This window comes from Astatotilapia calliptera, chromosome 22 (genome assembly GCF_964374335.1).
Source record: "Astatotilapia calliptera chromosome 22, fAstCal68.1, whole genome shotgun sequence".
Classification (NCBI taxonomy): domain Eukaryota; kingdom Metazoa; phylum Chordata; class Actinopteri; order Cichliformes; family Cichlidae; genus Astatotilapia; species Astatotilapia calliptera.
Window position 1 is genome coordinate 35,667,277 of NC_137442.1, and position 63,012 is coordinate 35,730,288.

A 63,012-nucleotide genomic window follows, 5' to 3' on the forward strand; every position below is an offset into this window, starting at 1 on the left:
CAGCTGCCTTTGTCAAACACTTTAAGCATTGCAACAGCTAAGCTAACCTAAGTATTATAACATTGAACCATCGCAGCCGTCGTCCTACAATTTCAGTCAGTTCACACCACTTCCAATAAATATAGTGAGATTAGAGTGAGGAGGAAAGAATTGTATTCACTTTGACTTTCACATTTGACTTGAAAAAAAGTGACAAAAGCATTCCAACTGATTGAGGGGAAAGCATGAAGACAGAAAGGTTTCCTTAAACCTGAGAGGTTTGGGCTCACGTGTGTTTGATGTCTGATGATGAGCTATTATTTTGATGGCAGACGTAGCTGTTTTCCTGGCACTGATATGGTTAACAGCAGCAACTTGATGCAGCTGAAATGTTCACCATGTAAAGGCCAAATGAAATGAATAGAAAGTCGTGATTTTGCAGACAGGTAAAGGATCTTGCACAGACTACAGATATTTTTTCTATATCTGCATCTATGCAGTTAAACCATAGTCTGTATCAACACCAGGTACAGACTTCGTTTTGATTCATGGAATATGGTAAATATGTAGCACGGTTCTTCTAGAGCACTCGCCTTAACACGTCATTCATGCACACACGTTTACATGCAAGTGCTTTCTAACATTCATATTCCAATGAACACATCAGGAACAACTTGAGGTATCTCGGCCAAGGATCATTTGGCACACAGACTGGAGCACATCTGCACATTTTCTGTCCATTTGACTGCATTCTTTTAAAATCAAGATGGTGACTTACAGAACTAAAGTTCCACTGATTATGTTAATTTGTTGCATCTTTTGTGCCTTTCCTAGTTAGCTTGATTATCTTGAGATTTAAAAAAATCTGATACTGCAAATATAGTGGGGAGAACCAAATGACCTTGGTGCATGTTCGATCATCCAGGTAAGTAAATCCCAGAAAGGTTGATTCTGTTCATCTGGACGTTTTCAGTGGGAGAAACATTTCATCACTCATCCAAGTGACTCCTTCAGTCTCAGCTGACTGCAGGTTTCCCCCATCTTATAAACAGGACATTTGCACAATGAGTTCAGCCATTGTCAGAAGGTGAATGGGCATCTCAGGAGGTAATAATGAAGAGAGTCAACCACCCACCCCACATTTTCCAGAGTGTTGTAGTGGGTCTTACACTCTAATCCGGTCGTTAAGTGATGACGTGACGAATCCTACTTCCAGGTCTAAAGTAGTCTGCGTTTAATATGGCTTTTGTGTTGTTAACATGTTTAATGTTATGTATTTTCTTCTATTTGATCTCAAAAAGCTCCTAAAACAGTCAGTGATCACTGTTGACCTCCCTCGGCTTTTATTACCACTAATCATTTATTTAAGCTCAGTTTTTAAAACCTTAGGATGTAACTACAGCCCAGCCCATGCAGCAGTATATGAATGACTAACCTCGTATTGTGGATGGATTATCTCAGTTGTTCTCCTGGCTGAAGTTTGGTCCTTTTACAGCATCCTGCCATGCGATTACATTTGTTCCTGACCACCGAGAACACTTTAACTTTTATCGAGTGGAAAAAAAGTTAGCTTGTTTATATTATGCTAAAATAGCTGTGTCGCTAGCGGTCACGTAGCACATCATTATATACCAGCTAGCCCAACTTCAGTAACCCTACAAACGTCACTGCTGTTTAGTTTTCTGTCTTCATTTATGCTGGAAGTGATAACAGAGCTGTACGTTTTAATTTGTTTCCAAAACCCCGCAGCCAGGACATGCTATATTGTATTTAGATAGAAGCTAGCGAGCTAACTCCCTGCTAACTTCTAACTCCGTTAAATGTCATAAATTCTGTTTTCATGGATGCCTGGATGTTATACTCAATTGTTACACCTGGTAGAGCAGAACGCTGATCATTTTATTAAAGATGAAAGACTTTAGACAGTTTTTCAACTCTCAGTAATGCCATAGTGATCGTTTGATATATGGACCTGCAGCGGAGTTTAGACCCAGACACGGCTAGTGACGTCAGACTTTACGACCGGATAGCTTCCTGTTGAGGCACACGACTGGGCAGTCGCCTGGTAGTACTCTGTCCATTGTACAAGATCTATCGCCCTGTTATACAAAACCCAGTACAAACCTCCGGCAGTAACCAGCCAGCCCCCAAAGGTATCTCTAGCAACCAGTTCCTTCTGAACCGTTTGCCTTTTATGTTCAGGTTATCTATAGGAGCCCACTGTGATGCCTGGGTGCATTTCAACATGGTGATCTTCAAGTATGTAGTGACCAGGCAGGGGAGAGAACACGTGTGCAAAACACATGTTGGAATGCAGCAACATCCGCTCACTGGGCTGGTGTGACATGGTTATCCCAATGAGAGGTACCTGCAGCCCCAGTTCATCTCTAACCTCCACCACACTCACCAGACAAACGGATTCTGCTTTTCTCCATTTTTTAGGAGGTTGAGGTGTATCTGTGTGGCTCCACACCTGTCTAGCGGTACCCCTCCCACTCACCGTGTAACCACAAAAGGTTCTTGTAATTTGGTCAGGAGGTCTGAGATGGACAGAGGAAGCAATGTAATAATAATAATAATGGATTGGATTTATATAGCGCTTTTCAAGGCACCCAAAGCGCTTTACAATTCCACTATTCATTCCCTCTCACATTCACACACTGGTGGAGGCAGCTACGGTTGTAGCCACAGCTGCCCTGGGGCAGACTGACAGAAGCAAGGCTGCCATATCGCACCATCGGCCCCTCTGGCCAACACCAGTAGGCAAGTAGGGTAAAGTGTCTTGCCCAAGGACACAACGACCAGGACAGAGAGCCCGGGGATCGAACTGGCGACCTTCCGGTTACAGATGCGATTCCCAACCCCCTGAGCCACGGTCGCCTTATCCTTGTGTAAATTGTCTGAGTTTAGCCCTGCTGTTGTAAAGGCATCACTGACGTTCTTGGGCCTGGAATAAATTCTCTCATGACAACCTCCCCAGCATGTGTAGGTTTGCTGTCAGGTCCTAAAGTTCATGACTTCATATCCATTTGTACAGTTCTTTTAGTGTGTGTGAACGAGGTGCCTGGTCAGTAAGTCTCTCTTTGGGATACTGACTTGAGAGATGACTTAAAACAGCGCCTGCTCCACACTCTTGGCATTTATCAGATGATGGTCCATTAGTTCACAGACTCAAATATAATCACTTCTTAAAAGCAAATCTGATGCAGTTTGAACAAAGCCTGAAGCCTGAATTATTCATGACTGCAATGACTTCCAAACATTTTAGATTTATCAGTTTTGAATCACTGATATACTAATCTGTAAGATAATGATGGTAACTGAGATCAGATACTAATGAAACACAGAGACAGTGCTGCGTATTGAGAGCAAACAAGGTCTGCTTTAAATACACTGCACATGTGTTGGGGATTCTGGCTTGTGGCACTGTGCTTTGAGAAATATTTCCATCTGTGCTATGTGAGAAGCGTCTGTCGAATTTCTCACAGCTTGTAGAGGCTGTGAAAACACCACAATGGTGCTGTTCCAAAAGAACACAGCCTTATAAATATCAACACTTTAAAAAGCCTGTTTCCATCCTAATTAGTTTACTTTTGCTATTGTGATAAAAACCTTCCTGAGAAAATAGAAATCTCGTGGGAACAAAATGAATAAGACAGCTGACATATAGCAGACATGATCTCATGAGGCCAGCTTCTTATCAGTCCTGCTACTCACTATAATCTGTTAGTCAAATTTTCTAGAAAGAAGAAGGTTAGAACATTTCATGGCAGACCAGAGTGGACCACACAAAATGTATTAACTTATCCAGATCTGTCAGATCTGTCAGGAACATCTGGCCAATAAGGAGGATTCTCGTCTAAGTCTTTTGCAGTTACAGCAGCATTATTCTCTCTCCAGCAGCACCATGTAAGCACAAAGGTAGCCTTTTGTGCATGTACTTCAACACCACACATTTATCTGACATTCACACACAATTGCACTATGATGAGGATGAGGGTACAGTGTATTGCCCAAGAATACTTGATGCTCTGCTTTTTGTTGTTTGTTTGTTTTTAATTAATTGTTGAAAAACAAATTGCACATCGAAAGCAAAGTGATTTAATGAGATTTATTGAAGGAAAGTTAAAATCAATATAGCATGAACAGGATTCTGGTCATAATTTTTATGGACAGAATTTCTAGGCGCAGCCAAGTGACTGAAGGCTTTCACTTGGGTGGTCTCAGAATCTATTCAATTCAATTTCAATTCAATTTTATTTATATAGCGCCAAATCACAACAAAAGTCGCCTCAAGGCGCTTCATAGATACAGAGAAAAACCCAACAATCATATGACCCCCTATGAGCAGCACTTTGGCGACAGTGGGAAGGAAAAACTCCCTTTTAACAGGAAGAAACCTCCGGCAGAACCAGGCTCAGGGAGGGGCGGGGCCATCTGCTGTGATTGGTTGGGGTGAGAGAAGGAAGACAGGATAAAAGACATGCTGTGGAAGAGAGACAGAGGTTAATAACAGATATGATTCAATGCAGAGAGGTCTGTTAACACATAGTGAGTGAGGTAGAAACACCCAGTGCATCATGGGAATCCCCCAGCAGCCTACACCTATTGCAGCATAACTACGGGAGGATTCAGGGTCACCTGGCCAGCCCTAACTATATGCTTTAGCAAAAAGGAAAGTTTGAAGCCTAATCTTGAAAGTAGAGATAGTGTCTGTCTCCTGAATCCAAACTGGAAGCTGGTTCCACAGAAGAGGGGCCTGAAAACTGAAGGCTCTGCCTCCCATTCTACTTTTAAATACTCTAGGAACAACAAGTAGGCCTGCAGAGCGAGAGCGAAGTGCTCTAATAGGGTGATATGGTACTACAAGGTCATTAAGATAAGATGGGGCCTGATTATTTAAGACCTTGCATGTGAGGAGCAGGATTTTGAATCCTGGATTTAACAGGAAGCCAAAACAGGAGAAATCTGCTCTCTCTTTCTAGTCCCTGTCAGGACTCTTGCTGCAGCATTTTGGATTAGCTGATTAGCTTTTCGCAGATGATGTGGTTCTGTGGGCTTCATCGGGTGATGGCCTCCAGCTCACACTGGAACGGTTCGAGGTCGAGTGTGAAGCGGTGGGAACGAGGATCGGCACCTCCAAATGTAAGGCCATGGTCCTCAGCCGGAAAAGGGTGGAGTGCCCACTTCGGGTCAGGGACAAGTTCCTTACCCAAGTGGAGGAGTTTAAGTATGTCAGGGTCTTGTTCACAAGTGACAGGAGAAGGGAGCAGGAGATTGACAGATGGATTGGTGCTGCAGCTGCAGGACGTTTTTACACTGAGAGACAGCTGAGTGTAAAAGTGAAGCTTTCAATTTACCGGTCGACCTACGTCCCTACCCTCACCTATGGTCACAGATACAAGCAGAGGAAATGAACTTCCTCCAAAGGGTGGCTGGACTCTCCCTCAGAGATAGGGAGCCCCCTATCTCTGAGGGATGCAGCCTGAGCTAAGTAAACAATCTGATCACTCGTCAGTGGAAACTGCAGTTCTGTGGATTGGGCTGAAGGGAGAGTCAAACTGGTTGGCTGGGTCCAGGGAAAGGGTCAGAGTCACTGAAATCAGAGTACAGACGTTCAGGTATGGTTCGGGAGGAATACGGGCAACCTGTCTGTTCTGAATTTTCCTTTGCACTGCTTACTTGCCGCGGGTGGTCAGTAGTGGCGTGGAGGGGTGAGTGGTCTGGGTGAGTGGTCCGAAATCCCTGGCGTTGAGGCAGGGAGGCAGGCAGGTGCATGGGGCGAGAAACCCATGAGACTGTCAGGAGGTCCAGCGTCCGGATGGGTGCTCTACAGCAGAGATTCGTGTCTGGCAACTTGGTGCGTGGCTATGGAAGAGAGATACAGGATGAGACAAGGTAGTTTGCAACTCGTGTACAAAATCACAGCGGTGGCCTGCATTAACTAGGGTTAGCTGAGAATCTGGCGAAGAGAGGTTGAGTGCGCTGCCCTTATGAGACCCCGGCTTAATTACCCACAGGTGCGAGTAATAAGCAGAACACAGTGGCTCCTCCCATGGGTGGAGATGGAGGGAGAAACACTGGCTGTATCCCAATTCAGGGTCTGCAGCCTTAAAGTACGCAGTCTCAACGATCCTCAAGGGCCGCGTACTCAAAGACCGCTAAGGCCGGAAGTGCGAGGCTTGTGAAATGGGACGGTCTAACCTCCGTTGCGCTGCCCAGGTTGCCTAGCAACCATGATAATAACAGCTGGAAACGTTTCATAAAGCTTTGTTTAACAGAAATTAAGGAGAAAATCTTTTGTTCATTTGTTTGTTTGTTTCTACATGAGCTTTGATCATTCTCTGTAAGATTAAGCTTAGCTATTGAACGGCGTATATTTTAAAGTAAAGGCTTTAAAACCAAGTTAGTACAAACGTCACTAATGTCACATAACTTTGCCGACATGTGGCCAACAGTAATGTTTTCATGATCTTCGTTATTAAACATTTGCACATAAATAAGTGACATCATATTCAGTACTTACTTAAAGTTCACTCTTCGGGCGCCCCTCATCCGCCATTTTTTTTCGGCAAAATTATCCACACCCACCACCGCGCTATGCATTCTGGGATATGTTGGGCCACGAAGTCTACACTGCCACATCCTTAAAATTCAGGGAAATGAAGGACGCATTTCAGGGCCGCATTTCGAGCAGCCTTCGAATTGGGACAGCCTTCGTCGCGTCGCTGTGACGTAATCGGCCTTAAAATGCAGCCTTTCAGGCTGCAGACCCTGAATTGGGATACAGCCAATGGCACCCACCCAGACCATGACAGAGAGGTTCAGCCATCCGGGAGGGGCTCAGAGTAGAGCCGCTGCTCTTCCACATCAAAAGGAGCCAGTTAAGGTAGTTCGGACATCTGACAAGGATGCCTCCTGTTCGCCTCCTGGGTGAGGTAATTCGGGCATGTCCCATGAATAGAGGATTTGTACTAGCACTGACTAATAGGCAAAATAATAAGAGTACCTTTATACCCATTGTGTGAACACAATCTTCCTCTATTCAGCTGTAGAGAGGTCAATTCCCAAATTCATGTAGGCCATGGGGTGATAGTGAAGACGCATAGAATGTGTCATGACCTTAAACACAGTTTACAATTAGCTGTTTTTAAATCTTCAAACTCATTCTTTGTTTAAGAAAGTTATAGTTACATATCAATAGTGCACAGAGGTTAGATGAAGCTCTCTTTTAACAGGATGAAACCTCTGGCAGAAACAGGCTCAAGGAGGGTCTGCCATCTGCCAGCGCTGGTTGGGGGTGACAGGAGGAAAAGTACAAAGACACAGTTGCCCCTTTTCCATTAGTACCTACTGGGATCAACTCGGCACGGTTCGCCACAGTTTCCAGGGTTTTCCATTAGGTCACAGTACCTGGTACCAGGCTCCAAGCGATCCAAGCAGGTACTGCAATGTGAGGTCGTCAGACTGCATGCCACCGATTGGCTGGTCAGTAGCGTCACTCAATGAGTCATGAGCATGTCTCGTTCATGAAAATTAAAACCGCCATTCCTGTCTGGCGATGTCTTGCTCAGGGAAATGGCTACAAAAGACAACGCTGTGATCCCAGAGTCTGCCGAAAAGCCACAGACCGAGGAGCAGGTATATCGTCGCCTCGATGTCCACCTTTTTTAGCGTTCATGTCACTTATTAATTATGTCGCGGAATGCTCGGTTGTGTTGCTATGACGACAACCACGCACATTAGGTAGTACCTGGTTGTAATGGAAAAGGGCACAGGCAGGGGACACCCGGGGTTACCTTAGCCAGTTGATAACCAGCGTGTAACCATTTATCCTGACAGCCAATGCTGGGGTTAGTGAATCTAGATTGTTGTATTTCGTCCTCTTCTAGACAAAATAAATACAGCACTGGCGATTCTTATTCAAACAGGAGAATCGTTTATTAAACTTTGGCACACAATAGGCAATGCCCCAAAGGTTTGAGTAATAGTCTCCAGTAATAAGATCATCTCTGTTGTCTGATGAAAACAAATCTGTTCCCACCTTGACCATGGCCTGCTCAGCACTTCATGTGGGAGGAAGGTTGCTTTTGGTTGTTTGTTGTCTACTGCCCTGCAGATGTCACCCTTGGCTGTGTGTCTTGATCTGGACATTCCTGTCATACCAGTAGACACATCATCAGCCCTCTGAAAGCATCCTTCTACACCAAGATGTGGAAAGTGTAATGAGTGATCTCGCTCCTCAGATTATCAGGGATGACACCACGTTCTCCCATGAATACTATTCCATCTTGATACTTTAACTCATCAGCCTGCATGATTCAAATGAGGATCTGCAGGGTGTTATCCTGTTTTGTAGCAGGGTGTATTGCACAGAGCCTGTTCTTGGACATTAGCAGGTGTGTTAGAGTCAATATCAGCTTCGACAGAGCTGAAAGATGGACATTCAAGAAGTTCTGATCTGCTTAGAGTGTCTGTAAGTTCCCTTCCATGTACGTACGCCACATCCAGATCAAACTTTTCAATGCATAACATTATTCTCTGAAGTCGCTTAGGAGAAGTCAACAGTGGTTTTCTCACGATGGTCTCCAGTGGCTCGTGGTAACTTTGCAGCCATATGTGTACTTGTGGAACATTTCCATGCTGAATAGCCAAGAACTCTTTTTCTACTTTGAGCGTTTGTGTGAGTCCTCTGCTTGCAAAAGCAATGGGTCTACCTCCTGCAGAAGTGCTGCAGCCAAGCCTGTGTCTGAGGCATCACACTGCACTGTCACTTCCACCTCTGGGTTGTAATATTTCAGAACTGGAGCATTTGCAGTAGTCTCCTTTAGTTTGAGGAATGCATCCTAATCTTGTGATGTCCATTTCATTCACAGTCGTTGTGTGTTAATTGCCTCAGTGCCTCACAGTGATCAGAGAGGTGTGGGCAAAATGTTAGGTAATTTTCATACCCAACAGCCTCTGAACCGCTTTCACATCTGTTAGTTTCGGCGTCTTTCTTATGGCACACACTGTTTCAGATTCTATTTTTAGTCCATCTGCTGTTAGGAGGTGTCCTGTGTACGCAGCCTTCTTTTGCCTCAGATTAAACCTGTCTGCATTTAGTTTGATGTTCTTTTCGCTTCCTCGTGTGTCTCCTCGTCCCCTAATCAACACATCATCTGAAATAATTCTTGTGTTAGTTTGGTTGGTAATGGGAAGTGACTGCCTTTTAGAGTGGCGCTGTCAGTTGGTGTTCGCTCTCTCTGCAGTAGAGTATTACTTCCTGTTCCTGCTCAAACACAGGGGTGTTTTTGAGTAGCTTATCTGCTTAGCGATTTATTTAAAACGTTTTAGATACCTTCTTTCTTCATAGCACAATCTTCATGTGCTTCATCTGAAGCACACTTTCTGTGTACTCGCTCCCTAATTTATAGCCAAAGTATTCACTCACTGTGTCTTTACTGTTTTGCTAGCTTAGGTTAACTTGTAGCCAACTCGCTAGCAGCATGGCTACTTCACCTGTACCTCCTGCACTTTCCTGCTCATTGTGTCAGATGTTTAGCTACTCTTCGGCCTCCTTTAGCAGTAATGATACTTATAACAAATGTAGCATATTTGCAGCTCTGGAGGCCAGGATTACTGAATTGGAGACTCGGCTTTGCACCCTTCATTCACCCGTAGCTAGCCAGGCCCCTGTAGCTGGTGCAGCCAAAGATAGCGTAGGCCCCGCTAGCTGTTCCCCAGCAGACCCCAAGCAGCTGGGGAAAGAGGGCGGCTGGGTGACGGTGAGGAGGAAGCATAGTCTTAAACAAAAGCTCCAGGTACACCACCAACCTGTTCATGTGTCTACCCGTTTTTCCCCACTCGGCGACACACCCGCCGGGGGTCAAAGTCTGGTAACTGGTGATTCTGTTCTCAGACATCAGACTCTTTTTCTCCAATTGATCTTTCTGAGTTAACTTCAATAATTACTTCCTCCAAACCATCAACGTGTCTTTTAGACCCCATTCCTACAAAACTGCTCAAAGAAGTCCTGCCATTAATTAATGCTTCAATCTTAAATATGATCAACCTATCTCTAATAATCAGCTATGTACCACAGGCCTTCAAGCTGGCTGTAGTTAAACCTTTACTCAAGAAGCATCTCTAGACCCAGCAGTCTTAGCTAATTATAGGCCAATCTCCAACCTTCCTTTCATATCAAAAATCCTTGAAAGAGTAGTTGTCAAACAGCTAACAGATCATCTGCAGAGGCTTATTTGAAGAGTTTCAGTCAGGTTTCAGAGCTCATCACAGCACAGAAACAGCTTTAGTGAAGGTTACAAATGATCTTCTTATGGCCTCTGACAGTGGACTCATCTCTGTGCTTGTCCTGCTAGACCTCAGTGCAGCGTTCGATACTGTCGACCATAATATCCTATTAGAGCGATTAGAACATGCTGTAGGTATTACAGGTACTGCACTGCAGTGGTTTGTATCATATCTATCTAATAGACTCCAGTTTGTACATGTAAATGGAGAGTCCTCTTCACACACTGAGGTTAATTATGGAGTTCCACAGGGTTCAGTGCTAGGACCAATTCTGTTTACATTATACATGCTTCCCTTAGGCAGCATCATTAGAAGACATAGCATACATTTACACTGCTATGCAGATGACACCCAGCTCTATCTGTCCATGAAGCCACATAACACACACCAATGAGTTAAACTGCAGGAATGTCTTAAAGACATAAAGACCTGGATGGCCGCTAACTTTCTGCTTCTTAATTCAGATCAAACTGAGGTTATTGTACTCGGCCCTGAAAATCTTAGAAATATGGTATCTAAGCAGATTCTTACTCTGGATGGCATTACCTTGGCCTCCAGTAACGCGGTGAGGAACCTTGGAGTCATTTTTGACCAGGACATGTCCTTCAATGCACATATTAAACAAATATGTAAGACTGCTTTCTTCCATTTGTGCAACATCTCTAAAGTTAGAAATATCCTGTCTCAGGCTACATCCTGTGGGGATGAACAAAAGTATTTTACCAGCACAATATAATCTGCGGTGTGATCATTGCTTTTAACAATGTAAGAGATAGCTTTAAGATGGCCTTAAGATGTTTATGCATACTGTTATCATATTAAAGGAATTGCAATACATGCTTACAAAACACTTATATCAGGTTATTTTTAATTATCGTTTATAAGTTCATATTCTTGTATTAAGCTTATAGTAGAGGTTCTTGATTAAAACATTTATTTAGTAGATGACATATACATAGTTTCAGTTCAGGTTATTACATATATGAGAGTGGCTTCTGTCTCTCTGTCTGGTGAGAGGTCAGGAGCCAGTCGGCGAGGTGAAATAGGGTGCAATTGTGGTTAGCACACACACACACAGACTTAGTTAAAGAGAATCATTTATAGGTGGAAGTTTAATCATGTTTTGCTCGGGGTTGCAAAAGAGCAGTTTGTCGCAGAACTGCTGCTGATGTGTCAAGATGATAAGCGAGCATCCGGCAGTGACAGGAAGTACCTGCCATGAAGCTAGAAGACAATGTTCTTTTTAAACTGTGTTAAAAGTCATTGTGGTTTTGATTTGATGTATGCATATATTGTATCTGATGACGCATGAGATGCAAGCCCTGATGGTATAAAATATCTGTTTATGCTTTGATTAAGTCGGAGATCAGCCCTGTCTGCGAACGGAGCTGGTCTTCCCACGCGTGTATTTCATTAAAATCAATTGTTTGACCAAGTTCTGGACCATGGTTGTTTGTACTCTCCTTCCCCAATATTTGAACCTTAACAGTCCACACTAGCCTGGATAGATTTGAAAACGGCGTTTTCATCTGAAAACGCTCCCCGTCCACACTAGCGTTTTCAGTCGTTTTCACAGAGTCGTGCGTCCACATTGAAACAGATGAAAACGTAAGCGTTTTCATCTGTTTCGCAAAAGCGAGTGAGGATTAAAGAATTTGAAGAAAAGCTATCTGGAGCAGGTACAAACTGATATTCCTCTTTTTTAGGGCTGTCAAAATTGAGAGCAATCAAAACAACGGCTGTATAATGCACTCCGCTATCTTTGTTTATTTGGTCACATGACTGCATCACATGACTAAAATACATCATCGTTTTAGAAAGTCTGCGTTTTCGTGTGTCCACACTGCGACGGGACAGCTGCGTTTTGAAATGTATTCGTTTATGTTATGTTTTCGAAAACGCTGCGTTTTTCCTTGAGGACGGGGGGCCAAAATGGAGAGAAAACAATGCGTTTTCAAACGAAAACGCATTAGTGTGGACGTAGCCTCAGAGTGACACTGAAAAACTAGTTCATGCATTTATTACCTCCAGGCTGGACGACTGTAATTCATTATTACCAGGAAGTCCTAAAAACTCCCTGAAAAGCCTTCAGTTAATCCAAAATGCTGCAGCAAGAGTCCTGACAGGGACTAGAAAGAGAGAGCAGATTTCTCCTGTTTTGGCTTCCTGTTAAATCCAGAATTCAAAATCCTGCTCCTCACATGCAAGGTCTTAAATAATCAGGCCCCATCTTATCTTAATGACCTTGTAGTACCATATCACCCTATTAGAGCACTTCGCTCTCACTCTGCAAGCCTACTTGTTGTTCCTAGAGTATTTAAAAGTAGAATGGGAGGCAGAGCCTTCAGTTTTCAGGCCCCTCTTCTGTGGAACCAGCTTCCAGTTTGGATTCAGGAGACAGACACTATCTCTACTTTCAAGATCAGGCTTCAAACTTTCCTTTTTGCTAAAGCATATAGTTAGGGCTGGACCAGGTGACCCTGAATCCTCCCGTAGTTATGCTGCAATAGGTGTAGGCTGCCGGGGATTCCCATGATGAACTGGGTGTTTCTACCTCACTCACTATGTGTTCACAGACCTCTCTGCATTGAATCATATCTGTTATTAACCTCTGTCTCTCTTCCACAGCATGTCTTTATCCTGTCTTCCTTCTCTCACCCCAACCAATCACAGCAGATGGCCCCGCCCCTCCCTGAGCCTGGTTCTGCCGGAGGTTTCTTCCTGTTAAAAGGGAGTTTTTCCTTCCCACTGTCGCCAAAGTGCTTGCTCATAGGGGGTCATATGATTGTTGGGTTTTTCTCTGTATCTATTATTGTAGGATCTACTGTACAATATAAAGCACCTTGAGGCAACTGTTGTTGTGATTTGTCGCTGTGTAAATAAAATTGAATTGAATTGAATAGGGTCTCATTTAGAGTTCCCAGATCAGTGCTAACCTTTGGTCTGCCATTCTGTTTCATCACCAAAACCACTGATTCAATCTGTCCTGCATTCAACCGGAGTGATGATTCGTCTGTGCTGGAGGTCCTATAATTCCTCCTTCAGCAGCTTCACTGGAACATGTCTTTTTGGCAGCTGAACACGCTTCACTGTATTGTCTACCTCTGTCTTGTATTCCCCTCCTCAGGACATCCATCACCAGTGCACATTCTGCTTTTATTTGTTCCAGTGTCCACTGTCCATTTGTGGGATTTTCTGAGGTAGTAAAACAGCCTATTGCCAGAATGTTTTCGTAGTGCACCTTTATCAGTTTCACAGTCTCACTGGCTTGTTTGCCCATTATTGGCACAACACCCTCCTTGTCTACCACCTGGAGCTCCAGTTGGTACAGTCTGTAGTTTCCTGGGTTTCTTAGCTTTATTTAACATTTTCCCAGTGGCTTTAGCTTGCTTTTGTTGTACATTACCAGTACACCTTTCAAACTTTGTGTCAGGGTTGAGCAAACCAGTTGGAATGATGTTGAAAAAGATTATGGTGAGGGCCGGATCAGGTGACCCTGAATCCTTCCTGCCTAGGCTGCTGGGGGCTCCCAGTGATTCACCGTGTGAGTGTTTCTACCTAACTTACCTTTTTTTGTTTTGCATTGCACTGCATTTAATATTAGTTATTGTTAATCTCTGGCTGTGTTCCACAGCGTGTCTTTGTCCTCTTCTCCCCACTCCCACCATTTGCGACAGATGGCCGCCCATCCCTGAGCCTGGTTTTGCCAGAGGTTTCTCTTATTGTTGTTGTTATTTTTAAACTACAATATTAAGACACCTCGAGGCAGCTATTGTTTTGATTTGACGATTTATTTAATTTATAGCTGAACCAGATTACCCTTAACCATCACTTATGCAGTTAAAGGCTCGGACTTTTTTTAAGTCACAGATCTGTGACAGAGGCAAATTTAATTATTAGTCCTTTATTTATCCAGGAAAAAATCTCCTTGAGATTAAAAATAAATCTCATTTCCAAGAGACACCTGGCATCATGGCAGCAAAAGTCAAAAATGTACCACATAAGTGTAGAGCAATGTAATAGTGTGTACGTCACTATTTTATTTTTTTAAATTTTTGTGTATTGTTTGGTTTCTGTTGTTATTTTCTGAAAACAAACAAACAAACAAACATAAACCAAATCTAACAATAAATGACCAAAATCAAAATTATGATTATTATTAATTTTAAAGAGTCAAAAAGCATATTAACAGACCAGCACATCAGCATCAGTCGTTTGAGAGTTAAAACTTCCAAAATGTGAGCTTCCAACTCTGGCAACTTTACCAAATCAGAAATTGTTAAAATTCAGTCATTTTACAGTCAGACAAAAAATGCTCGTGGTAGAGAAATGGTGAACATCCAGCATGTGCCACAGAGTGAGAGACTTCTAATTTTAGAAACTAGTGATGAGCTGTGCTCCCCGTTAGACACGGTGATATCAAAAGGAATGCATGCTAACTGTTTCCATGGCAACCACAATTGGATGTCTTCTAATTAAGAGAGCATGGATGGTAAAGAAATAGAAGACATATGAGGAGCTAAAGTCATCATCATCACAGTCTGCCCTGCTGACACACTGCTGATATAGAGAGGTAGAACGGGGACACATGGTTCCTGAAGGAAAAGGCAAGAACTTAATTAATTAATTAAAAACCACGGTGTTTGAAATGGTAGAATAGCACTTGTCACTATTGAGGATTTTTGTTTGTTTGTTTTGGGTTTTTTGGTTTGCAAAGGGAGCAATACAGCAATCAAAAATCAGTCACACACCAAAAGCACAGAACATTTAAATGATGTGAAATACAAATTCTCCACTACAATCCTTTTAATTATATGCAATCACTCATAACATCACATTTGAGTCTAAAACGTAGTAGTAATTAAAAAACAGTGTTTTACACATCTGATGTTTAAGTAACTCATGAAGTAGCCATCGCTGATCAGTAGAACATGCCAGTGGTTACAAATTATAAAGAGATTTAAAGGTTTATAAAACATTGTTATTATTTTTAACTAATTGAAATCAGGTTGTTTTTTTCTTCATCAGAAGTTATTGTTCAGTCGTCGTTTCCTGTGAGCTAGATTTATCAAATGTTATAACAATGAGGCGTCTAACAGAGAGGATAACACAGCATCCACACAGTGTTAGGAGGACCAAAGCTACAAAGAATCCCTTCATAAGGGAGAATAGTGAAGTTTTATTTTTAAAACCGTTATCACTTCCTGTTTCTGTGACCATGATGAGAACACTATGGATCGCTGTTTTCCTTTAAAACCTCTCTAAATCATGTGAGTGTTTATCACACCAATAGCTACTGTAACTACAAAACAACATGCTGAACGGGCACACTGTACACTTGTTGTTTTCCTCAGCTTCAGTGTGGAAATCTGTTTAACCCTTTGGATTATTATTGTGGTTCTGGAATCGTCTTGCAATGGCTGGCATGAACTGAAGTTGTGCAACCTTTGACCTTAACCGCTGTCTGAGGTGTCAGTTGTACCCGAGAGATGGGAGAAGGCGGCACAAGGATGTATTTTACCTTCTCTTTGCTGTGACTCCCACAATTCAAAAAAAGTATTTATATAGTGCCAAATCAAAATGACAGTCGCCGCAAGGCACAACAATAAACCGTTGTGATGGATCAGGTTGAATTTGGGTTCTGAAGCTTTGGAGAAGTGAGAGCGGTTAATTACAAGGCTGTAGCACTGATTGCTGTCTCTCCACTGACTCCCTGTCCCAGTGCATCAACGACAGAAGAGATCTGATTAGTTTACTCGCTGTCAGCTGTGCCATCCAGACACTCCTAGCACTGCCCTCTGAACCCGCTGCACCACAGCCAAGGAAATGCTGGAGGTGCTTCAGGGTTGTTTGTTTGGACTAATCCAATACTACCTGGACTCTTGCTGCTTCAGCCTTTCTGTGTGATAAAGCTCCCTGGAACGACACAGGTGGTGCAGCACATTGTGGCTGTGGGTCTGGTGTTCAGATAAGTTCCTGGAAAAAATTAGACTATCATCAAAGAACACAAAAACCAAATGGTTCAGGTAATCATGGAGGACATCATTATCTAAAGCCTGAAAAATAACCAAATATTCTAAGTGGCTCAGATGGACACTGAAGGCCATTTATAACAAATTAAGTGCATCTGATGGCACAGGGGAAGAGACTGACACAGATCTTAGACAGTGCTGATGACAACAACTCCAATGAGAAATAATGTTATCAGTCCACATACGGTATTGTGCTTACAGGGATGACCCAGGAGTTTCAACAGGTACAACTGAATTTGCTCAGAGTGGGTGTTTACCATATAGGGAGAGAGTGGCAGGCTGGCTTCTGTGGGTGATGTCCGGAGGATGACTCCCATCCAAAGCTGACACCTGCAAAGGTTTGGGTAACTCTGGGATGTCCAGTTTTACAGCCAGGCTGTGATCCGAGTCAAGAGTTCGGAGAGAATGGGTTACAGATAGGCATGTTGTCTTGGGTGGAAGCAAAAATCTTGGTAGGGAATTACTGTATTATTTACTTTGCCTGCCAATATCCCAACCTATACTGTTGGGCATCATTTCTTGGCAGCTTTGGGCAGGTTTCAATTTTCCCTTCTGTCCACAGTATAAACACTCACCCACAGAAATTCTTTGGCATCTCTCTAGTGGAGATGGACATGCTTAGCTGTTCCAATGGCTTATCTTCATTTGCATCACACTTTTTCTCCAACATACATCTTCTTTGGGAACAGCTGCGTGAATGTGGCAATAAAGTCAGCAAGTCACTGATCTTTGTTTGGCCTGATTTTTCTGTCATAATTGGTGGTGCAGATAAGAAAAGTTAACATGTTTATTTACAAAAAAGTCAAGGGAAAGGTTAAGGAAAAAGACCCAAAGCTCAAACACAGACACACAGAATCAGCTCTCTGCAGGAATCTCCCTCTTGATTGTTCATCCAGGTTCCTGCGTAGAGGCATTTTTCCTCCTGTGGAGGAAGGATAGTCTCTAATTAATGGCGTGAATCATCTTGAACATTTATTCTTAGTTCTGACTCTGAAACAAAAGCGGTAGTTTTTGAGGTAGTTTCACATTTTTTTCTTTAAACACAAGACTGTGGCTCAGGGGGTTGGGAAGCGTATCTGTAACCGGAAGGTCGCCGGTTCGATCCCCGGGCTCTCTGTCATGGTCATTGTGTCCTTGGGCAAGACACTTCACCTACCGCCTACTGGTGTTGGCCAGAGGGGCCGATGGCGCGATATGGCAGCCTCGCCTCTGTCAGTCTGCCCCAGGGCAGCTGTGGCTACAACTGTAGCTGCCTCCACCAGTGTGTGAATGTGAGAGGGAATGAATAGTGGTATTGTAAAGCGCTTTGGGTGCCTTGAAAAGCGCTATATAAATCCAATCCATTAAGAAAAAAACTTGCTCGAGCTCATTGAGGAGAGGTAGGTTAGTCCAGGCAAGGCTGCCAAAGGCAATTTCACAATGTAATGCAAACAAAGGGATCTTGTAGATGAATGTCTCAGTTTCCAGCTGTGGGACAGTCTAAGCCAGTGTACTCTGAACCTATTCCATCAGGTGGTTTAAATAGTACACGGACAGATTTGGAGGTCGCTGAATTCCACTAACACAACTCGTCTCTGGTTTATTTTTCGCATATCAAATGATTTGTCCTTAAGCTCGCGTTGGTCTCACCCGCTCAGCTATATTATCTTTTTTATCCACTGAGATTTCAGTGTGACTGTCTCCTCTCGGCTGCCAGGTGCTCATGTCCTGAATTATTTGTTGGAGGTATGCACAGTGTCGGTCTTTCTCCTCTCAAACTGTGCGCACAGGCATGCGTCACAGTGAGTAACCATGGCAACAAGGGATTGTTCTGTGCCTATCGCTCTGAAGACAATAAAAGCTCTCAGGTTAACACGTCCATGTGAAACCAAGAACGCACTACAATCCTAAAACCTGGTAACATGTACTGTATATGTAGACAGTGTTTATTTCTGTTGTAGCAACAATAATACTGACTTCTTCTTTTCAACAGTCACTGTAAAGGAAACTGTGGCTGTCTGTGATGCGAGTTCATCTTGTGTAATTTCCCCTATTTACATTTTATTGTTCATTTTAAAGATATGCACATCTGCTTATTCAAAATGTAACATAAAGATGATAGATAGACGTTAATGTAAAATATTATGTTCCATGTTCACCGAGGATAAACTAGAGGACATTTAAAGACAATACAGAGAATTGTTTGCATGAAATGACACAAATGGTGACAAATATAGTGCACAAAAAAAACTATGGAAGGAAAATCCATCCATCCATTCACATCTGCTTCTCCTTTTCAGGGTCACGGGTGTTGCTGGAGCCTATCCCAGCTGTCATAGGGCGAGAGGCGGGGTACACCCTGGACAGGTCGCCAGTCTGTCGCAGGGCCAACACACAGGGACAGACAACCATTCGCACTCAAAGTGCATGTGTTTGGACTGTGGGAGGAAGCTGGAAGGAAAATGATCATTAAAAAAATGTAAAACTAGAAAACTGCAAATAATAATAAAAGAGGAAGTGATGTAGCTGTGATGACAGAATGCAGGAGGACTAAACAGCAGTTTAATGCTGATTGATGTACTGCAGATGAATATTGGCCTGTAACACACATTCAGCTGTGACTATTTAGATCTCATAGCATGAAATCTCCATCCAGCCTCTTCTGTTAGAGGGCTTGAGCCTATACTAGCTACCACAGGCCAGGCACAGCATTAAATTGTCCAATAATAATATTAATAGTTAGCTTTTCTGCAATCGGATATTTTTGTAACTGTATAAAATAAGTCGATAGCAAGGTTTCTCTCAAAGTTACAAAGCTGCACAAAGTATTCAAATCCAAATGCAGCTAATGTTTTTCATAAAACATTAAAATCTCAGTTTCAACATTTCTGTGTTGCACTGTGAATAAAATATGGGTTTATGAGAAACCATTGCATCCCAGTATTTTAAGAACTGGGTTTGCATATGTAACTTAGTTATGTAGTGTAAGGACTGTGGGTTTGTGCTTCCTGCATTCTTAAAACATATGTGTTCATTTCCAGCACATCAATGTGTCAATATACAGGCATACAAATTGTGTTATTAATACAGTTAAGTTATATATCTAAACACAGTGACTGTATAAACTAATTCAGTAAGTGTGGTCCTCATATTGACACTCGGCCCCAGGATGCCTGGGTTCAGCAGGGCCTGCAGGCAGCAACTTGGGCAGGGTAGGACCAGACAAGAGTCTTCAGGTTGACCAGGACACTGGTCTGACAGAAAGGACCAATCACATCAGACGGGTAAGATTCGCAGGATACTCGGGCTGGGACTATGCATGGCTCACAGCCTCTGAGGATGACAGTGGGTTCTCATGGTTGCTCAACAGCTGACTCGGGTTGGGATGTAGGCACAGGCTGCAGTGAATCCCTGGCTGGTGGTGACTTGGGTGAATGGGGCGCAAGTGCAGAACTGTAGCGCTGAGGAGCTGGTGAATGAAAAGCAATTAGGCTGAAGTGGCGAGGATGACAAACTGGAGGAAACAGGCGAGACAGACTGCCTGCTGTTGTAAAACCACCGTGTAGCAGGCAGAGCGTGGACCCAACGTGGAAACAGGACTAAACTCAAAAACAGACTTTTTGCTGTAATTCTCTGGGAAAAAATTACAATACAAAAAAATCGAGGCAGAGCTGGAGACAAGACGCAAAAACTGAAATCAGTGACAAAGTAGATAGAAAACCAAACCCTGGAAACAAAAATATACAGAAACGTCAGGAGATACTGACAAGAGACCAAATTCAAAACACTGGATCTCAGACCAAGTGCAGTTGTACTGGTTTATCTGGACCAATGGGGACTTGGTGGTAAACACACGCTGAAAAAATACAACAAAGTCATTTGAAAGAAAGAATTTTTTCCACGTTTAGTTTGTTTCTGTCTGGAAAACCACAAAACAACCTGAGGTCTGATCGTTTCGCCAGCACTTTGTGCTTTATAGTGCAAATAGAGTCATGACAATAAAAGAATATGACTTTAAGGACTTAACATTACTTCAGTTACACCAACATCTCTGACACATTAGCACTAAGGGAACACTGAGTGACCTGCTGGTTTCTGTCCATAAAACTACTCATCTAAGATGACCACAGAGTAAAAGATCTCTCAGCAACATTATGCAACATTTTAGGCACTGTTGCCCCGATCAAGTCAGTGAGCTGAGATTTTTTATTCTCAACATGAGCTACTGTTACAGCAACAGATATGGACTACATGCCCCACACAACAACTCAATGTCCACTATGTGAAGCAGCCAAACACATGCCTGCTCCTCTAGCATAGCCTAACGTTATTGTGACGGACACATTTTATGAGTGAACTTGACTTTAAGTGACTTTAAGTGACACCTGCAGCTTTAAGTGGCTGCAGGTGCCAAATTCCACCATTCTCGCCTCCCTCCATTGTGCCAACCATCTCACACAGACCCCGAGAGCAGAGCGTTTTGCAGATGTGTTCTCTCCTCTGCCCAATCATACCACTCTCAAAGAGCTCTAGTTCAAAACATGCCCAGGTGTGATGGTGCACTCACGGCCCTATCGGTTACCTGAACACAAAGACAAATTATTTAATGGGAACTGATGGAAATGCTGAAGATGGGTGTAATAGAGTCACACAGTGCGTGGTGTAGCCCCGTAGTTCTTGTGGTGAAGAAGGATGGGTCTATACCATTCTGTGTTGACTACCGCAAGGTGAACAAGGACCCACAATTTGACACTTATCCCAGGCTGTCCTGGACCAGTTAGGCACTGCTTGTTTTTTCCCTATGCTGGATTTAACCAGGAGCTAATGGTAGATTCCATTGTCTCCAGAGTCTAAAAGAAAAGCTCTTCTCCATCCCAACCACTAAGAAGTGTGTGTGCTCGTCCAAAGGGCTTTCAGCCTCAGTATTTACACTCTGGGTGTGCACCTGTTTACAGCCTGACCACCTGTTAGGTAACGTGTGTCAGTCACTGGTCAGTGCATGTAGCCCCGCTCTTTGAAGATCATCTTAGCTTCCCAGCAGTACTAGCTAGCTACTGTTTTTAATATGCTAAAGTGCTCTTCAGAAATAAAGCTTGAAGCACCTCAGACTGTAAATGGGTCCTTTTACATTTACACACAGTGTTATAACAATGACTGCACCCTACACCCATGAAAATCAAGATTAAACTGCTGTCTGCAAACACACCAGTGCAAATGTTACCACATAACTTTCTGATACGTAGAACAGAATAACTAGTTTTTGTCATTCGGAAAAACAGAACGAAATTTTAGTGCATTTACTCATCATTGGACAATTAAATAAATGTAAATCTGAATAAAAAAAGGATGTGTACCCGTAAGATTATGAGGGAAATTTGTCCACAGAATTTTAGGAAATCTAAATATGCTGCACAGCAGAAATAGCAGCAGAAGAAAAGTGCACAATCACCAGTCCATGTATGAAACTTCACTGCCCTACATATACAGTCATAATGTGCCGTGTGCATATTTATGGAGTTGGGGGCTGCAGTTTGGAGAAGACGCTGTTTTATTAATATACAAGAGTCTAATTGGATGGGAAACTAAACTGTTGCAGAACCTGGCAATCCTGGACCTGGCAGCAGGAGAACAGCGCATGGTGGAGGTGGGTGGAGTCTGTGATGATGATGCTGGCTCTGCCGTGACAGCGTCTGTGAACAACGTCATGGAAGGATGGAAGAGAAGTCCCTGTGATCTTCTCTGCAGTCCTCACCACTCTGCAGCGATTTCTTCTCCGAGGCCCTGGAGCTGCCAAACCAGACGGAGATACAGCTGCTCAGCACGCTCTCACTGGTGCCTCGGTAGAAAGTGGTGAGGATGGGAGGGGTGAGGTGTGCTCTCCTCATCAGGTGCAGGAAATTTAGATGCTGCTGAGTCCATTTGAGTAAATGATGAGAACCGAGAATTGAAAAAAGAACTGAAACAGGACGATTACAGCGGTAGCTGTCACACCTAGTGTTGCTGCCCTGTCAAGGCAAAGAGTAGAGATGACACTATTGCTTTAAATTCATTTGTTTTAATTACACCAGTACACTCGACAAAATGTGAGCTTAGATTTTTGAATATAAACAAACATTTAACTGCACATCCTGTCATCTGGGAGAGATGTATATGAATAACTTTTACAAGCCTGGAAGCTGAGGCACGGCTTAATCCTGACAAGGAGACAAAGTTCAGCGCTTTGCACAGACGTCACAACCTCCGTGCAGCACTTCCAGAGAGATCAACGACCGCTCATTAAGATCAGCCAGACATCTGTCCCTTTCTATAGCTGTAGCTGAGCAAAGCAAGATATCAGGGTGCAGACAAAATAATAAATACCTCAATTTTCAGGTAGATGATGAGACGTGTGGCAGTGGAGTTCACATCTCTGAGCAGCAAAGAAGTGATAAATCCACAGAAAAAAAATCCACTAAAACTGCAAGAAACTCTGCTGTCTGCAGCCCTGTTTCCAAGCAGCCATTTTACTTTTCATTTCACAGGTTTTATGCTTTGATATTAGAGTGTATTGTTTGCTAGATCGAGCAGCATCAGTGACTATAAAAGATATAACCCCACTGCACAAAAACACACACCTGCTGGATGTGACCACGAACACTTGTTACATAGAAAAAAGTAATCAGTAACTAATTATTGATTACTTCCCCCCAAAAGTAATCCCATTACTTTACTGATTACTTATTTTCAAAAGTAATTAATTACTTAGTTACTTAGTTACACGATTTACAACCTGAATAGGTGATAAAGCGATAGATCTTTCAGCCCAATTCTACTTTTTCTGCATAATCCATCATACAAAATGTAATCAAATGGAAAAGTCTCTTTTTAAAACTTGTTTTATTAGTTTTAATCTTTTAACTTTATGCATCAAGCAAAAATGTAATTATCTGCAACATTCTCTGACTGGAAGAAATTAGTTTAACATTTAAACCTATTTTCTGCACATTCCAGCACATAAAATAAAATATTTTGTGTGTTTACACTCAGTCTTTCAAATAGATGCAAGTAAAACACAGCAGAAAATAAATAAAGTCAAAGACTCAGCGGTCCTGTTGCTCTATTTTAATTGAAGAATCCGTGAGTTTCTCTGTGAGTTTCCCATTACGTCGTAGCTACTCGGTGCTTGTTGGAAGTTTAGGGGTTTTTCACTGTAAAAAGAAGTTTTCTTCCCACGCACAGCGGACACTAATGTTTTTGTCACTTTTTATGGAATCAAACTCAAAGTAAGGTCAGTACTTCCACGCTTTAAACGCTGCACGCTCATACTCTCTCTGCACTCGATATATGATCCATTGTTGATCTGCGCACAGCTGTTGTCACGAACGGCGCACTCGCTTACGTCACTGTCGTGAGACATTCTCGCAAAAAAATCACGGTTTTAGTTCCTATGGGAAAGTAACGGTAATCTAATTACCGTTTTTGCAATAGTAATCCCTTACTTTACTCATTACTTGAAAAAAGTAATGAGATTACAGTAACGCGTTACAAGTAACGCGTTACTGCCCATCTATGCTGATGACTAAATTAAGCTAAATACAACCATGTCACTACAATTAAAATGACACATAGCTTAGCATCTTATAGTTCTGCACAGCGTCCAACATCACTCTGTAGCATTCTGTTAGTTTGTTAGCTAGATTAGCTGTTAGCATACACTAATTCTGTTACCCTATATTCACAGAGATGACATCAACTGTACGCTCCACAGAGGCCCACATTTACACTTCATATCAGAATTATCTGGAAATTAAATTTAAAGTTTCACAGAGCGCTCTACAGCCTGGTAACATGGAAACTTTAAATAAAATGTTAGACTAAAAAACACAACAGCAGGAAGTTTAATAAAAGTGTAATTAGTTATTTTATGTAATAACAGGATAGCCAGGAGTCCACATTATTTTCAACAGCTACATTCACAGTGGACGTTAGCGTCAAGCTAGGTTTCCTCTTGGAGAAATACCCTCCCATTCTTTCATTACAGCTGTGCTGTGTCAGATGTTCTGTTGACCCACTGAGAGAGGCATATATATAGTGTGTGTGTGTCTACATACATGCTAATCGCAGGAATCAAGCAGGACTCGCAGTCTTCAGCCCCTGAAGATGGACAAACCCAGCACTTCATGAACAGTGTGATCGTGACCTTTGTGCAGTGTTACAAGTACTCAGATCATCGTCTATAGAGGCTCTGGACTTTTACGTAAATAGGATCAATTCACTCCTTGTATCAACAACAACAACATGTTATGAGACTTATTTCTGACCGTTCCCTTTACCCACGCTGCTACAGCTGAGAAACACCAACCAAGTCCCACTCTAAGCCTCCATCCCGCCACCATCAAAACATTAACAGCAAACTCATTACTCAGTTATGGAGACCATGGGAAGAGTTGTTTAGTGAAGTCATTCAGTCAATTAATGAGTCTACATATTTGTGAGTACTTTGAGGACCATTTTTATGTCTATGCAGTGCAAATAAAAGATTAATACAATGGCTAAAACAATTTTAAGCCTTTGTGTTTTATTACAAGATTTGACACTAGTGAGCTGTATTTAAACCCGAGGTACAAACTTAGATGCTGAAATGTTTTCCTGTTTCCAAGCAGCTCACTATGGTGACAACTGATGCTTTTTTAAAATGACATTCATGTGTTGTCTGGACATGATTATGTTAGTATAAATATGGTAAATTGTAGAAATGATTGGGTTTTGCACATTTAAAGAATCCAGAGAGTCGTTAAGTTTGCCAGATATGAACTGAATTGAATCCCTCAAACAGAAATGGAGCTGATGCAGACACACACACACACACATGGACTGAAGGAACAAATTCCAAACGATGTTTTTCCATAAAAATCCAGGGCAGATTGTTGCAAACAGCCAACATCACTACTCTCAGTAAATGTGTCATGCCTGGATGGGATCTGGTCAATGAGGAGAACTTCCCAGTCGCTCCCAGTGTGTCCTCAGATGCTGCCGAGACACAGTGAGGCATTGGTGCCGCCGAAGCCGAATGAATTTGTGAGGGCTACCCGTCGACCCCGAGTCTGCCATTGCTGCGCTGTGCAGGGAACGTAATTCAAGTCGAACTCGGGCTCTGTTCGGTCCAGGTTAAGGGTTGGGGGCAGGACTTTGTGGTAACAGGCCAGAGCGGTGAAAGCTGCCTCCAGAGCCCCAGCAGCCCCGAGCAGATGTCCTGTGGCCCCCTTGGTAGAGGACACAGCCAGGATGCTAGCACTTTGCTGGAAAAGTCTCTTGATGGCTGCATTTTCTGCTGCGTCTCCCAAAGGTGTCGATGTGGCGTGAGCATTTATATATGTGACATCAGCCAGAGAGACATCTGCATCTTTTAAGGCTGCGGACATGCACCTGTGGAGAGGGTACGAAAGAGGAAGTTTAAGGATAACTTGTTTCTTGGTTGTGTTGTTTTTGCTACCCTACAGATTCTTATTGCTCCATTTAAACAAAGACATGAATGTTTACATGTCAGCACAGATTTCAAGTCATTTTTTTCAGGATGTTGTCATATAGACTTCTCTGTAAAAGGAAACACCCAACATACCCATAACAATTGACTGAAACTGTAACCGCTATAAAGAGGACTTGGTTCTCTTTATATTCAAATTGTGAAAGAAGCCTTAGTGTTGCTTTGCCCCCCCGTTGTATCCATATAAGGTGAAATCATGGTATAGGCCAGATTTCTAATGTTCAAGTTATAAAATGTGAGGTCCAAAACTAACAGATGTTGTTATGATGGCTACATCCATGTTTTATACTGTGTGGTTTACACCAGTATCTGCTACAATGAAAGGATTGAGACTTTTAAGAGATAAAAGCATGCCAGCGTATTGACCCTAGTTTGTCACAAATGCTTTATGTGAATACTTCCAGGAAATAAACAGCCTGGACATAATATCACTAAGACAGAGAAGCTGTGCTAAGGGGACAGAATCCCTCAACAACCCCAAACCTCTGATAGAAAACTCAATTAACATACAGAACAGAGAGACCAGTCCAGGCTTGTTGGTGTTTTTAAAGCATCACAGGCATTTTAAGATTTTTTTATAGGAAGACAAGTAAATCTTTACTCATCTTCAACATTTCAACCTGGTAAAACACTCTTACCACCAAGCACAAAGCAACAAGCTTCCTGTATAACTAATTAGGCCAGCAAAATAACATGCTTGCTGGCTCTCACTCAGGCGGTACCCTTCTCCTGCCCCTTCATCCATCCTTTACGATGCTGCTACCAGGTGGATGCAACAAAATGTCAGTAGTCTAAAAAATGGAAAATATAAATTGTAACTAATCTTACACTCGTGTGTTTGTGACTAACATAAAAAAAGCAGCACACACAATTTGAACATGAGAAATAACAGCACATTAGTGTTTGTGCCTTACACATATCAGCATACAACACAGCTGATCAATGATGTTGTAAACCCGAGGTTGTTTCCAGAATAATATTTTCATAATCAACTGAAAAATGATATTTCAAAACTCTTTCTAAAGCACAGGTACTTTAACTTGGTAACGGTAATACAAGGTATGGATACAATTACATAGCAGCCTATATTCATCTCGTTCTCTACCATAGCCTACCTACAATTAGTGGTCCAGTCCAAAGACATGTGTCCATGTAATTTGTGACTCTAACATGGCTGAGATGAGAGTGAGTTAGATAAAGTGTTAAATTGCATAGAATAGAATAGAGTGCTGTATGAATCTAAAATAACATGTCTGTTATCCTGTCTTCTCTCACTCCAACCGGTCGCAGCAGATGGCCCCGCCCATACATGCCAACCCTCACGATTTTTCTGGGAGAATCCCGAATTTCAGTGCCCCTCCCGAAAATCTCCCGGAGCCACCATTCTCCCGAATATCTCCTGATGATTTTCCACCTGAACAACAAAACTGAAAAACCATATCCCAGAATTCATAGCGCGGCCCAGCCAATTCAAATTTCCAACAATGGCGGCAGCTAATAAGTTTTAATATTACTCTTATTTCTCTTTCTGGGTCACAAAATAAACTTTTAACATATTTTAAGACAAGAATGTAGCTGTGTAAACTTCAAATATCTGAGCCGGCGAGAACAGCCAACTCCCGGCACATCGTTTTCAAACCCCCGCGGTCTTTCGCTACTCAGGTTAAACATGATATATGAGTCACTCAGATAACTTTTATTGTTTGGCTTTTTTCAGTGTTTTATTTGTTCGTGAGTAAATTGGTTTGGCTGAGGTTAAAGTTATTAGATTAGATTAAATACACCGAGAGAGCTCGTGACGTAATTCTGAAGGCTAGACCGTCCAATTTCACAGTCGCTCACTTCCAGCCTACCCGGCCTTCGGAGGACCCGGCCCACTTAGACCACGAAGGACAGGATGCAGCCTCTGAATTTGGACACCACCGCTGTTTCCAGCCACCCCCACAACAGCCCTTTTGAATGTGTCCTTAATTCTGAGGTCTCAAGGTTGGCAAGTATGGTCCCGCCCCTCCCTGAGCCTGGTTGTGTTGGAGGTTTCTTCCTGTTAAAAGGGAGATTTTCCTTCCCACTGTTGCCAAAGTGCTTGCTCACGGGGGGTGATATGATTGTTGGGTTTTTCTCTGTATCTATTATTGTAGGGTCTACTGTACAATATAAAGTGCCTTGAGGCGACTGCTGTTGTGATTTGGTGCTATATAAATAAAATTGAATTGTATTTATTTTCGAAAAATGTGGCTTAAACTCTGACATATAGTCTAATGTGCACTCATTTTCTTCCACTTACCCAACCCACATAGGAACAGACAACCATTCACATTCACAGCATGGTGAATTTAGATTTACAAATTGACCTAACCCTATGCATGTCTTTAGACTGTGGGAGTAAGTTGGAGTACCTGGAGAGAACCCATGGAGACACAGGGAGAACCTGCAAACTCCACACAGAAATGTCCTAGGCAAAACTAGAAACTAGAAACAAGAGTACTAACCACCACATCATCTGCCACCCATCAGTAAGACTACAAACATTACATGGAACTGCATGGTTGATATGTACCTGTTGCATCCCATCCATTTTTTTGGTCCTTCTATCTGGGATCCAGTTTTATAAATTCACAGTTTCATAAACACCACTTATGAAATTTTGGGCATATATTTCTGCATGAAGTAACTATATTTGTTCTTACCCTACTTTACTGATTATCAGTATATTTGAAAAATATATAAATAAAAAAACCAAACAAATAAGAAACAGCATCATCAAGTGAGAAAACTTTGAAATGAGTCACCTGAATGCCCCATCACCATCCACAGTAGGAGCAGTTATGTGAGTAGCGTCCCCTGAGAGCCCATAACCCAGGACCTCTGCGTAAATCCGGGCTCCTCTACTCACTGCATGGTTCAGATCCTCCAGCAGCAGCACAGCTGCTCCTTCTCCCATTACAAAACCTTCTCTTTCTGGATGAAAAGGCCTTGAAGCAAGTGTAGGGTTGTTATTCCATTTGGTCGCGAGGGCACGGGCCCTAGCAAAGCCAGCTAATGAAAGTGGCCCCACACAGGATTCTGTGCCCCCTGCAACCATAGCAACTGCATCCCCGTGAACGATGAACCTGGCTGCATCACCTACGGCATGTGCACCTGTGGTGCAAGCGGTGGACACGGCATGATTGGGACCCTTTAGCTTGTGTTTGATGCTTATGTGTCCAGCAGCCATGTTGACAAGGATGCGTGGCACAAAGAATGGACTCACTTTGTTGTAGCCCTTCTCTTGGAAGAGGGAGGCGGTACGAGCGATTTCGTCCAGCGACACCATGCCCATCCCAACAGCCACCCCTGTGCTGAGCTGCTGCTCTGGGCTTTTGGGACACCAGCCTGCATCCTCCAGGGCCAGCTGAGTAGCTCCAAGGGCCATTACGGTTGCTGATGACATGCTACTGATCTCCTTACGAGAAGCAAATGTTTCCTCTTCAAACTGACCCTCCTTGGTTCCTCTGGGCACCAGAGCTGCCACTCTACAGGGGAGAGTCCTGTACTCTTCTGAGTCCAGGGAAACTACCCCACTCTGACCTTTGATCAGACGGTCCCAGGACAGAGCAGTGCCTGTGCCCAGAGGACAAACTAACCCTATTCCTGTGATAACAACCCTCCTTCTTTGTTGCCGCCCAGAGCTGTGGTGCCTAGACTCCTGATTCGGACAAACACCGGCATTCTTGTGCAGAAGCGTCCTTATGTTCTGTGGTCTCAACCGTAGTTTATTCCAACAAAACAGTGAAAAAACAGACATCCTGCTGTCTGTGTAAGCTTTGACAGCTTCAGGCTTAGTTGGATTGGAGTTTTTACTGTAAATATCAGAGGAAAAAGGAAATATAATTTAGAAAAAAATATATAAATTACGGACTTACATAAACTAATTACAGAACAGACCAGACTAGAGTTAGCGGTTATTTATGATGTCCGTGTCCATGCCTTCCTTGTGTTTGTCTTCAGCTGTATTTAGGTAGTATTAGTAAAGGCCAGATCCATTTAAATGGCCAACAAAAATCAACCAACTCAATACCACAGGAAGAAAACATATAAAAGTGTTTAATTGTGGATAATTATGGCAAAAATATTCAAACACATTTTTTTAAGTCCTTCAGACGAATCAAACATTTATTCAGGCTGTGATGGGGCAGCTTCCTTTAGGACCCTAAAGTAGCTACTTAGCGTTAGCGCATTGAAAACTTACAAGACTTTTCCATTTTTTTTACAAGAAATATCAACATGGCTGTTTCACCAGCGGTCACGACGTTGTGTGAGAATCCAAATGAAGTCTTCTTAGATGTCACAAAGTTGTTACTTACATACGCGGACAACATTATAAGGTAAGGCAACGAAACGCTAGGAAAGCTTACCCAGCTGCAGTCGAGCCTCGGTGTTTTGTACGCTTGTAGCCGTTAATGTAATGCCCTTTAGCTTTTATGTCACTCGCCGAATCCTAGAAAATCAGGGCATAACTATTGAAATGGGTTTAAATGACTTAACAGAAAACAGTTTTTGGTTATGTAAAATACATTTATATATTTACACGTTGATTAAGCGATTTATTGCTACAAGGACAGTAACGCTAAATATGTCAGTGCAGGTGTCAATAAAGGTGAATGCTAGTCTACTCTAAACGACCACAGAAGTATGTGTCATAACCATAGGTGTCTTTGGTTTGCACGTGGGTCGTTTCATCTGAAAATTATGTTTTGGGGGTTTGTTGTTTGTTTGTTTGTTCGTTTTATTTTTCTGCTTGACCATCTGCTTATGGCTAACCAACCAGAGATATAGTGGCGGTGGACAAGAAAAGGAAGTCAGCTGTAATGATAGATGTAGGGATACCAAGTGATAGCAACGTCAGGAAGAAGGTACACGAGAAACCCGCCCCCACACAAACTCTCTTACTGTAAACGTGAAATCAGGATCTGTAAATTGAGGCGGATCAAAAAATGTCTGAGTATTGGCTTCTCAAAATATGAACTGCCCCGTGTTTGAGCACACTGAAACCAACTTAACACTGCAGAAGACAACGAGCAGCAGTTTCTGAATGGTATATCTATATACCTATTACTATTTTGTTTTTGTTGTACAACACGTCACAACTGTCACTGTATCGTGAAATTTAAATGAATAAAAATAAAACTTTCTAGTTTTTGTGACTATGAATTTCACATTTTCTAATTAGCATTCTTCATGTTTTGTTTTGCGTAATTGTAAAATGCAACCTCGTAGCATTCTGAAATATCTGTAATAGTTTCTGAGATGTTCATGTTCAAACATTGCCTCAGATATCTGGAAAAGTACTTTATATATGAAGCTAACATTTTATAGTGATCAGTGTACATGTGTAAACTTTGAACCATGATTTTTTTGGGGGTAAATTGACAGTTAGTGAAGCAGAGGGCCCACGATAATTTGCAATAGAGTAATCCATATATGTTGTCTGCTTAGCTGATACTTGTGTAGAAAAACAGTGGATTCAAGGCACATTATATCTGCTGGCAGATACTGGACAACTTAAATGCCAACACTGAAAATGTGCGATTGGTTAGTATCAGTCAGTATTCCTGATGATTACTATTATGTCATCTCTAACAGGTATCCCAATGAAGAGAAATACAGATCAATACGCATTGGGAATCCAACTTTCTCCACAAAGCTGTTGCCTGTCAAAGGTGCTGTAGAATGTCTCTTTGAGATGGGATTTGAGGAGGTAATTTATTCATTTCTACTGTACCAGGTGGCTTCTATTTTAGAAGCAAGCTGGTGTTTTTGCTGTGTAGAACTTGCCTAGAAATCCATTGGACATTTCTCACTTGCTTGACTGTGAGCAAACTACCTCTTGCCAGGCTGAGACTCACTTAGTCTTCCCCAAGTCTGCATCAGTGGAAAAGCTGAAGCTCATCAGGGAATCTATTGCCACAGAAAGGGACCAGAGGCTGCGTGAGGGATGTCCTGTCCAACCAGCTCCTGTGCCTGCTGCAGCTTCAGCAGCAGCGAGCTCTACTGCTGCGGCTAACCTATCGGCAGCATCACCAGCACAGCAGCCACCGTCCGTGGTAAATAAAGACACTCACTGATGAATCAGAGAGTAGAGAAACCCTGATTAAATTTGGTCATGCCAACTCTATCCTCTTTTTACAGAGCATAGAGACCTCCTTGGACAGATTTGTGACAAATAAAGAATATAACACAGAAATTAGCCACTTTGAACATTAGTTTGTAACTGTGTTGTGGATTTTCATCCAAGGATATTGGACAGCTGACCAAACCACCTGGCATTCCAGGGCTGGGACATCTTACAATGATTTAGCTGAAGTCATGTGATACAGTTATTAATTATGGGTAACAAGACTCACTCTATAAGCCAAAAACACAAAGGATCTTCTTTTTGTTACTTTTATTTTGAAAGGATCTTCAGTTTCCTGATCTGTACAGAGGATATTTTCTCTACAACGTGGACAGAGAACTGAAAAAATAAAGCAGTGTGACTTTATATCAGTTATGCTTTCAAGTTATAGGACATCATAGTTTCAGTAGTTAGTGAGGAAATTATTAATAGCACTATTTTAAGCTTCCGCCAAATGCCTGTACAACGCCTGAACAACATTCACTTCCTTGAATGACACATTGGAGACCTGTCTGTTTATTTGCCTCTGTGTCAGGAGAGCAGCATGAGCTTCTTTGTGACTCTTCAAACAAACTTCCAACATGTGCTGCTTTATGAAAACCCTGAGCTGCAGCAGAAAGCCCGGAGTTTGATCCCTCACCAGGAGCTGTACTCTGCTGCTCAACAGAAGCTGAAGGAGGCTAATGAGTCTGACCCAAGTAAGAAAATTTCACCCACAGAAAACTTGGATATGTAACGTGTGTGTGTGTGTGGTGAAGTTTTTGACTTGCTGTCCTGTTTTCAGAATGTAAAATTGGAATAGAAGACTTCTTGGTGCTGGAATTGCTCAGGTGGTTCAAAAATGACTTCTTCACCTGGGTGGACCGTTTGCCCTGCCACCTCTGTGGAGGACAGACTCAGAACGCTCCCTCTCTCAGTCCTAGCACCGATGACCTCCACTGGGGAGCCCAGCGAGTGGAAAACCACTATTGTCAGAGCTGCCGGGTTTCCACCAGATTCCCTAGGTGAGTGTAGGTTATACGTTTGCATTTGGTTGCAAAACAAGTACGGCGAGTTAGGCAGGGATATGTTGCTTTCCACTGCTCGCTGAACAATTTTCTATGTAGAGAACAAAACGAAGACATCAGCAGAATGTAGCATATGAAGGTATGTAGTTAACAAAGATATGGGCAGCGAAACATAAAACAACAAAAAACAAAACATGTTTTAACTAAAAACTGTTAAGAGAAGCAGAATTCTGTTTCACATTGTTCTTGGATCACAAAAAGTTTACAAAATGCAAGAAAAAGAAATATTCAGATGTTCACTGTAGAAATCAAAGACCTACAGAGGCAGAAAATAACTCTAAAACCTAAAAACAACAAATGTTGGAATGTGTGTAGAAAGAAATACTGAAAATTAATAAACACAAATTTCAGAGAATATGGGATATATTAAACAGCATTATTAAAAATAGTTGTGAACAGCACAAGGAGTTCAATATCTTACTGATAACTACATCATAAAGGATGATGGTGCTGACGTAGTTTTAACAGTTAGTTTGTAAACGCTGGATCAAATCTGTCCTGAGCTCCTGCCATCTGAAGACTGGGATCAAAGCCAGATAGAAACACGTGTAAATACAGTAAAGCCACTGATTGTAGTGATAGAGATACAACTGTAACGAGCGTCACAGAAGGATCTCAGAATCTGTAACATTCACATCAGTGAAGTTCATAACAAAATGAGGTGTGTGTGTGTGTGTGTGTGTGTGTGTGTGTGTGTGTGTGTGTGTGTGTGTGTGTGTGTGTGTGTGTGTGTGTGTGTGTGTGTGTGTGTGTGTGTGTGTGTGTGTGGCTGGCATATTTTGGATGCCTCGTCTGTTCTTGTTAACACCAGGTATAACAGTCCTGAGAAGCTGCTGGAAACCAGGAGAGGGCGCTGTGGGGAATGGGCCAACTGTTTCACCCTGTGCTGCAGGGCTGTTGGCCTTGAGGCCAGGTACATCTGGGACAGCACAGGTATATACGTCATTGGACACCTTTTCTGCTTCTCTGCTCAAAGAGGAAAGATGTCAGTTTACTCTGCTCTGTCGTGCTCTTACATTTCTCAGCGTCACTGGATCATACAGACTGTTTAACTTGAGTTTGTATCATTTTAAGTAACATAAAAGATGAGCTTCAGTGTATATGTTGACAGGACAGGCTCATACCTGCTTGTACATTAAGAAAACGTTATCACATCTCCTAAGATTCCTGCGTGATGTGCTGGTGCACACGTGTGTAAATGAGTCGTGTTCCCTGTGTGTTTCAGACCATGTGTGGACAGAGATTTACTCTGTCTCTCAGCGCCGCTGGCTACACTGTGATCCATGTGAGAATATCTGTGATAAGCCTCTTCTGTATGAGGTCGGTTGGGGGAAAAAATTGGCCTATGTTCTGGGCTTCTCCAAGGACCAGGTACAAGAAATGGACACATGCTAGTACTGTTGTAACTTGTACTACTATTGTATTATTATTTAATACGAATGCTGTTATCTGCACTGTACTTTCTCACTTTGTGTTGAGGTATAGATGTTTCTGTGTTTAGATATCGACTCCCCCTCAAAGTCAAAGTTGAGTTAAGTGTATATATGAGATTATATTGCTGTCTTTGACACGGCCTCTTTCATGTTTATATCTTTGGGGGGGGATAGCCCTCACTAGCTTAAGAACAGCTCAGATAATTACAGCTGGTTGTTTGAACAGTTGTGGGTGTGTGTGGATTTGTGCTGTAGGTGGTTGATGTGACATGGAGGTATTCCTGCAATCATCCAGAGGTTGTGTTGAGAAGGACCAGGGTTCAGGAGGCCTGGCTGCTGCACACCATTAATAGGCTCTCTGCAGTGGTAAGACTAACTCACTTAACAGACTAATTACTGTGGTGTCTCTGGTGTAAAGCACTCACCTGCTGCTCTGTCATTAAAGCGGCAGCAGTTCCTGAGTCCAGAGAGGAAGAAAGAACTGACAGAGAGGCTGCTTGTCGAGTTGGTGGAGTTCATCTCTCCGAAGAAACCTAAAGCAGGAGAGCTAGGCGGGCGCAACTCTGGCTCTCTGGCCTGGAGAACAGCTCGGGGAGAGACCAGAGCGAGCAATGAAGAAACCTCCACAGAGGTACGGTACAACAAAATATGGCCTCTGGCATCGGTTTGAGCAGACATTTAAACAGGCTTCTTGTTATCAGCAATATACTAAATATCCTTTTGATTCTGCTGTAGCTATGGCATCAACATGTACAGAAAATGACACAACAATGCAATAAACACACAGCTTTCTCAGTAACACATTTTGATGATGCGGCCTCTCTTCAGTTGTTGAGTAGATTCACCGTTTGGAAGTGTACATTTTACTGAAAAAGCATGCGTTTTCTTTCCAGGCTGTAGGTTTTGTGTTCACTCCGACTGACAAAGAGAAGAGTGACAGGATGCTCCATATACGCTACAGCGCCTCCAAAGACCAGTACTGCCGAGTGTCCAATGGCTCTGAACTGATCCAGAGCTGGTCTCAGTGCGCGTGGAGCACGGAGTCAATTTTCAGAAAGGTGGAACATGATTGGCAGATGGTATGTTTGTTTTTGTTTTATAGCAGTGTCGTTATCTTTTACCTTTATTCTCTGTATATGTATAATTGTCAAGCACTAAGTGAACAAATGCTGGTCTCCTGTTCTAGATGGACAGTGCCAAACCTCTGTTAGAGCTCATTCTACTGAGTTTGTTTTAAACAGCATAGAAAAATACAATTATTTTTTCTGAGCAGCAGTTTAAAACTAAAATACAATTATCAGGTTAGAAAATGTTTAATAACAGTAGGTGTGGAAATGTCTCTTAATGCAAAATAGAGAAAATTCATTGAGTGAACGTGGCAAGAAAATCTGGATTTCCACGGAGTGGATGTGATTGCATTTCTTTAGGTGTACCTGGCTCGGACAGAAGGCTCTCCTGCAGGAGGAATCAGCTGGAAGTTTGACTTTGCTCCAGCAGGAATGAAGATAAAGTCTGTCTCTATCATGGCCAGTAGCCAGACCTACCACTCTGGGAAAGCCTGCTGGCATTTGCGCTCGGGCCCGTTTACTGCAGAGTTCTCCGGAGGTATCGGCATTTACATATATTCAGCATCCTGTTTTGTGTTGCCATGAAACCACCTGACTTCCTCCCCCACCTTTGAACTCTTAGATGGCAGTGCGCAGTCCTTTTCCAGTCTGTGTGGCTCTTCAGAGTTCATCGTTGCAGCAGAAGTCAGCGGGGGCACGGGGGAAACGGCATGGCAGCATTCTCAGCTGTTCAGACAGAGCTTGAAGGAGACGGAGGAGTCTACGTTTGAAGTCATCGTTCATCTTCAAGATGCTTAACACTTAAAAATACTTGATCACTCTGACATGCAGAGCTGTTTGGGTTGTAGTTTCAGTGCAATATAGAATTCCTCAGGATGATTGGACATGCATGGCCTAATGATGGACTCATTAAGATATGACTTTCATTCCTGTCACACAATTTAATCTCTTACTTTGACTGAAGGCCATTTAACATGAGACTTGCACAGTTTTAACCATAAAGCCATATAGTTTTGCAATGTTTCCCTCCACTGTAAATGTGTTTGCAATTTGTAGTGCGTGGAGACGTTTCACACTCTGTTCTGTTAGGGTCCGAGTACTGCAGGTCTGTTGTTACTAATAAACTGTTTGATGTTAAATCTGCAAATTAAAAATGGGCTGTTTACCTACAATATTCAGTTATGTGTCAGATAGTACATTTAATAATGCTGTGTTGCTCTCGTGGTAAGATTTGAATTAACGAAAACACGTGAGGGCGCGTGGTAACCCTGGAGTAAAGGTAAAACAACGTATTCGTAGCACTAATAATATTACGCTGCCTGCTGTGACGAAGCTCGAACGGACTTTTACCGCCATCTTGTGTTGAAAAAAGGAGGAAGGGTTACTATAAATGGACCTGTCCTATTGGTTGAAACGCCGGTGCGTTTGAAAAGCTTACACCTGATTGGTCGGCATATCTACGAGACGGTTCGGCGTATATCTTGCAGATGGCGGAGCCGGACAGCGGTAGCTGCGGTTAGCTAATACAGGCTTTATGTGTAAATGCAAAGTGTTTAATTAAATCAATTTTCAGAGCGTTTCAGATAAACTGCGCTTTTATTATGTTTCATTTTCACGTGAAATTGTAAACCTATTTAATGCGTGACTTTTGTACAGTATTTATTTGAAAGCCTGTAGCCGGTTAGCATCTTTGTTGGAAGTTTAGGCCTACTGTGCCAGCGCTTGTCGATTTTAACAATAGCTGCGATACGCAATAATCGTCTGCCTGTTTCGTTGCATTTTTAAGAGTTATCTTTTAAACGACCCAAAAAAGACATGGGATATAGACTGGTCTGGGTGTGTTTTAGCAAGTAAGACATTTTGTTATGTAGACGGACTTTGACTTGGACGGGAACTAAGACCTTTTGCGAGCTAGAAAAAAAATAACAATCACAAAGGAAGATGTCCAACGGCGCTACAGGAAGCGGGGATCTGGCTTGGATGGTAAGTTTGTTTGGCACACGAGTAACGAACTTGGCTTAAAAAAATAAAAAAAATTTTTTTTTAAGTAATAGCGCTATCGCAATACTTTACAATGTTGTTTCAACCCAAGGGCAGCGCGAACCTCGACTATTGCCTCTCGATGGCATTTAAATTTCATCGCCAGCCGGCTATTCATACAGTTGTTAAGGATGAGGCATCTACAGTCTGTTTTTAAATTCTAACTCGGGTACAAAGCAGTGAACTGGGTTGAGTCTTGTAGACGTGAAGGGCTGGGAGGTCAAACGCGACATTCATCCTTTTCTTTTTGTGCCCTGATGGTTCCTTGTTTATGTCTTCAAGCGAAAGTTGGAAGAAGCGTCTCATCGAGACTGGTTTACATGACTGTTTGTACCACTACATGTACGGCTAATACGTGATGAAAAATGCAGTAGGAGATGTATTGAAAATGATCACAAGTGCGAGCCAGCACAGCACTTCACACTACAGTTGTACGGTGATTCAGACCGCTCTCTGCCCTCCCTCAGTCTGACCTGTTCACACCGACCGTCTGGTGTGCAGCTACATTTAAACTTCTCTGCAGCATTAACATTGTTTTAATATCCGACTTTTGCTGTATGAGTACTACTGTAAGTAATACTGTAGTAACAGATTTGAACTAAAGTATTTAAAAATGCAGATGTTTACATGCGCTTCAAAAATCTTGTAACATAGCAGTTACCTGCTGTTGATACGAATAATTAGTTACTTCAAGCACTGCATTGACGAGGTGACTGTAATTAATGCTTTTCAAATCCAGGTCTGTGTGACACACTGTTTACATTCCGTACCATTAGACTTACTGTATGAGTATATTTTACTAATAGGCTGAACTTGAATCTTAGCATTTATGAAAGTGATCGGTGGTTATTATCTGTTGTTTAAGCCTGTGTAATTTATTAATTTGTTAAAACAAGGTGAATATTTTTTTCTGAGACCAACCCCCACCCCCTTGTTGTTGGGATTTCCTGCTTGTTAGTGTATGAGAATATATTTATTAGAATATCATCAATTAATATGTATTAAAGCGTATATAACACTATGAGCATAGTTATATTTATCACTTCATGACCAAAACATATGATTATGAACTACAGACAGAAATTAAACTTTTGTCCTTTTGTTGTTTATTGTCATTAATTCACCACTACTATGAAAAAGTTGTAACAGACAACTTACAATTAAAACTTGGCTAATTGTTATTTTCATTTTATCTGTTACTAACAGTCTGTCACTAAAGCATCTGTTCTTAGTGTGCTTGCACCAACAAGGTGTTTAGCATCGAGATTTTAACAAAACATTTTGCATGTCTCGGTACATTGTGCAGGGTCAGCTTAAAAAGTTTAGCAAATTGGTGGAGAAAATAAATGTTTCTGGAAGCCTCGTCAGAAATGCTCTCAGTGCAATGGTGGTTGTTAAGTAGAGGTTAAGATTATATCATATTATTTCAAGAAAATTAGAAATAATATTGCTGATGCTATGGAAAAATATACTGAAGTTGTTTTATTGATGTTTGGAGTTTGCAAAAAGAAACACAAGTGTGTGGCGATGAGCGAAATTATAGAGCACTAGAACTGATGAAGCATAATTCAAATATAAGCACACATTAGGTAGTTTGAGTATCGTTTTCCCCAGAAATGTTTAAGTGAGAGTACAAAATAACAATTTAACACTTTGGTTTAACAGTAACTGAAATAACTTCAGAAATCATCAGGAATCTGCATAAATCGTCACATAATAAAAAGCACTTTACACAACTTGCCTCATTCACAAGAGCACTAGTTCTACTATAATTACTTTCTATCTAACTTACATTCTCCCATGGATGCATCAGAGAGCAACTTGGGTTAGTAACTTGCCCAAGGATATTTGGCGTGCATACTGGAGCAGCCAGGAATCAAACCACCAACCTTTCAATAAGCAGATGACCTGCTCTGCTTCGTGAGCTACAGCCACCCTGAAGCTAATGTCAAGGTTGGAGCTTTTTAACCAGCAGCTTAAAGCTGCTTTTTCCACTATATAACTGCATCAGTAATTTCCATCCACTATTTACTTATCTTGTCATACGCAGTGCAACTAGCGATTACACTCCAATACTAGGCAGAGTCATTTGTTTACATTGGAGTCACACATCACCAGCTGCTAATATCTCCTCTTTTATAGCCTGGTTGTAGTCAAAGATGTGTTTTTGGCTCCAGGGGTGGAACATGTCTGTTGGTTCCTCGATCACAGAGAACGATTTTCTTGCATATTTTGAAAAGTGTCATGCTTTGCTGGAGGCTGTTGAAGTCGCTCTCTTTTTACGTGCTGATGCTTTCATTGTGCCTGCTTGTGTTGGTATTTACCTACGAAGAGCGTATTGATCCCAAAGAAGAGGTTTGTAATGTCCTTCAAGAACCCTGGAGAATTCCTGAGGAATGCTTCAAGAAATTAAAAGAAAACTTAAGAGACTTAAGGCTGTGTTGAAGGATAAAGGAGATCATGCCAAATATTTCTAACTTGTTAGAATAAAAAAAAAAAGTAGAATTGCCTGATTACGCTGTGCTATCCCATCTATGTTTCCAGATGTTTCAGTACTTTTGCTGCACCTATTTTCCATCTGCCTAGTAAAACATAAAGAGATGAAATGTGACTCAAGACGTTTCGACAGTAATGTATGTTCAGTAAAACTTAAAGCTGGTATTTTTCACAACTTTCAAACTAAAAATAAAACATGTCGTTTGGAATAAAGATGGTGGATTAGACCCCTGCCCTCCAGTAACAATGAAATTAAGTTCTGTGTATATCCTGTGTGTCTCATACAGCAATAAATGAACTCACAACCAAAACCATTCTGTCTAACAGGAGGCTGCGAACGGCAGAGGGGATGCTGGAAAAATGGAAGGGGCCAAGAAAGGATCCAAGTTATCTGTGGAGCGAGTGTACCAGAAGAAGACCCAGCTAGAGCACATCCTCCTCCGTCCAGACACGTACATTGGTTCTGTTGAGCCAATCACCCAGGTGGGTCCCAGGAGACTGCCTTCTGCTGGTGGCTACAGAACTACTTGCAGTACAACTTCACTGGCATTTTACAAAGAGGGCTTCAAGCTTATTTTTGTGTCAGGAGTTTATAGAATAACGATCTTTATTTTAATTTTTTTCTGAAAATTATCTGCTAAAATGATTCTGTCTTCAGGTGAAAATCTGTTTGGCTAGAGTAGCACATTAATGGTTGCCTGTAAGTGTGTCGTAAGGATCTCTGCTCACAGAAAAAGTCCTTTGGTTTTGAACTGTCTCCCATCTTTGCTGTTGTGTGTAGTACAGAGCCCATTGTCCTTTGGCTGTGTCATTTAGGAAATGTGGGACAAATTATCTGTCTTTTGCAGATTATGTACCAAAATGTTTGCCCAGTTCAGAAGAGTTAATTGACAAGTTAACACAAGTCCCCTCTCAGGATCTTCCAAGACAGTCCTGGTGCCCAGTGAAATAATACATACAAACGTCTGTCCACCAGTATAGCTATAGTTTAAACCATTCACATTTTAATTAAAGGAATAATCAGTAACTGAATCTATAATTGAAAACCTGTTTTAATGGCCAAATTTAAATTCAGAATCCTATTCCTTCTGTTACTTCCTGAGACTGTTCTGATGAATATAACCTCAACATTCCTTAAAATTACTATTAGAATTTGATTATTGTCATTATTTTTAATGTGTTTTGTTTTTTGCAACTCTTCCAGCAAATGTGGGTTTTTGATGAAGAGATCGGGATGAACCAGAGAGAAATCACCTATGTTCCTGGACTGTACAAAATCTTTGATGAAATTCTTGGTGAGTGATTCCAAACTGTTCTCTAATAAGTGTGTGGAAAAATGTTTCTGCCCCTCGATTAAAGATTCAAATTGTTTAAGAAAACTTGTTAATGTGTGATTAGAAATTTGGATTATTTAGTTTAAAGATGTGTGTGCAGCTGGGCCGTCATCATCGGAGCACATAGAAGATCTGTTGTTCAGTTTAAGAAAACACGAGTAAATCCCGAATATGTGTATGAAACATTTCAACATTTGTCTTTTACACACTATATGAGGCATTATCATTATAATGTTGGTATTATTCACTGAGTCAGGCTGTTGTTAGCACTGTTCTGTTAGCACCGTTAGCACTGGACTTGATGTGTACAGTATTTCTATGTGAGCCTATTTATGACCTATTCAAAGTCAAATGTGTTTGAGGTAGCACGCAGTCATAGCTGCGGCCTTAACTTTTTGATGATGATGTTTGCTAGTTCACCTTACATGCATTAATGTAATAACGTGGTTAGCCTACTCAACGTAAATTACACACGAACAACATGAAGCTACTCACGCAGAGAAGAACGGCTGCTGCTGCATCATCATCCTCATCATTTCTGCTACACTGGCAGGGCTAGGGGCCAGGACTCTCCTCTTTGGGTTTTTGGGGGATGTTGCTAACTCCGGGTCCAATAACAGGCACCACACCCGCAGTAGATGTGCTCGGTGTGAGGTCTCGCAGCAAGCTATCAAATACGGTGCATTTCCCGGCTTTTAAAAAAAGCGCTATGCGTCACCAGGTGTTTCATCAGATTCGAGGTGTTACCTCCTTTGACAGTATCACAGTATCAGCTTAAAGCACTTGTTGCTGCTGAGTTTGCATCTTTTGCTGTGAAGTACAGCCAGACTTTTGACCGCTTCGCCTTGGGCATTGTTAAGGTTCACATAATTGAGGAAGGAGAGTACAAACAACCAGGTCCAGAAGATCTTGGTCAAACAATTGATTTTAATGAAATTTTAGCGCTGCTCTAAAAGAACGTACGTACCTGGGCCCGCCTACTATCCTTGGAAAGGTAAAATGATTGGCTAGAATCCAAAGTGTGTGACATCTCAGGAAAAAAAAGCACCGAAATGTGCACTGCTTTTCGGTCTGGTTACTACCGTTTATGTCAGAACCGATATCACTACCCATCCGTATTCACAGGTCAACGGACAGTGATAAAGACTTAATAATAAAATGTGCGACAATCACATCAGTTCAGGGAGGGGATACATTTAGGCTCACAGACTATGTAGAACAGTGCAAAGGCTTCCAAAATTCCAAGATAACCACTCCAGAGGTGTGCTTACACAGCGTGTTTTTCAGATTTTGTAAGGTCTGTAACTCTTGTATGAAATATTGTACTGCAAAAGAGATTAAACTGATTAAACTTGTGATATATCTCTTGAATTAAAAACTGCTAAATGAGAGAGGCTAAACCTGAACTCACCATACACCAAAGAAACAACTCGTGTGTTTCTTTGGTGTATTAAGAGTTTTTTCATGTGCTTTGTGCAGAGGTATTTTTTTCTGTTCTCAAACTGATCTCCCTGTTGGAGCTCAGTCTGGGAGGAGTTATTTTTTCTCCTTATCTTTCCTCGTGTGGTGCATTTTTCCATTGTTATACCTCTCTGACCTGTCTTCCCCATGTGATGCTTTGTGTAATGTATGTATGGTCGGAGGGTAAGATGGCGCCGCCATTGCGTGCAATAGGTCGGCAGCCTTATGAAATTTCCCCTTGTGGGACTAATAAAGGTATATCAAATCAAATCAAATAATTTTCATAATGGAGGGTTTTGTTCATCCCAAACTGGGTGTGACAGTGGACAGAGGCTTCCACTACAAACAACTAAAAACAATGTGAAAATGTGCTCCACACAGAAACACTGTTCTGGGTTTGTAGTCTGTGCTGTGTCTAACTATACTGGATGTGAAAGCATCAGGTAGTTGGTGCTCTCCATTAAAAAATGTACAACATTGTCCAAGTGACATTTTTCTCTTCCTTTCAGCTCTATCTGAAATGTGTCTGCTAACCACAAACTTTGTGTCTGTGGTTAGCAGACAGTCTGAAGACTGTTACTGTAAGAGAGGGTGGTCTTAAAGATAAAGTGAAGATTAAACCATGCCCCTACGTAAGATAAATAATTATTGATGTGAACTGTGAGTCGGTGAGCACGGAGTCCAAGGAAATGACGGATGACGAACTGCAGATCTTGATTTCGCGGACGACATTGCGCTGCTCGGATCTACTCAACGCTTCATTCGCAATTTGACCGCCATACTGGAAAATGATCGGACTGCAGATCAGCACTGCCAAAAACAAAGTCATGCAGTTCGGTTATGCCAGAGCGAATACTCCGGTACTTGTTGGCCACCGCCCGCTTGATGAAGTCGATCAGTTCATGTATCTGGGCAGTGTGATAACACCGGACGGTGGCTCGGACAAGGACATTGCCTGTCGGCTCGGAAAAGCAGCATCGGCCATGCGTAACTTGAATCCGGTTTGGAGATCGACCACCAACTCAATATCATCCAAAGTCTGTTTGTTCAATACGATAGTCGTAACAGTGGCTATCTATGCGAGTGAAACATGGAAGTCGACGGCAACAATCACCCGACGATGAATGTTTTCCAACAGCGCGGCCTTCGACGGATTCTCAAGATTTCATATCAAGATCGTGTTACCAACAAGGAGGTCCTTCAGTGCACTGCCTCACGACTGCTAGAGGACGTGGTATTGGAGCAATGATTTCGTTTCGCCGGTCACGTTCTTCGCCAACATCGGGAAAGACTACCAAAGATAGCCATGTCATGGAGACCCGCCCGGGGGTCACGGAGCCGTGGACGACTAAAACAGACGTGGGGACGGTCATTCATTGAGGACCTGAAAGCGGTCGATCTTTCATGGGACGAGGCTGAAGATGTGGCTGCAAACCGAGCTCGCTGGCAATCCCTTGCCGCCCAATGCACCATCCGGTGTGGGGGGAACTAAGTCAAAGTAAAGTGAACTGTGATTTATGCAAAACTGCTGTAGTGGACTCCCAGGAATAAATGTGTGGAAATTGATATTTATAATGCCTCTGTCAAAGGTTTTGACCATGTCCGATTACTAAAAATATCCCAAAATAGGTTTTTGAGATAAATTCTGAACACAAGCGTAAATCTTGCCGAAATAAAGTAAACTACAGCTCATAAGCCGTGGTAATGGACGGCTGCTGGGATACTTTTGTTCTTTCAACTTTGTGTTTTGATGTTTTGCGCTTGTTGACAGTCAATGCAGCTGACAACAAACAAAGGGACAAGAACATGACTGCCATCAAGATCACCATTGACCCGTGAGTACATCATTTTATATTTACCTCATTACATTAAAAATAATGCAGCTGATCTTAGGAAGCATGTATTTTTCTTTGAGCCAGTTTAAACAAGCTGCCTCCTGTGTCCTCCTGAAATTTATATCTGAGGCAGAGGAACTGGTTATGGGTCACTTTGTCAAACTGGGGAAGCTGAAAATGTTTTTTTTTTGTATAAAACACTCTGGAAAGGTTACATATAAGTGTGGAATAATACATTTCACTTATAAAAGATAAAAGGATTCACACTCCTTTAGTGTCAATGTTGAAACAATATTTTTGCAGCCATTACAAGAAAGAAATACCACAGGGTTATGACGTACAGTGAAAAGTGTAATACATTTCCCTGATGATGAGGTCAACATTTATCCTGTATTTAAACTTTTTATACTGGTTTCAGTGAATCCAACACCATTTCCATTTGGAACAATGGTAAAGGAATACCTGTGGTGGAGCATAAAGACGAGAAGATGTACGTCCCAGCTCTCATTTTTGGCCACCTGCTCACCTCCAGCAACTATGACGACGAGGAAAAGAAGGTCACAGGTGAATGCAGACAGTCTGACATCACTCAGTTGTTATTGTGAATGCAGAAAAGTTACTGAAAGCAGCGTTGCTGACTGTTTGATTGGTTTCAGGTGGAAGGAATGGCTATGGTGCTAAACTCTGCAATATCTTTAGCACCAAGTTCACAGTGGAAACAGCATGTAAGGAGTACAGACACAGTTTCAAACAGGTGAGATAACTACAGCAGTACCTTTCATGCTTTATTACCACACATATATATTACTAATGTATATCCGGTTTCTGGGGTTTCATAGTAACCCTGTTGCATGTTTCATTATATTATCATTTCTCATTCTTTTGGCAAAACTTCACAAGTTGGTTTTGCAGATTTCTGATTTATTTATTTTTTTAACATGTCAACTTTTCTGACGATCAAAAGAATTTGATAATTTAGCAACATATAGACTTTGACACCACATTTGTATCTGTTAGGAGGCTGAGAGGTAATATTGGCGGCCGTCAGTATTTTTCCATCAAAGCTGCAAGTGCTGAACACGGCCCCAATTTTATAAACCTGTATATTTCTGAAGGTACTATTCACAGTGGTTCAGAAGCACTGAGTCAGTTCTCTTTCCTGTTCACGTGCCAAAACTGGAACATAATTAACATATGCCAGGGGTGAAATATAAAAAGTTACATTCAAATAATTTAGAATTAGTACAAATAGTAATTGTTTTTATAGCCTTTTTATTAAGTGGTCCAATAATCAATTTTACGTAAGCTAGAGTATCATTATAGTAGTGTTTAAAATGAGGCTAGTGTATTTGCATTTGTGGAAATAAAATTGAGCTAAGATAGATTAGAAATACACTAAAGGTGTAAAGATAAAAGCACATAATGTTTACAAACATCAGAAGCAAAGGGACAAAGAACTGTGAGGTGTTTAAAACAAGGACGTTTATTTATCAAAAGCATTAATCAATCTGACATAACACTATTCACTATTTCACAATGAAAGTTCAACTTTAGTTCAACTTGTTCTTCATGTTTTTGGCCACCAGATGCCACCAAAGAGGGCCGTATTAAAAAGCTTTGAATAGTGAACCCCGTCTTTAACACAAGCTTCAGAAAGTTTCAGTTGGCCTCGTCACTGGAAACGATTGTATCTGCTGACTCCCAAGTCTTCCTGTAGCTCTCCACAGGTGCTCCTCAGCTCTTGGACAACGCTTCTGATAATTCTTTATATTCCTCTGTCTGAAACCTTGTGGGGAGCACCTGGCTGTGGACAGTTTATGGTGAAATGAGGATCTTTCCACTTCCAGATTATGGCCCCAACAGTGCTCCCTGGAACTTTCAGTAGTTTAAAAACTCTTCTGTAACCAATGCCATGAACAGGTTTTGCAACAATAAGGTTGTGAAGGTCTTAATTTTACCCATCATGAGATGTTTCTTGTGTTACATGTTGGCAATGAGACGTGTTTTTATTGGCCATCAGTTGGGACTGAACCAGCTGATAGTAATTTGCAGGACTGCTGTCTAATTAGTGACAGATTTCTGCTGGTGCCATGACTGTCCATGCCTTTTTACAACTCCCTTTCTTCATGTGTTCAACACCGTTTTCTGTGTTTCATTTCTCATTATTACATACAACTTAATTTAAGGACATCTGTGGTCACATGTGTGGATTGGATGGGTCGTTACAGACGTCTAGTGAGAATTTTCATTTCAGTAGCACTAATATATATATATATATATATATATATATATTTATTTGCCGCAAGGTCACAGTCACAGTCTTCCTTGTTTATAGACTAATATCTGAAATCTTGCCCACTGAAATCAGAGCTGTTTTCATATGATCATCATATGAAGTGATTCGGGTGAGAGGTGAAACATCTTTACAAACATAAAGAAGTCCACTTGTCTGGGTTTTACAAGCACAGTTATTAAGACACCAAATGTTTTCACATTAAGATTTTCAGGTTCACTCAATACAGCAAAGGGGGTCCAAGTTTAAGACTCCTGCACATGACCATGTCTAAATACCAGGTATGTGTATGTTATCATTTGCTTCATCCTCCTCAGACGTGGCAGAACAACATGACCAAAACCTCCGAGCCCAAGATTAAGTTTTTTGATGGAGATGACTTCACCTCTGTGACATTCCAGCCGGACCTGTCCAAGTTTAAGATGGAGAAACTGGACAAAGATATTGTAGCACTTCTTACCCGCAGAGCATATGATGTAGCTGGCTCCTGCAGGGGAGTTAAAGTGTCTCTGAACGGCAAAAAATTACCTGTAAGTCTCATTCTATGTCTTCCCTTATCGTGCCACACTAGCTAACCATAAAGTAGTCATTTGTTGTGTTCGTGTGTAAAGATTTGTCACTGTATATGTTTGCATAAATATAGCAAAAACTGTACCATTGAGTGTAAACATCAATGCTGAGCACTGAAGGTGAAATTAGTATGTGTTTTGAGTTAACGGGATGATAATGGGTGTGAATGTTTAATTTTAAAGAACATGGATGTATCAGACTCTGATCTTCACATCACGCCAGTTTGGATTGTTTAAATGAGAAGTGTAATTTTTGGAGTATAAGGACTTTATAGCCTCCTCAGTACGTGGTTCTTGTGTCGTGGCTACTTCTACCAAAGTTTGCTTGAAGCAAAATAAAGAGAACTTAATTGCCATGTTGAATATCACATTATATGTTCAATAACCCTTCTCTCTTTCACTGAAGGTTAACGGGTTCCGCAGCTATGTGGACCTGTATGTGAAGGACAAACTAGATGAGACAGGCGTGGCCCTGAAGGTGGTGCATGAAACGGTGAACGATCGCTGGGAGGTTTGCCTCACCATGAGCGAGAAAGGATTCCAACAAATCAGCTTTGTTAACAGCATTGCCACCACAAAGGTATCTGCATATGAGTAGTAAGCTGCAGAAGTGTAAATGGCTGTCAGAAGTAAAGAAAGTTCTTTTAACGCTGAGACATGTATGTTTTAGGGTGGCAGGCACATTGACTATGTGGTGGACCAGATTGTAGCCAAACTTATTGAGGTGGTGAAAAAGAAGAACAAGGCAGGAGTGTCAGTTAAACCCTTCCAGGTGACGTCACTGGGGTTCTTATTTATACATTGGTTTCAATTCACAGCTTCATGCTGAAAAACATTTAATCTTTCTGTCATTTGTACTTCAGGTGAAAAACCACATCTGGGTGTTTGTGAACGCACTGATTGAGAATCCATCGTTTGACTCCCAGACAAAGGAGAACATGACACTCCAGACCAAGAGCTTTGGGTCCAAGTGCCTTCTGTCAGACAAGTTTATCAGGGCTGTAAGGACATTTCTCACTTCTTTTCAAGCCGTCACCATTGTTTGTACTTAATCTTTTCTCATGTAAAGTAGCTGGACTTCAAAGACAAAACGTTTGTCACCTACAGGCAACCAACTGTGGGATTGTGGAGAGTATACTCAACTGGGTAAAGTTCAAAGCTCAGACACAGCTGAATAAAAAGTGTTCATCTGTGAAGCACAGCAAGATCAAAGGCATCCCGAAGCTAGATGATGCCAATGATGCCGGTATGTAACTAGTTTCATTATTTATTCAAGTCTAAAATGAGGAATGTCCACAAGCAACTACCTCTTAATGAAATCTTACAGAAGAGAGTTGCATGGCGCACTGTTGGGTCTGATTGGGTCATAGCGATGTCATTTTCACAGTTTTCCTGAGACTCTACACTATGCAGTAAACCTGCTAAAAATATGCACTTCAGGTGGACTACAAGCAGAGAGAAAAACAATAATGCATGAAAATATATTTTAAAAATATTAGTCTATTATTAGACGAATTCTCAGTTAAAAAGAATTTGCCATGTCCGACTGTGCGGCGTGGAGGGTCATCGCTTGTGGCTCTGCTGATGTGTTATTCAGACCCAGTTTGCGTTCACGCAGTAACAACTAAATTAAAAAAAACAAATTGAATTGAAAACCATGTGATGGTAGCTGTGGAAAGGTGCCAAGTCCTGGAAAAAGAAATCAACACCTGTTTACAGCATCATAATCATCAAAATGAAAAGTGTGTCAGATGTGGAGTAAATATAAAATGTTAGCCTTCTGAATTACGTTTGTGTTTTTCTGAGTTTCCTCTTAGTCTGGGACCGGGTGCTTTTGCACATTATGCTGTGGAGCCACTCATTTGTTATAGCTGCAGGAAAAACTCAACACGAAGCTGCTCACTGCAGCTAACTTAGTAATCCTCTTCATATCTCCATCTTAGGTGGCAAACACTCCTCTGAATGCACACTTATCCTCACTGAGGGGGACTCGGCAAAGTCTCTGGCCGTCTCTGGACTGGGAGTCATTGGTCGGGATCGTTATGGAGTATTCCCGCTGAGAGGCAAGATCCTGAATGTGCGAGAGGCAACACACAAGCAGGTACGAGCCTGAGAAATAATGACATTTCACATGTAGGAAACAAAAGCAGGTGAAACAGACAAATGCCAGTTCACGTGATAACAGGACATTGACTCTGTTCTGTGTTTTCGTCCATTTGCTCATCGTTTCATCCATGTTGTCAACAGATCATGGAAAACGCCGAGATTAACAACATCATTAAGATCGTCGGGCTCCAATACAAGAAGAGTTACGACGACCCAGAGTCGCTGAGGTCCCTGCGCTACGGCAAGATCATGATCATGACAGATCAGGTGAGCGGCCTCACGGACACTCGCTCACAGTTCTGGTAGGACTCACAGCTGCTCAGAAAATAGCAGTAACTCTTCTCCTTGTGCACCAGGATCAAGACGGCTCCCATATCAAAGGTCTGCTCATCAACTTCTTCCATCACAACTGGCCTTCCCTGCTGAAACACACCTTCTTGGAGGAGTTCATCACACCCATTGTCAAAGTAAGGGAGGCACACCATTACCATTTTATTAAACCGATCAAGCAGCCTGAAACTTGAAAAATATGCAGGGTGATATTTGTGTGTTGGACTCAGATCATTCAGTCAATCACGTGTCTTGTTTTGCGTGTCGTGACAGCGGCGAATAGAGCGACTTGCAACACATTGTGATAAAGATTCCTCCTCATCATTTATTTCCAGGCTACTAAGAACAAACAAGAGCTGGCCTTCTACAGCATTCCAGAGTTTGACGAGTGGAAGAAACACACGGAAAATTATAAAACCTGGCATATAAAGTACTACAAAGGTTTGGCGTTTGAATCATTTCAGAAACGATTTTAGAGCGACTTTTGAAATCACACGTTTTTGTCTGAAAAATTGTTCATTATAAAAAGATCAATTTTTTGTTGCAGGTTTGGGAACAAGTACAAGCAAAGAAGCAAAGGAATACTTTGCTGACATGGAGAAACACCGGATCACATTCAGATACACTGGTGCTGAGGACGACGCTGCCATCACTCTGGTGAGCACGCCGTACTGCTGCTAGGACAAACAGACTATGAAAGCAGCCAGTAATTATAGCATACATTTGTGCTCAGGGTCTGTTCAATGTGCTACTTTGATTCAGGCCTTCAGTAAGAAGAAGACGGACGACAGGAAGGAGTGGCTCACTAACTTCATGGAGGACAGACGTCAGAGAAGGATGCACGGCCTGCCAGAGGTTTGTATGGAAGAAGCTTTCATTTGCGTGCTCCTCTCACAGAATCCTGCTAACTCAGCAATATTTGATTTGGGTGAAATGGAGAAAACATAGATGAGTTATTGCTCTTTTCTCCCCCTCCCCTCATCTTCCCCACCACCCAGCAATACCTGTATGGAACTCATGCCCGACACCTCTCCTACAATGACTTCATCAACAAAGAGCTGATTTTGTTCTCCAATTCTGACAATGAGAGATCGATCCCGTCTTTGGTTGATGGTTTGTACACTTCCTCCATCTTTTAACTGTTTGGGTTTTTTAGCCGAGTTTTCTTTTTCACAGTGAAAGCATCCCTAACATACCAACAAACACATAACGTCAGTATTTTATAAATGTATGCGAGGTATAATCAGCCCTGGATATTTCAGCTTTGTAAATGTTGGTGTTTGTGTTGCTTTTAGGTTTGAAGCCGGGTCAGAGAAAAGTGTTGTTTACCTGCTTGAAGAGGAATGACAAGAGGGAAGTGAAGGTCGCTCAGCTGGCTGGTTCAGTAGCAGAGATGTCTGCCTACCATCATGGAGAGGTGCAGTCAAATCATTAAGAACGTTATGAACCATCGTACGCAGCACAGCGTGACATTTCTGTCCACGCATCTCTGAGTTTCTAACTATAAACTGATACCCGGGAAAATACTCGCTGCTCCTTTTCAACACCACAGAGAGGATATTGACCCCATCCTAAAAAATGGCTGAGAAGAAAACGTGTTCATTTTCAACAAACTTCTCATTCTTAATAGAATTTTAATGGAAGATGGGTTTTTTTTAGTCTTGATGTTTTATTTATTGTACAGATTACACAGATACAATATAGTAAAATATATTTTCAAACCTACAAACAAACAAAGGATACACGGGAATATCTGAAAGCATATTAATAACAACTGAAACTTTTAACCTTTAGATATTTACCCTGAGACTTTAACACTGCGACTACCCAAATTCATGTCTTTTTCTTTCGTTCGTGCTTCTAGCAAGCTCTCATGATGACCATAGTGAACCTGGCACAGAACTTTGTGGGCAGCAACAACGTGAACATCCTGCAGCCGCTGGGTCAGTTTGGTACTCGCATCAATGGAGGAAAAGATGCAGCCAGTCCTCGTTACATCTTCACCATGCTCAGGTACAAATGAGTCCTGCATGTCTTTTAATTCAAATGTATTTTTCTAAAAGGTTTCTCATCTGACACCTTTAGACAGAGTAAACATTTTTGGCTTCCACTGCATAATTTTCATAAATGTTGTCCAATTTCCCACAGTCCTCTTGCCAAGCTGTTGTTTCCAGCAGTGGATTCCAACCTACTAAAGTTTCTGTATGATGATAACCAGAAGGTGGAGCCAGAATGGTACATTCCCATCATTCCAATGGTGCTAGTGAATGGTGCCGAGGGCATCGGGACAGGCTGGGCCTGCAAGATTCCCAACTATGACCCCCGAGAGATTGTCAACAATATAAACAGAATGCTCAAGCATCAGGACCCACTGCCAATGGTAAACATTGTGAACAAATAAAAGCACGCCAAGTACGGAGACAGATGAAAGTATATTTTAAAGATGAAACTGCTGGTTCAGATTAGCACATCAGCTATATATCAAGCATATTTCCATATGTGCAGAGTTTAAAATGTCTTGTGGAATCTGGAGATGGCTGGAGCTGATTTGTACCACACACTTACTTTATATCACAAATCTTAGTAAAAGAAATTGACAAGTAGATAAGTCATAGTGTAAACTGCTTGTTCGCTCTACCTCTTAGCTGTTTACCTATACAGTGAAACTTGCCATATCTTAACTGATTGTAGTGGTTGAAGGTAGGTCGAAAGCAGCTTGATGTTTCTATGGTTCTGTCAGCCTCCCAAACAGGATCACAGGAGTGTCCACAGGGCACGTGCAGGAAGTGCCACAGAGTCCACCCCCCAGCTTGTTCACGGTTGTCAGCGGGGCACACGCACATGCTCATTCTGTGTCTAGAGGGCGACCGTGGTTCAGGGGGTTGGGAAGCTCATCTGTAACAGGGAGGTTGCTGGTTCATTCCCCCAGCTCTCTGTCCTGGTCGTTGTGGGCCATGAGAGGGCATCAAATTATAGGATGGGTGCAGAGAGTCAGAGATGTGAACAAACAGTCCTCATCAGCGCGCTGTGCTTCTGATTTCCACAAACTGCTGTGGTTTGTTGCTTGAAGTGTAGATAAAGGCTTTAACCTCCCTGTCCTGATTTCCTTCTACCCACAGCTTCCTAGCTACAAAAACTTCAAAGGGATAATCCATGAACTGGGTCAGAACCAGTATCTGGTCAGTGGAGAGGTGTCAGTCATAGACAAGAACACCATTGAGATCACAGAGCTTCCTGTTCGGACTTGGACACAGGTACAGTCCAGGTTGTTTTCTCGAGAGTGTAAAGAGTCACAAATGATCTGGAATATATTTTTATGTCTGTCTGTATGTTTAACCGTTTTGTATGCAGGCGTACAAGGAGTCTGTGCTGGAGCCCATGTTGCAGGGCACTGACAAGACGCCAGCTCTCATCAACGATTACAAGGAATACCATACAGATGCTACAGTGAAGTTTGTGGTTCGCATGTCTGAGGAGAAGCTGGCCCAAGCAGAGGCAGCTGGCCTTCACAAAGTCTTTAAACTGCAGTCTAGTCTCACCTGTAACTCGATGGTAGATATTCCCCTGGTTTATCTTGCTCTGCTTTAACCACAGCTGTTGTCTTAGAACTGTTTCATTTTTTTAACTACACCATTCTCAGGTGTTGTTTGACCACATGGGCTGTCTGAAGAGGTACGATTCAGTCCAGGACATCCTGAAGGAGTTCTTTGAGCTCCGCCTGCACTATTACAAACTGAGGAAGGACTGGTTACTGGGCAACCTGGGCGCTGAAGCCGCCAAACTATCCAATCAAGCTCGCTTTGTACTCGAGAAAATCGAAGGGAAAATTGTAATCGGTAGGAACGCAGAAAATCCTCCAACACCCACGTGGCAAACAGTACAGATTCCTTTTTTCTATCTCACCGTTTGTTTTTAACCCAACCAGAAAACAAGTCCAAGCGTGAACTCATCCGCATGCTGGTGCAGAAAGGCTTTGAATCTGATCCAGTTGCTGCCTGGACCAAGGCTCAGGAAAAGGTATCGCAGAGCTTCTAGAAATATTCACACATGATTGGTACTGAACACAAACACTGAAGGGAGAATCTCTACAACACACTATTTATTTTTCATGCTTTTATCCGCCAGTCTCAAGAAGAGGATTACAAGGACGGGAACGAGAGTGACGGTTCAGTGGACTCAGGGTCCACATCAGGCCCAAACTTCAACTATATCCTCAACATGCCTCTGTGGTGCCTGACCAAAGAGAAGGTGGACGAACTGCTTAAGCAGAGGGACCAAAAGGTATTCTATAGATCTCTTCACAGACTGACATCTGTCATCCTCACATGTAAGAATATGTAGACTATAACGTGTTGATTAACAGAGTGAATGTGCGTGTTTGTGTGCAGAGAGGAGAGCTGAATGACCTGCAGAAAAAGTCTCCAGAGGATCTGTGGAAGGAGGACTTGACGGTGTTCATCGAGGAGCTGGATGTAAGTTTGTTGTTGCCATTTATTGTTTTCTAAAGACGCACATCGTACGGGCAGGTGCAGAGCCGAACAATACAGAGGAGAAAGCATTCACCTGAAATGTGTTTGTCTTGTGTTGTTTAGGTCAGTAGATCCATAGAGTTTGAACTCTTGCAGCAACTGTCCTTTGTTTTTTTTGTGCAGGCTACTTTTGTCCAGAGTTATTTTATCTGGTAATCTGCTACATTTAAACCATGACTCATCTTTTTGTTCTGCCTCTCAGAATGTGGAAGCCCAGGAACGAGAGGAGCAGAGCATAGGCAAGGCCATCAAACTGGTGAAGGGTAAAGTGGGCAAGCCCAAAGTGAAGAAGATGAACCTGGAGGAAACTATGCCTTCACCGTTTGGCCGAAGGGTGGAGCCTCCAACGCAAGCAATTAAATCTGACGCAGCCAAAAAACTGATCAAAAAGAAGAAGGTAACCTTTGTGTTTCGGCTTCAAAGTTGACGTAGATTTCATGACAGCATTACTAGAACACAGTTACACAGGTGTCGTTCTCTTATAAAACCTAAAATACTTCCTGAGAAAAACAAATATGAGACTAAAACACTTTCATGTCCAAATAAAGGGAATAAAGGTTTGTTGCATTCTCCTCTCAGGGTGACTCAGACCCAGCACTGAAACTGGAGTTTGATGAGGATGGTTTGGGTGGTGAAGGCGGAGGTGGAGAAAACATGGCAGCCAAACCGAAAGCGCCACGAGTGAAGAAGGAGAAGAAGGAGCCCGGTCAGTGCAGAAATCATTCAGTTACACAGCGGTTAAGTCAGTGTGCTGCAGTGAAAATGACAAATCATGCTGTGTGATCTGGCCATGCATGGATGCTGTTTAACACTACAGGTTTCATCCCTGGTTGATGATTTACTGCAGTTTAAAAAGCACATCGAGGAGCTTCACTGTATTATGTGAACACTCCAACAGACAGGCTGGTAATCTTGTTCACTCTTATACAGGAGCTCCTAAAGTGAGAAAACCTCCTGCACCTAAAGGTACAGGTGCTCCTGCTAAAAAGGTAAAGAAGAGGAACCCATGGTCTGACGACGAGTCCAAGTCAGAGAGCGACCTAGAGGACAGCGAGCCCATCATTCCCAGAGAGACCAAGTCCCAGAGAGCATCGGGTACGGTTACAGTCACTGTGAACATTCACTGTCATCCCTCCGATCATCGTGTTCATTTCGTGTTCAGTGCAGAGCATAAATGCATTGTTAATGATGTCATTTATTTGTCTTTCTGTCATTAGCGAAGGAAACGGTTTAGACACCAAGAAAGTCTAAAGCAGCCTCTGGGTGGTTGATGGGATTTGTTTGAGTCAGACACAGAAAGAAAGTATTTATTAAATGTGCATTTCACTGCACCAAATGTGCAAAATGAAAATTCTCACACTGTGCATCATGCATTTATTTCCTTTTGTTTCTCTTTTAAATCCACTCAGTCTTTGCTTTATTCCCCCGTCTGCATCAGGTGGTTGCTTAGTGTGACTGGTTAGCGTTTCATTTCAATCTGAAGCCAGCTCCTTGATTTCAAACCACCCGGGGCTAAAAATATCACTCAGCTTCTGACAGGAGTCTGATGTAACTCAGCTAATTATTGTACATCAGAGTGGCATCAGAATCCCCGGCAGTTAGAATGTGGTTTCACACAGACCCTGCTCTCATCTTTCAGCTTCCAAACCAAAATACACATTTGATTTCTCGGAGGAGGAGGATGAGGAAGAGGCAGATGAAGAGGAGAACGCAGACGACGAGCCTCCTTCTTCTCCAGCGAGGTCGTTCAAAGACGACTTTGCTTTCCCTGGCGCTAAGGACCGCTATAATGACCATAATGATGACAATGAAGACGATGACAACGATGAAGCATACACGTCACCCAAACAAAAAGCCGTGTAAGGTTTAGGAATAGTTCACTACGTTCAATGATACTTTCAGCACCTGGATTTCCACCATTCGTGTTCTTGCACCCACCACACACACACACATCTGTGATTCATATCTTGTGGGGAGATTTAATTGACGTGATGCTTTCCCTAGCCCCCTACCCTAAAGCTAACCCTGTCACTAAAACCACATTTTGAGTCTCAAAAATGCCTTCAAAGGGTTGTTGGTCCCCACGAAGATATGAACACACACACACAATCTCTCCCTTCTGACTTGGGCAGTATTTTACTGTTGAATATGTTTCTCCTCCCTCTCTGCAGTTCAGCGACTGCAGCTAAAAAGAAAGACGCAGCCAGCATCTTCTCATCCAAGGTAGCTGCGTCTGAAAAGAGCAATGAAAGCGGTGAGTATCACTTGGGAGTCTGTGTCTTTGAGAACACTCCAGACTGAAACAGATGGGGGGCTACAGCTTCAGATGATCACGCCTGTGCTATTGTTGTCAGTGAAGAACAGGAAACAGGCTTCAGTTAACACAAGCTCACCATAATTGGACAATAGAAGCTTGTAGGGGGGAACGAAACACTGCCAGGTCTGATGAGCCTCGATTTCTTCGACACAATTTGAACTGCAGGGTCAGAATTTGATGTAAACAACTCAAAACATCCTGCTAGCATCAGTGGTTCAGGGTGTTGGTGTTACGGTGTCACAATATGTTTTCTTTGGGTCTCTTACTATGATTTGAGGATCAACACAGACCAACTGAGCATGTTTCTGACCAGTTTATCCCATTATCTTCTGGTGGATGCTTTCAGCAGGATAGCATGCTGTTACAAAGCTGCAGTCATTTCAGGACGACGAGTTCACTGTACTCAAATGTCCTCTGTAGTCCCCCGATCTCTGTCTAGTAGAGCTCCTGTTGGGAGGTTAAGTCTGGAGCAGATTTGGATGATATACAAACGGCCTGATCTCTCAGTGACCTGCAGACACAACAGCAGCTGAATGCTCATGTTTTTGTTGTAGACGAAGCAAAGTCTGACAGCGACAATGACAACAGCCCAGTGTTCACTTACTCCAGCAGCTCTGCATTTGACAAAGCATCTCCAGCAAAGAAAGGTCAGTATGTCCAGGAGAGAGCAGTGCACTCCTTACCACACAGTGACAGTCTGTTATGTTGTGTCAAGATGCTGCTGATGCGTCAAAGCAAAGGCTCAAATGTGCCACAGTTACTCACTCATGCACGTGCAGCATTTGAAAACCAGGTGTTTGTTTTCTGTAGCAGCTAAGAAGCCATCTGATGCAGCTCCTAAACCTAAGAAACCACCAGCACCAAAAGCAAAAAAACCCGATAAATCCATTTGGGACTCTGACTCTGATACTGGCTCTAAGAAACCAGCACCAGCTCTTAAAGGTAAGGCACAAAAAGAAGAAGAAGAAATGTAAAAAAGTCACAGTGCAGGTTGTGAGCTTTTGTTACCTTGTTGCAGGTAAAGGCCGGGGGAGGAAGAGGAAGGGCTCTGGCTCTGAGGACGAGTACAGCCCCATGAAGAAAATGTCAAAGCCTCCGGGGAGAGTAAGTGCATAGAGACGACATTTTACTGTGTGATTCTGGCAGGCGGGGCCAGGCTGAACTGGTGACCTGTCCAGGTCATGGTTGACTTTGACCTGGACAGGTCACCCCACTTGTGTTTTTTACACCATCAGCCAAAATGGACTACCAAGTTTGTGACTGTAGCAGTTCAAATTCATTACGTAAAATATCAGGCGAGTGTGAATCTGGGTGATCTCAACCTCAAGGTCAGAGATCATGTTTGCTGATAACTTGAAGAAGAGGTAGCATCGGAATTTCAGGCTCCGTCCACACGTACACGGGTGTTTTTGAAAACAGATTTTCCGTTTTCGTTTAAAAAAATAATCCCGTCCACACATAAAGGCAGAAATGAAGGAAAACGCTGCTATGAACATGCCAAAGCAGCAGGTGGCGCTAGATTCCTAACCGTGCAGAAATGTTGGCCAATCAGAAGTCTAGAAGCCTCGGTGGGAAATAGTAAACAAGGATGGGGCATAGAAGCAGAACCGAGTCGTATGTGTGGAGGGACAGTAACTGTGTGTATATGTAAGCATTTAAACACTGCAGAGAGTAGAATTAACAGTATTGTAGAAATTCATTCACCGAAACAATAACGTGGCGCACAGTGTGACGTCACAAAAGGCGCACACCTTTGACGCTGCGTTTTCTGCATTTTTTTCCGTTTTTCTCGTCCACACTTAAATGCAAAAACGGAGTTTTAGAAAATATCCACCCTGCCCGGAGTTTTTAAAAATCTCCGTTTTCAGTGACCGAAAACGCCGTTTACGTGTGGACGAAAGGTGCAAACGCGTAGAAAAATCTGTGTTTTCAAAAATACCCAGGTACGTGTGGACGTAGCCTCAAACTGACACCACACGTGTTTCTACCAAAGAAATCAGACAAGTGATGTCAAGGTCAGAGGTCGTGGTTTCTCAGTCTCGTGAATTTGATTACTTGAGAAGAAGGTGATGTAAGATGTTGCTACCACAGGTGCATGAGAGGGACTGCTGGCCACCGCCAGTATTTATATAGAGAAAAACCCTAGAAGGGATTTTAGTATCCTCAGTGCTAAAGTCATCCAAGCACAGAGGCCTGAAGTGCTTCGCTGATATACTGTGGGAGGCTGTTTTATGTGCGTCCACCTTTGGACACATCTGTCTGAAGTTAACACACATAATGCAGCCAGGGTGGAATAAATGAGAACTGTCATTTGAGTGAATTTTATTATGTTTCCTCTCTTCATTCATAACAAGTATCATGTAGTCGTGTTACGGTTTTGCTTCTTTAATAAAGCGTCCGAGTCTCGTGGTGACGTGAACGATTAACACGAGGGTTTGATTCTGTGCAGAAGCCTCAGAAACCTCCGTCAGACGACGAGGACGACAGCAACAGCATGAGCGGCCTGAGCGCTCTGACCCGCGACCGGCCAGGCCGCGCCAAAAAGGAGGTGAAGTACTTCAACGAGTCGGAGAACGAGGAAGAAGACGACGACGACATGTTTGATTAAAGTAGCCCGCCGTCACACAAACGCCACCTGTATAGAAATCTGCCCTTCCTCCTCCTCTTCCAAACAGACTTTTGTACATTTCCTGTTACATTTTCTTTTCATTAATGGTGATGTTCAATGATTTTTAACGTGTAGATGTTTTACACTTGTTATTATTATACATATACAGGTTTCTTTTTTATGCTCATTGAAACGTTCTGTATTTGTCTGAAGCAGCTTTTAGAAGTTTAGAATGCAGTGCTTTAGCACATTTTAATTGTTAAAATAATATGTACCTTTTGGAACATGAAGTTGAAAGTAAATGCTGAAATGTCCCCGAGTCTGCTGGTTTCATTCTTTTATTACTGAGCCGCTGCGTAAGAAGACAAACTGCTGATGTCAGTTTACACTGACGCTAACACATCTCAGTGCCTGCTCATTTTAATGGATACTTTATTGATCCCCATGGGGAAATTACTTGTTTTTCTCTGCATTTGACCCATTCACTCAGTGAAGCAGTGGGCAGCCCACTAAGCAGGCGCCCGGGGAGCAGTGTGTAGGGACGGTACCTTGCTCAGGGGTACCTCAGGGTAGCCGTTAAGTGGATTCAAACCGCCGACCTTCCGATCATGGGGCGACCACTTTACCTACTGAGCTATCCCTGCCTATCTGCCTTGTCTCCAGTGCACACAGTTCAGTGTGGACTGGTTTATACGACAATGAGAGGGACTCAGAACAGGAAAAGTATTAAATAATGTTTTAAATGAGTAATACGAGGCTTGCTTCATCTTCGTCCTTCAAGCATCTGCACACACCAGTGTTTAAAATAAATATATTTTATTACTTTGCCAGGACAGTTCATGGTAAAGTTAAACAGTATATGAACATAAAAAGTATATGTTAATGTACAAAGACAATATTTATGATGGGAAATGGAAACCAATCAAAGCTTAAATCTCAAAACTTTCCATGGTCGCCTTCAGCCTGCAGCACAGGCTGGATAAATGTACAACACATCCCACAGTAAACTGTGAGCATATCGTCTCATATTAACACAAATATACAAGACTGCATATCGTCTATTGTCTGATGGAAAAGGTGGTGAACTCGTCTGTCCTGGAGGGGTTCCTGGCAGACAAACACGACAGACCTACTGTTATATGGCTGATGGTGAAGTTCACAGTCATGATTTCTGGCTCCTGATTAGCTTCATCTTGGGTTAGACTGATACTCGGGCACTCGTGGAGTTTTTAGACTCCTGTCTGGGTTTTATTCACAACAAGAAAGTAAATCTGTAAATGTACTCTGTACATCTGTAAATCAGCTCCTCGTGACTAACCAATCGTGATCTATCAGATCACCAGTGGCCCTCTCATGGTCAGTGTACAGGTTGGATTGTATTCTAACCTCATGCAAACCAAGTACATTTTCAGAAACCTATCTTCCAAATAAAGTCAAAGAGGAAACAAAAAACAATAAGTTAAAATAAATAAATTAGATGAAATTAAGCACAGAGAGAGAGATCCCACCCCTAAGCCTCACTACGTCACGGTGACCTGGAGTATGTACAGGGTTAACTTCCTAGCAGGGGACAGATCATCGTTGAGTGTCTGTAAAGGTCCGTTTGAACTTGAACTGATTGTTGGTACAGAATACTGGCCAGTGCTGATTAGTCTTCCCATATCAGTCGAACTCAAGTTCGTACCTCACCTGTGAACCAAGTAGCTGTCAGATGATTGATTCGATTGATTGATGACAGCTAGCTGGCTCCCTGGCTGAGGAATGGCAGATGGAGCTCTGCTGTTTGACATGAACACAAACAGACATCAAACATTGAGAGTTGAGGTGACTCGGTTGGCATTTGTCCCATTTGTCCTAAATGACACGCGTGTTGCATTTTCCTCCTGTCTCAGTGGGAGTTTACATTTCCAAGCACAAACACAGAGCGTCGTTTCCACAGAGCTGCCGACTGGAATGCAAAGCACACAGCATTTATATAACATCTCTGCAGTGAGCTAGATAGTAGAGTACAGTTACATCGGTACGACATTCAGTGGAGACTAATAAGTAATTCAGCACGGTGAGGTTCTTTCCTAAAAGGAACAGAGAACAGTCCCTGCTGCATCCAGGAGCCCGAGGGCTCGTCGATGCTTCGGGACAGGATGTGGACATTCTTCAGCTGTGAGGACTTTTCATGTCAAAATAAAAAAAGTCTCTCACCAGGAGAGCACGTCAGAGAGAGAACCACAGGAGAACAAGTCCTATGTTACATTAAGATAAAATTCCCTAATACTGCACATCATTCTTCTGTCAGACGCCAACACGTCACTCACATCCAAGCACACAAACAAAAAGTTAAACAGCTCAGGTATGATATGTATTTGCAGTGATAGAATCTAGATTTTTAGAACCTGTCCCCTTAAGTGCTGCTTTTTCTGTTTCCGATCAAAGTCACACATTAAGAGTTCCAGATGTGCTGCCACATGTTCCACACGTGGAAACCTGTTCTGAACTTTGGAGCCTTTTTTTGGGACAAATGTCATCCATGTATGCTGAGCGAGAGTGTGGCGTCACAGTTCACCTAATCCAAATCAGTCCACTGAGAATTCATTATTTTAATCTGATGTGAGCCTTCAATAAACTGTGGGAGTGTAAAATGTACAATAGGGAGTGATTTTGAGTCCTTTTGTTGTGCAGTACCAAAAACACATGACAGCTGATGTTGAGTCGATCTTTTTAAATGTCATTGTCAGCTGACGCTTCAATAAGAGCAATGACAACGCATGCAACAGCTGTACTCGCCCACAGTGGACATCACTTTAGCCTTGTGTGAGTGTTTTTTGGGGACTTTGTTTTGTGTTTGCTCGCGTAGTAATCTGTCATCACACACACACACACACACACACACACACACACACACGCACACACCATTTTAAGCATGTTTCATGTGCTATGCATTTGAAATGTAATTTCACAGGATGCAGTGACATGAAAAAGGATTCATGCTTCAAACTGCACCTGGAATGAGTTGGCGTGTTGACAGCAGGGACACGAACTACCAAAGTTTGCTCCTCCAAACACAAGAATGTTACAATCTGACAGTATTGATTATGAATACAAGATAAATGTTGCTCTGTGGACCAGCATAGCTGTCACACACTTTCACAGTGTAACCTGCTGTGCTACACTTTCATACCTTTGAGTCACTTTACCAAAGGAATCAAGAATTCAGTTGGTAATACAGAAAATGAAGAAGTATTATTTTCATTTTTGTCTCAATGTAATAGAAAACAGATCACAGAGAGCTGTCCACATATCGTCTGACAAATCATGTGACTGCAGGTCTTCTTCACCGGACTGCAGAATCGTATGAGACTTGAACAGACTGAGTAACCTGTACTGAACACATTTACCATCATTTTCACAGTGTAATCATTTTAACGTCTTATTTGTTATGACTGTTATACTTTTTATAGAATTCTTACACTTGTTGCTCGAATAATGTTTCCAACTGAAACAGGCGGCACTTAGTCCATGCTGTGTGAAAGGAGCCCGGCTATAATGAACTAACTGGTGTCTCTCAAGATT

General features: G+C 42.2%; 3 protein-coding genes across 6 annotated transcripts; 2 read left to right on the forward strand and 1 right to left on the reverse strand.

Moving 5' to 3' along the window:
• Positions 1–24,823: 24,823 nt before the first annotated feature.
• oxsm (3-oxoacyl-ACP synthase, mitochondrial) lies at positions 24,824–30,321 on the reverse strand. 3 transcript variants are annotated; one of them, XM_026155576.2, is made up of 3 exons: positions 30,201–30,321; positions 28,596–29,645; positions 24,824–25,688 (listed from the first exon to the last, which is right to left on the reverse strand). In XM_026155576.2, the coding sequence occupies exons 2-3, from the start codon at positions 29,588–29,590 to the stop codon at positions 25,286–25,288; spliced, it is 1,398 nt and encodes a 465-aa protein (XP_026011361.1). In that variant the 5' UTR covers positions 29,591–29,645; positions 30,201–30,321; the 3' UTR covers positions 24,824–25,285. The 3 variants fall into 3 exon arrangements, with proteins under 3 accessions (XP_026011361.1, XP_026011362.1, XP_080151929.1); XM_026155577.2 differs by lacking the exon at positions 30,201–30,321 and adding an exon at positions 29,731–29,794; XM_080295803.1 differs by lacking the exon at positions 30,201–30,321 and having other exon boundaries at positions 28,596–29,791.
• Positions 29,975–36,705, forward strand: ngly1 (N-glycanase 1). Its single transcript, XM_026155575.2, has 12 exons — positions 29,975–30,170; positions 31,429–31,543; positions 31,680–31,889; positions 32,496–32,658; positions 32,745–32,964; positions 33,839–33,960; positions 34,253–34,398; positions 34,716–34,826; positions 34,906–35,091; positions 35,354–35,539; positions 35,888–36,065; positions 36,150–36,705. The coding sequence occupies exons 1-12, from the start codon at positions 30,070–30,072 to the stop codon at positions 36,323–36,325; spliced, it is 1,914 nt and encodes a 637-aa protein (XP_026011360.1). The 5' UTR covers positions 29,975–30,069; the 3' UTR covers positions 36,326–36,705.
• A 277-nt stretch (positions 36,706–36,982) lies between these two features.
• top2b (DNA topoisomerase II beta) lies at positions 36,983–59,759 on the forward strand. Of its 2 annotated transcripts, none has more exons than XM_026155571.2 (36): positions 36,983–37,510; positions 40,391–40,546; positions 41,268–41,358; positions 44,630–44,693; positions 45,112–45,257; positions 45,350–45,447; positions 47,304–47,516; positions 47,962–48,135; positions 48,226–48,327; positions 48,419–48,556; positions 48,663–48,801; positions 49,499–49,656; positions 49,803–49,928; positions 50,018–50,128; positions 50,327–50,432; positions 50,539–50,648; positions 50,754–50,846; positions 50,990–51,104; positions 51,287–51,408; positions 51,856–52,004; positions 52,140–52,371; positions 53,111–53,245; positions 53,343–53,543; positions 53,632–53,827; positions 53,917–54,008; positions 54,117–54,272; positions 54,380–54,463; positions 54,723–54,917; positions 55,100–55,226; positions 55,451–55,615; positions 56,160–56,379; positions 56,692–56,774; positions 57,392–57,484; positions 57,648–57,779; positions 57,856–57,941; positions 59,287–59,759. In XM_026155571.2, exons 1-36 carry the CDS (start codon positions 37,469–37,471, stop codon positions 59,443–59,445), a joined length of 4,809 nt encoding a protein of 1,602 aa, XP_026011356.1. In that variant the 5' UTR covers positions 36,983–37,468; the 3' UTR covers positions 59,446–59,759. The 2 variants fall into 2 exon arrangements, with proteins under 2 accessions (XP_026011356.1, XP_026011357.1); XM_026155572.2 differs by having other exon boundaries at positions 57,651–57,779.
• The last annotated feature ends 3,253 nt before the right edge of the window (positions 59,760–63,012 follow it).

What these genes read in the sequence shown, in the direction of transcription:
- top2b (XM_026155571.2), top strand. Translation starts at nt 37,469, where the DNA reads ATGTCCAACGGCGCTACAGGAAGCGGGGATCTGGCTTGGATG. An exon ending in TCATGATCATGACAGATCAG is followed by an intron (nt 49,929 to 50,017) that starts GTGAGCGGCCTC and finishes CTTGTGCACCAG; the next exon opens with GATCAAGACGGCTCCCATAT. An exon ending in ATCAGGACCCACTGCCAATG is followed by an intron (nt 52,372 to 53,110) that starts GTAAACATTGTG and finishes TTCTACCCACAG; the next exon opens with CTTCCTAGCTACAAAAACTT.
- oxsm (XM_026155576.2), bottom strand. Translation starts at nt 29,590, where the DNA reads ATGTCTGTTTTTTCACTGTTTTGTTGGAATAAACTACGGTTGAGACCA. An exon ending in GATGGTGATGGGGCATTCAG is followed by an intron (nt 25,689 to 28,595) that starts GTGACTCATTTC and finishes CCCTCTCCACAG; the next exon opens with GTGCATGTCCGCAGCCTTAA.
- ngly1 (XM_026155575.2), top strand. Translation starts at nt 30,070, where the DNA reads ATGGCTGTTTCACCAGCGGTCACGACGTTGTGTGAGAATCCAAATGAA. An exon ending in TTAATAGGCTCTCTGCAGTG is followed by an intron (nt 34,827 to 34,905) that starts GTAAGACTAACT and finishes CTGTCATTAAAG; the next exon opens with CGGCAGCAGTTCCTGAGTCC. An exon ending in TACTGCAGAGTTCTCCGGAG is followed by an intron (nt 36,066 to 36,149) that starts GTATCGGCATTT and finishes TTGAACTCTTAG; the next exon opens with ATGGCAGTGCGCAGTCCTTT.